Raw genomic sequence first — 59,415 nt, 5'->3', positions numbered from 1 at the left:
CTTTTCTGCTCTGACTCCATTAAGGCCTAATTGGTTTGTAGTCCAGGCATGCAGAGGAGCAGCAATGCAGAATTCTGTGTTCTTGTCTCCGCTTATCTGACAAACTAATGGTTTAATCTAAAAATAAAATCCAGTAAAAGTTCTAAGTTACTTCTCTTACAGATGTGGCAGCAGGTTTAGACAATCACTTGAGTATTTACTGCTCATTCAGCGGATGGAGGAAGTAGGCTGTAGTATATGTACAAAGTAGTGGTATGGATCTGACCATGATGGCTATGGATTAATGTGTGTGTGTGTGTGTGTGTGTGCGTGCGTGCGTGCGTGCGTGCGTGCGTGCGCGTGCGTGCGTGCGTGCGTGCGTGCGTGCGTGTGTGTGTGTGTGTGTGTGTGTGTGTGTGTGTGCGTGTGTGTGTGTGTGTGTGTGTGTGTGTGTCAGAAAATACATTTCCATGAGCTGTGTCAGCATTACAAAGACCATCTCTGCAGAGTGTGGTGTTACTGGAACGCTCCATCAGCCAGCTGCTCCTCAGAGACTCATAAAGTCATAGCAGAAATATCTGGATGGTGATGGACTGTAGACACCACCTCCTCAACATCCTTTAAATGGTAAATGATCTGTATTTTTATAGTGTCTTCTTAGGGTTCTACAACCCCCCAAGGCGCTTCACAACACAATCAGTCATTCACACATTCACACACACTGGTGATGATGAGCTATGTAGCCACAACTGCCCTGGGGCGCACGAACAGAAGCGAGGCTTGCCATACTCATGTACCACCGGTCCCTCCGTCCACCACCAGCAGGCAAGGTGGGTTAAGTGCCTTGCCCAAGGACACAACAGCACATTTTCTGGTGGGAGCCGGGATCGTCGAATTGACAAAACTCCTTGGATGAGAAGCAAAATGTCTTCAAGAAACCAAAGAAGTTCAGTTTCCTTCAGTTGAACCCTTTGGATTTCCTCCCCTCCCTCAGTTAACTTGCCTCACCTGTCTTCCATCATCAGCGCACCTACTCCCTTTGTCTCCACTCACCTCCCCAGTCCTGTTCATAGCTCCTGGTCGGTTCCTTGTGTGTGCTGTACGTGTTTGTTCCTCGCCTCCTGTGTTCCTGTGCTCCTCCTGCCCTGGCCTTATATTCCATGAAAGGAGTTTTAACCACTCCAACTGGCGACTGCAATTTGGGTTCCACTTCAACAAACGACCTTCCTGACACAAAATGTCTAACACAAACATTCCATTAAGACTTTTAGGTAACGCTTCCTTTTACAGTCCCCTAATTACTAAGTACTTACATGGTGATTACATGGTAAGTTAAAGTGTATTGTTGTATAATTGAAGTGTTTACTTGTAATAAAATGTAATTATTGTGTAAAGCTGTATTTACTGGGAATGCATAATAAAAATAAAAACTAGAAATGAACATGAGTTACATGGTAATAACTGTTTAAGAACTTAGTAACAATAATACACTTTAACTTAGTATGTAATTACCATGTACGTGTTTAGTAATTAGAGGACTGTAAAAGGAAGCGTTGCCGACTTTTAAACTTCTGAATTGGTGCTTAAAGGGACAATGTGTGGTTTTTAATTGTCAATCTCCAGAAATATTCATTAAATGTTGTTGAAAATGAATTAAATGATACCCATAAAAATCGGAACGCGTATACATGGGAGCAGGGTCTAATCTGGCATATTACACATACCCTGTCACAGGTTAGGATTGTTTTACAACCAACATGCATGACAACTTAGCAGAATAACTGCCTTAATATTGACTTTGAAGATTATTTTAGACTGCATCACGCACACACACGCACGCACGCACGCACACACACACACGCACACACACGCACGCACACACACACACACACACGCACACACACACACACACACACACACACACACACACACACACACACACACACGGGTTACTCCACAACAGTACCTAAAGGGAGCCATTAGTAACTGAAAGCGCATTTCTCCAAACCCCATCGTCTGCTGACCTTGACCCAAACTGGATTACGTCACTTGGTGGGAACACCACGGCCCGATTCTGCCCCGTTGTTCTTTTCCCTCAGGATCCCACACAGATCCGAGGCCTCTGCAGCAAAAACACTTGATGGTAGCAGGCGGCTTGTGGGATAGTTTGGGACATTCCATCGTCTGGGAACGTCCTCACAGACAGTCAGAGGACTGAGAGAGGAAAAAAGACCAGATGGAGCCAAATACCAGAAAGCAACTGCTACATTTGTTTCATACATTTCATTAAAACAAATCAAGAAATAAACAAACTACAGCACAAGTTCATCCCACAACCTTCCAACTACTGGACAACCTGCCCTACCTCCTGTTTTAGACTGTTTTGTGGTTCTTTCTCTGTAAAATTACTTATTGTACCTTTAAAACAACACATTTTATAACGTTCTCTTTTCATTTTTAAAATATAATTTGCGTGTTTTAAATCTGATACTGTTGTATGTTTTCACTGATTTTCTTGGGCCTGTAAAACAAATACATCGGAATGAAATGTTCCCTATATGTAAATAAAGCAGCCTTGAGTTGTCACATTATTGCTCCCCTGTGCCTTGAGTTTTTCCTTAATTGTGTCCACCTGCCTCTTGTTACCTGATTACCCATCCCAGTGTGTATATAAGCCTTGTGTGTTGCTTGTGGTTTTGTCGGTTCGTACTCGTTACATGTCAGTTTATGGTCACATCTGTCTACCCTGTCGTGTCTGCACTCCTGACCATTAAAAAGGAACCAAATGTCTGCTGCTGTCTGGCCTGGGTTGATTTACCTGCCTGAAGGATCCGCTCTTCCTCCCTCACCTTCCCTCCACATCGTGACATGAGTTACATTAAAAATTTCAACAAACATCAGCCACTTTTAAAGCTTAAATTTTTATTTCCCCACAAAAGTTAACCTTGCCTATAATTTCATCACATTGAATTTCTTCATACACTTTGACTTTCCTTTAAGTAAAATGTCTTAATTAGGATTTTAAATCAACTAATTTACTTGTGCATTTATGCTCGGTGTAATTTAGCATCATGTGAATGAGGAAAAAAACATTCTGAAGGCAAACATGAATGTTCTCAACATAAATGAGTTTATGGCCCTGGGAAAAGGCCAGGAGTCAGTCAGAAATAGATGTGACCTCCGTGACCCCAGACTGACCTGGAAGAAAAACGGAACGAACAAACTCTTCAATAAAAGGCAGTCACTGAACAAAAGTGCTAATTAAAAATATGCCATTTGTTAGACAAAATAAAGTTTTGGTAACACTTCCTCTTACAGTCCCCTAATTTCAGAGTACTTACATGGTAATTGCATAGTAAGGTAAAGTGTATTATTGTGTAATTAATGTGTATAATTGTAATAAAGTGATTCGGAAAAGGGTAGAATGCCTTCTCCAGGTCAGGGATGAGGTCCTGCCTCAAGTGGAGGAGTTAAAGTATCTCGGGGTCTTGTTCACGAGTGATGGAAAGCTGGAGCGTGAGATCGATAGGCGGATTGGTGCTGAATCTGCAGTGATGCGGGCGTTGTACCGGTCTGTCGTGGTGAAAAGAGAGCTGAGCCAGAAGGCGAAACTCTCGATTTACCGGTCGATCTACGTTCCTACCCTCACCATATGGTCATGAGCTTTGGGTAGTGACTGAAAGAACAAGATTGCGGATACAAGCGGCCGAAATGAGCTTTCTCCACAGAGTGACTGGGCTCTCCCTTAGAGATAGGGTGAGAAGCTCAGTCATCCGGGAGGGGCTTGGAGTAGACCCGCTGCTCCTCCACATCGAGAGGAGCCAGTTGAGGTGGCTCGGGCATCTGGTCAGGATGCCTCCTGGACGCTTCCCCTGGTGAAATTTTCCGTGCACGTCCAACTGGTAGGAGGCCTAAAGGTAGACTCAGGACTTGTTGGAAGGACTATGTCACTCACCTGGCCAGGGAACGCCTTGGGATTCCCCCGGAACAGCTGGTGCAAGTGGCTGGGGGGAGGAAAGTCTGGGCCTCTCGCCTTAGGCTGTTGCCCCCGCCACCTGACTTCGGATAAGCGGATGAAAATGGATGGATGGATGGATGGATGGATGGATGGAAAGTCTGCTGGTAGAAAATTGAAACAAAAACAGGAAAATTTTCTATTTCCCTTTTAAAACATTCAAAATTTTAGTAAATATACATGACCACTCACCCAAAATGTAAAAAATGAGGGTAGAAAGATGAAATTTTTTAAAAATGTGGTGAAAGGGTTGATTTTGAGCGGGTGGATTTCCCTGTAAACCTTGTGACCAACTAAGATATTTACATTTTTCCTCTGGAATCGCATCAGGAACTGAGACGACTCATCCTTACACTGATTTACAGAATCCTCATAAAAGCTGTTCTCCACCTGCTTAAACAAAACTCTTCTTTTAATAATCTGATAGTTATTTGTGCTGCATGTTGAGCAGGAGCTGAATTTCTCTCTCTTCGCTCGCCTTGTGAAGACGTCAAGCTGAAAGATGTCTCTTTACAGAGTGAGTGCTGCAGCTTTCGGTGGTTTTCCAGGCAATTCTAGAAGACTCTAAGTATTCTGAGTGGTTGCTGTCGTGACACAGAGGAATACTTAAAGACATTAGTGGTGCAGTGCGGCCCGAGTCTGTGGTTCTGTTCAGCCAGTAAACGTCACTGGATGGGAGATGTTTTGGCTGCATGTAAACAGGCACTGAAAGCCTAAAATAGGCCAGAGCTTGCCCATCTCAGGTGGTACATCATTCTCTTTGTCACAGATTATATAATCCACAGAACAAGAAAGCTGTTAACTGCATTGTTGGTTCATTTTTAAAACACAGAAAAGGTTTCTCTCTACCTTGCTGACAGTTTTGTTTGCGGCTGCAAAGAGAAACCCTTTCTGGGTTTTAAAACAACAACAACAATGCAGTTAGAAAAGCAGCACAGCAGGAACATACCAAAGAATACAGCTGCTGGTTTTTTACTCTGTGTATTAAGACAGAGACATTTAGAAATATCTCCCTTTATTTAATGAGAGTATAACGTTTAGACCTGTTAGAATATAAGGGCTTGAACATGTGTCTAAAATGAAAGATGGCCTTTAAATGTTGCTGCTCTGAAGCTCTGAAGCTTCTTATAGACGCTGTTAGTAAAAATGAAGCTTTTGCCGACTCTACAGGCAGCTGAAAACACTTTTCTTGCTTCATTTAACAACGATTTACCCAATTAAACAAAGCTGCTCAAGTCCTTCAGGGTTAAGAACATTACTTGTTTGGAGAAGATGCAAATGCCACATTATTTCAGTTTAAAGCCTGCCGCACACGAGAGCAATCTGCTGAGTAAACGGCCTCAAATGACCGTTTGCTCAGCAGATACCTCGCCGTGTGCGCCTGATTTTCACTGGGTTTTCTGCCTTATGAGGCGCTGAGCCGAATATCTGACCAGTTAGATATTTTTCCCCTTACGGGGGGAATCTTTTTTTAGGTTTTTATTGTTGATCTGTTGTTTCTTGTTTTATCTTGTACAGCGCTTTGGTGTAGCTTTGCTGATGTAAATGCACTCTATAAATAAAATTGACCTTGACCTTGATTGGTCAAATGATGATTGGCACGCTACAACAAAGATAGTTTGTGAGCAAGATAAATCCTCCTCCTTTCTCAGACTGATGCTCATAAAGAGTGACTGAAAGGCACTGCTGAAACCCGACCGAAGAGCCCCCAGAAAAAACCCTTCGGACCTATACGACTTCACTTGGACGCCATGTTTGGCTTCAAGAAAAGATGACAAGTTTGCAGGTATGTACTTGAATAGGCTACATGCATTTTCTCTATTACTTAAAGTAATCTCCTAATATGGTGACGACTTCCTGTGCTGCAAGGCCCCTCTGTGAAATTTACCAGCTGGGTGTCCTGCCCCATCGACTCTGAGGACACCTTCTCAATCACCACCATTTCTGTTTATCCAAAGCAACAGCTGCACTTGCATCTCCCACATTTATACATTTTCTTCCATTTTCAAATGCCACATCCAGCAGACAAATGTTACGGTTATATATTTTTATTCTCATAAATAATAAGGTTCATGATTCATGGCATACTACCAGACTCAATGATGGCAATTCTGCTTGTTCCAGTCATTAAGAACAAATCTGGGAAGGTGACCAGTATGGATAATTATAGGCCGATTGCACTAGCCAGTGTTTTATCTAAAGTTTTTGAAAGAATCATATTTAATAGAGTCACTGTGTACCTCAGTTCCTTGGATAATCAGTTTGGCTTTAAGCCAAAACATGGTACTGACATGTGTATATACGCACTTAAAGAAATGGTCAACTGGTACAGAAATAGAAATTCTTCTGTCCTTATGTGTTTTATTGATGTTTCTAAGGCTTTTGATTGTGTAAACCACAGAAAACTTTTTATTAAGTTAAAGCTACGGGGGGTTCCTGGGTTTATTGTGAGAATCCTGTCTTACTGGTATGCTCATCAGATGATGCAGGTTAAATGGGGTGCCAGCATCTCTGCACCATTTGGCGTTAGTAATGGTGTTAGGCAGGGTGGAATTCTGTCTCCTATCTTATTTAATCTGTACGTTGACGATCTGTCAGTGCAGCTGAGAGCCTGTAACGCAGGATGTTTGATGGGTACAACTTTGATCAACCATCTGATGTATGCTGATGATCTGGTGGTCTTTAGTCCAAGTAGTGCTGGTTTACAGCAGCTCCTAAATATCTGCTCTGAATATGGTGTGCAGTACGATATCCAGTATAATGCTGTTAAAAGTGCTATCTTGATATGTAGAACCAAGCAGGATAAAAAGCTAAACTTTCCTGTGTTCAAACTGTCTAATAGTGATCTTAATGTGTGTGAGAAGGTGAAATACCTTGGCCACTTTATTACTGATCAAATGCGTGATGATGCTGACATCCACAGACAGTGCTGTAAGCTGTATGCACAAGCTAATACTATAGCACGTAAGTTTGGTTTTTGTTCACCTCCAGTTAAGGTGGCTTTATTTAAAGCATATTGTACTCCACTTTACACAGCCCAACTGTGGTCATCCTACAATCAAAGCAGCATGAACAAGCTGCAAGTTGCATACAACGATGCCTTAAGGATCATACTTAAAATACCCAGAGGGGGCAGTGCCAGTCAGATGTTTGTAACAGCAGGCGTTTGTACTTTTAAAGCTCTTTTAAGAAAACTCATATTCACTTTTACAGGTCGACTGGATAGCTCTGTCAACAGTATAATTTTAGCAATCACTGATCCTACTGTGAGCAGTTGTCGCTATTTCTCCAGTATAAGGAACCACTGGTTGAAGTGTTTGTGTGGTTAACCTTGTGTGGAACAGTTTATAGTAAAGCTTTTAATTACATTTAGATTTTTATTCAATTTTATGCTGTTATCTTTTTATTTCTATTTATCTATTTTGTTTCATTGATCTGTTGTTTTATATGTATTTTATCTGGACCTAAGAGTCTGTCAATAAAGATTATCTATTATCTATCTATCTATTAATAAAACGCTACATCAGCTTTTAAAAACTTGCCCTCCAACATTATTTATAAACAGGCAGGAATGGCAGCTGACTGGACGACCTTTTAGATTTGTGACCCTAATAGTTGTAAAAAAAGTGATTTCATCTCAGAGGTGTTGACCTTTTGAACGAGAGTCTGCGCAAAGAGCCACTTACTTCCTGCTCCTGTGCAGGAGTAATTTACAGCCACTGAGCTAGCCAAACGCTAATGGATTGGTATTGATAAACCTGTGCAGGAGAGCCAAATATTGATCAGAAAATCTTAGAAACCAGAACAGTTTAAATAGAGTAAGACAAACAGTTGCTGATATATTTGTCGTTTCACTTAAACTGCAGAAGCTTTCTAAAACTTTGATTACGAGGGAATTCTGAAGCTGACACAATGAAAACGTTTAAAATATCTTTAATCATTGATTTACAGACCACATATATATAATTCTCCATAACAACAATTACAGCCAGTTAATCATTGAAGCACACTTCCTGTTTACAAAGAGAAAAGTAACTGTTGTTCATCTGGTTAGATTGCATAACGAAATAATAAAGAAAAATAAAACCAAGACGTTCCACTCAGTCAGGCGGGATCATCACTCAGCTGAACCACCGATGGCCTCTGAGGCTTTCATCTTTAAACTGCTTTGTTTTGGCTGGGTTGAGGTTTGGATCTGGATCGTTGAGATCTGGTCCAGTGAGCTCTCAGTGGGACTCGTTTCCATTTTCTATCAGCATTTTGAGATGTGAACAGACACAGACAAGCAAATGCTCGAAATATGAAGAAGATACAAGGAAAAGAAACATGTCACTTTGTGAAAACTTCCTTGAACTTTGAGTTGCACTCGTTGCATGAAAAGTGCTTCATGAATACAATTTGATTTGATTTGTGGCTGAATGCTTATTTTTCTGAGACCAGAATTCAACATCAAACATCTCATTATCAGTCGGCCGACGTCTATTAAAATCTTTGCTCATTATTTTCTAAGTTTGTCCAATTTCTTTCAGTAAAGTATTAAAACGGAATTTTTGATCATGAAAATATTTAAAATTGAGCTCCTTCTAATTAAAATGGAGTAAAACACGACTTGCAACAGTTTTAAAGCATAAAAAGAGATCATTATTTCACCAAATCAAGCAACATGTGCTGAGCACATCTGTGATCACATCTGGATCTTTCCAACTGCTTTACAACATGCTGCATTTAGTTGAACGTGGGAATCAGATTTCTTAGCTTCCAGTTGGAGAAATCTAAAATAAAAACTGCAGCTGAAGCCAAATTTCCAACTCGGGACTAAAACACGGGTTTTACATTATATCGTGGACTGACTCATCGTGAGCAGCCACGTTAAAGTCGTCGTGTCCACACGCCGGTGTACTTTAAATTATCAGATGTTTTAATTGTTTCATCTGCCATTAAACAAAGTGCCTCCACTTCCACCACTGCAAGTATTGTTTTATATAACCACAAGAGCTGGCGCCTGCTCAACCCCATTGCCATGGCAACCACAACGTGGATATCCACTCATCTAATCACGCCATTTATCTTGTTCCCAGAATAGCGTGAGGGAGCAGGTACTCAATGCTTAGAAAAACACACCAGCGCACATCAGGCACTCGATAACAATAACAGAACTCAAAGTAAGTTATTTGCATATCTTCATTTACTCCAAAAATACATTCTCTTTGTGCAAAATCTGTTTTCCAAAAGCTTTAGTAACGCTTCTAACTCACGTGCAGAAATGATCAGACCACAAATAATCGCTGTTCTGTAAATCTCTGCTATAAAGTGGTTAAAGTAGTGATTATGTTCCAAATTTAAACTGGACCTGACTGGAGAAAGTACATTAAACCATTATTGGCTGCAGCATATCTCCAGAAAGACACACTATAGGGCTGATGTAATGAGTTTGACAGCTCTGTCTCCTGCACTATTTTCTTTCCGTTGCCTCAGCTCGTTTGGAAAGAAAACCACAAACTAGCAGAGCAGACCTATTTCTTTAGTCTGTAATATTGTTTTATGTTAAAAGGAAAGGATGACTCAAATGAGTTCATGTCTGTACTGTCACTGGAAGATATAGGCAGACGTCTTTCTCGTACGAGGAGGTGTTTGTATTTGTTCCAGAGCTCAGGGTCTAGTTCTCCTCACTTGTCCTTGTTACTCCGGTGTCGGCTTTATGGTGCTGTCTCCAGCGAGAGGGCATTGGGCGCTCATGATGTGTTTGTTGGCACAGACCGAATGTTTCCATCAAACCACTGGGGTGGCAGAAAGAAGGATGAAAGGAACGCCAGGAGGAAAAGAGAGGAGACACTTCAGTGGTTTAGATGAATAGATGTTGGTTTTAACGTCTAAATCATGGCTGCACGGAGGGAAGAAGAAATATGGCTGAAAGAAACCCTGGCCTGTTCACGTTATAATAGGCTGACTCATCTAAATCCGAATGCAGTTACAACTTATTTTACATCATTGTAAGCAATTATATTGTTTTACATTTCAGTGTGTTACAGATGCATTTTAGCTGTTTCTCTTTAGAACCACTTAAAGTACTTTCTGCACAAAAGTTATGTGTGCAATTTTCTCCTGCTGCAAACGGCGTTCTCTATTAGGGGAATTACTTATATATATATCAAGCATGCAGAAGTGTGCTTTCTATGTGCCGCTGAGGTTTTTGATAGGCCTTTTCCACTATAGGAATTTCTGGGTAATTCCAACCAGACCTTCGTTGCATTCACATGACCAAGAGGAGATTTAAGGTACCAATCCAGTACTGGAACTGGGGTATGTACTCGGGAAAGACCCAGTAGACGTTCGTTTTTGGTTGTTTTTTTTTTTTTCCGGAACTGCGCTGCTCTGGGCGGCTGCATGTTGGAGTAGCTCTGTTGACTATATGTAAGTTTTGCCTTTTCTTGGACATTTTTTCTTCTAGTTTCCCAAGGAAAACGGTATTTTTTTGGACATTTTATTTTTCTGTTTCTGGTGCTGTGAAGCTTAGAGGATTTTTTACTGCTATTTTTTCCACTTTTGAGCATTTGTTATGATGCGTAACCATGGCAACAAGCTGGTTTACAATCGGGAGCAGCTGACTAACATTGGAAAGGCTGAAATAATACCTCAACTGAAGCCACAAATCCCAAATGAGCTAAAACGCAAGAAGCGTGGGTGCAGAGCGGGAGCAAAACGGAGACAAAGAGGAAATTCAAACCATCTCCTCCATCGATCATAATGGGCAATGTGAGATCACTGGCCAACAAGATGGAGGAACTCCAAGCCCTTTCAAGGACTCAGCCAGAGTTTCGGCAGTTTCGGAACCGCTGGAGGAGATAATGCAAAGAAGGATTCTCCAGAGAATCAAGAAAATGATGGACAACCCTGAGCATTCTCTTCACAAGACTGTCCGACAACGCAAGAGTGTCTTCAGTCAGAGGTTTCTTCAGTTTGGCTGCAACACTGACCGCTACTGGAGATCCTTCCTGCCAACAGCCATTGTAATATACAACAACTCTTTGATGACTGGATTATTATTATTCTGAGCTACTACAGCAATCAATTTCCCTCTGGGATTAATAAAGTATTTTTGAATCGAATTGAATTGTTCTGGACTTCATGCTGATTGGTTGTAAGTCAGTGGGAAATGATGTCGGAGGACTTTGCTCAACAATCATGATATGTAGGATCTGAAGAGTTTTTGGTGAAGCAGAAAGGAAGGAAAAGAAAGTAAGCAGCTTTCACGCTACTGTAAAATCACTGTTTCTAAACTCCTAACGCCGAACAATGCTTCAGAAGTCCCTCCGAACACCGAACGTCACATTGTTTTATGGAAATACTGTAAAGAAAACTAAATAAGCACATCTTGTGGTCATTCAGAGCCTCTTTTCACATCTCAAACGGTGTTTTCTGTCTCTTGAATGGATTAAATTATATATTCTGACTAAATGAAACTTTTAGCCGAATGTTTTATTAATGCTCGAGGACGTCGTTTGGTGCTGATCAGCGACATCGCTCACTGCTGAAACGTTTGCAATATGCTGACCTGAGAGGACTGAGCCATGACATTATTCCTGTCACCTTCCCACCTCCCAGAAATTTCCCAGAACTCCTATAAAGGAAGCATGGGTAACATGTCACATTATCAATAAAACGGCTAAAAATCTTTTATATTTAGAGGTTATACTCCCACCAACCATCAGGGAAACTAGTTTTAAAAAGACAAACTAATGAGGCAGCAGAAGGAATAAAAAGGTCACTTTCTGTCCTGTCTGAATCCAGTGAAGCATGTATTTAAACTGTAATAACATGGTTATCAATTTTACCTGCATATGAGAACAGAACACTTTCTCAGCTAGCAATAAAATACTCAACAAAATGGTTTCAGAGCCAATAAACAGAGTTAAAATCTTCATTCTGATGCCATTAGGCCCGGGCTAACACACCGTCATTTGTTTTGGTGGCTGCAGAAACTCTGGCTCATGCACGGGTCAGATTAATTTTCCACGAGAACACATTTATCGCAGAGACAACACAAGATATTTGCCTCTGAGTCATAGTTGTGGTCTACTACTCCATAAACATTTACAAGACTAAATGCTCACTGACAGGATGAATATAGTGAAGAGTGAGCCAAAAAATGTTTCGTTAACCTTTCGGGACTCATCTACCGACATCCGGCTCAGACATCAGCTGGGCTCATCTTTAGGGCAGTAGACATGAATCTGTTTAACGCTCATAAAAATGCACTTGCTCAGCAGTAGCCGTGTCATCTACTGGAGAAAATACTTTTTGATCTGATTCATTTTCCTGCAAGTTTCTGCTTTAATAAAACAGAAGACAGACTCGCCAATTATTGCCTGATTTTTCAGTCTTCCACACGTTTCTAACACTAAAGCTAACCATGTAGCATCTCTCCAGTCAGCAGAACAAAATTACCAGTCAACACAGAACACAACCACATAAAGAAAGCACAAAGATTGTTGGTCTTGCTATTTATACACACAAGCAGAGGCTGGGGCACCCAAAAGCAAGAAACACAACCAATCAAAACATTCCGATCATCATTACAACACTGCAATCGTCTGAGGACAAAGACAGGATTGTGTTGTTTACATTAATTAGGCACAACTTCAGAATTAAATAAAATTAGGACAAGCTAAACTAATCATAATAAATAAAAAAAAATAAGCTATATATTCAGGATTTGCATAAAGTCAGCCACAGCTAATACCAGATGCACAGCTGGGTTGTAACTTTGTGAATTTACAATATTGTAGATGGTTGCATTGAGGTAAAAGCCCACAGACACATAAATATCATTGAATGTTTATTATTATTGTGTGTACATTTTTTTAAACCTCAGTTTTTTTCTTCAATAATATCATCTACAGTCAGACATTTTTGGCAAAAACATGCGCACTAATTTCAAGATAGTACTGTTTAATACTTGCATATAAGTAAATCTACACAATGTAATTTTTTTTAAGGGGTTTCACTGTGGGAAAAGGGGTTTGGCCATATTATATTGTTATTTAGGAGCCATTTCTTTGTTGGATTGTCCCAACTTGAGGGTTAGGATGCAACAAGATGGATCACAGGAAGTTTTCCTGTTTTTTACTCAACAACAAGATGGATCACAGGAAGTTTTCCTGTTTTTTACTCAAAAAGTCTTTGGGAATAAAAATCCAAATTTATTTATTGTCTGTTTAAAATGTACGAGCGTTTAGTAAAACAGCTGATTGTTGAATTTGAAGAATAAGCTTTAAAGTATAAAACAATTCTGAAACTGAAAAGAAGTTATGATTGTAGGAAAAAGTTCCAAATATTTTCAAAAATTCAGCTCAGAATTCGAAGGAACAATATGTAAGAATTTTACAAGGAAATAATCACAAAACTGTTTAATATCTGGAAGGTTAAATTGAAAGAAATTTCCTTCTGATTCTGCTGGGGGGTTGCCAGTTTTTCTCCTTTTAAAATAGTCAAAATGGGACGTAGTCACTGTTTACACTCTGTGAGCCTGCAGGAATGCAGAGTCTGCGCCAAGCTAACGCTGCAGTGCCAGCAATTGTAATTTGACACCGGCCAGGTAAAAGCACCAGAGTTGTTTAAAGAACTGAAGTCAGTAAACCGGAGCGACCCAGAAGTTATTTCTTGTACCACTAGGAGGCCACGGCATTGTTATGTTTTTTTTCTAAACATGGGGGTGACAGTGGCACAGGAGTTAAGTGCTCGCCCCGTAATCGGAAGGTTGCAGGTTCGAGCCCCGCTCAGTCTGTCGCTATCGTTGTGTCCTTGGGCAAGACACTTAACCCACGTTGCCTGCTGGTGGTGGTCGGAGGGACCGGTGGCGCCAGTGCTCAGCAGCCTCGCCTCTGTCAGTGTGCCCCAGGGCAGCTGTGGCTACATTGTAGTTCATCCCCAACAGTGTGTGAATGTGTGTGTGAATGGATGAATGACTGATTGTGTTGTAAAGCGCCTTGAGGGGTCCAGGACTCTAGAAGGTGCTATATCAAATACAGGCCATTTACCATTTTCTGTTATCAGGTAAAGCAGACTAGAGGCTAATGTTGAGCTAACAATGCTAACAGGTAATTAGAAGCAACTTGATATTACAGTGATATATATGTGTGAAGTTAATAATGAGTCAATCGTGGTGTTTTATTTCTTTTAACGAGTCATTCAGAACTATAACAGCAAGCGAATATTAATACAACCACACTCCCTCCGACGCGATAGACATAAGTGTATTAAGCACTCTTTACTGTAAAACACCCAAGAGTGCTAACACCAGAAATAAATATTTACCTACTTATCAACTTACTTTAGCCCTTTTTTAGAAGGCCCACTATGCTGGCAAATCAGCATAATACTGCCGCCACGGTGGGTCTTATTCAATTCAAGTTTATTTATAAAGCGCCAAATCACGACAAGAGTCGTCTCAAGGCACTTCACATAGTAAACATTCCAATACAGGTCAGTTCATTAAGCCAATCAGAAACAAAGTTTCCTATATAAGGAACCCTCAAAATTGCATCGAGTCACTGACTTGCGTCAGTGATTTTACAGCAATCCTCACGCTAAGCAAGCATGTAGCGGCGGTGGAGATGCCCTTATGAATGCTCCGTGGCGGCATGGCAATAAGGGAATTTTATAGGATTAGTAACACCACACTTAGTAGTAATGTTACTGCAACACTGGACTTGTGAATGCATATTACGCCTTGGCGCAACAGAGGGAGGCGTCATGATCACGTGAGGAGTTACTGCCGAGCTCTGGCCGGCAACTACATTGAAAATGAAAGTAAACACGAGCAGTAAGTTTTGCTTTTGTTAACAGAACCAGCTGACATGATAAACTGGAGCGATGCAGAGCTCCAGGAGCTTCTTTCTGTTGGAACTGGAGGTCAGATCACCAGAGAACGATTAGGACGGTGGAGGACAAACACCTTTAGGAACGACCTGTTAAAAAAACTTAACGAGCGGAGCTACGATTGCAATGAAAAGCCAGTTATGTCCAAGAAAAAAAGGCCCCCACACCCCTTTATACCGGCATTGCGTAATGTTTTGTAAAAAGGACACGAATGCGCCACATTACTACCAAGGTCTGACCACTTATAAACAACCTAACCCCAAAATTCCACTATCTCCGCTTCGCTCCGCCCCCCCTTTCCGCTGCCGCTCGTTTCTGAACTCAAGTTATACTGGTACCCGCTCTACAACGGCTCCGCTCCGGTGCGGAGAACTGAGGTGCGCAAACAGGCATCCGCGGGATTTTCGAGATCTTGCGATACAGTCCGAGCAATAAACGCGGAAGTTAGATCCAAACACCCGTTGTGTGGGAGAAGCATCGAAATGAACTGTTTAATCTGCCCATCATTTGTGTTGAGAGATCAGCAGTGTTTGGATCAACAAAGTGTGACTACTTTGATAGTGGAAACTGTATTTATGGCTTATTTTTGTGCATTTAAAGTTCAGCCGCCATTGATGGTTGTTAAAAGTTGTTAAGCCTGTGCATATGAAACAAAAAAACACTTTTGTTATCAATTTATTGTGAAATAACGGAAGTTGTGCTTGCTCCCTTTCCTGTTGGGCGGTTGTGATTTCTGTCCATTGACTGCGCCGCACGGCTGCAGTAGTGGAACAGCTCTGATTGACTACAACGGGACCGTTTTTGCTGCAGAGTTCGTGCCGGAGCGGAGCGCAGCGGAGTGGAGATAGTGGAATTTTGGGGTAAGACTCCCAGATGCCGGCTCAGCGTTGTGGCAAATTGGCGGCATTGTTTTCTAAAAGAGGCTAGAGTATGACTTGTCTTCACTTCTCTAGAATCTTCTGGTGCTGTAACTGGCAACTGCCATGAAACTCACAGAAAGGGAGTGAGAAAGTCACTTTTTGTTCAGAAAAACAGACTGTCTCACCAAAATGTGACCACAGGATTTCTTTCTTACTCCATTCTTACATATTGCACCTTTAAATGTCTCTCTCTGGCAGATCCCGTCACTGTGCTTTATTTGTAATAAAAACTAAAAAATATTCAATTAAAACAGAGAATGCTAAATTTCATCCTGAGAAAAGAATAGCACTGATTTTGAAAGTGTTTTATTCTTCTACATTTGTGAGGCAGCCCGGAGAACAGGCATAAATCCTGTCATGTGCATCCACCTTAATATTGACATCAATGCTGTTTTCTATAAAGTTAGTGTCGGGAACACCAGATTCCCACACCAGTGGGAACACCACAAGGGAACACCAGATAGATATGTTAACGTCTATTAAACCCACTGAGGGAAGCCTCACTGTGTGCGTCTCACTCTGTAATTCACTCTTATTTAACCTTTGATGACTTGGCCTTGATTCTGCTAAACAAGCATTTATTGTCCGCTTTACCTAGATTGTTTTTACAAAAATGTCACATCTTCTTGTGACTGTACCCAGTGCCAGTGAGCGTCGTACTCCAGGTGCATTTTACCGTTCAGTTTGCATGTTTCCAAATCAATTTTTCCATTTTTGCAAGGCTTGACTATTGGGCTTTGGCTTTTTCCCAGTTTCTCACTGAGACCTTTGCGAGTTGGGCTGCTTATATTTGCTGTTGGTTTCTCCATGATGCCATTAGCCTTCTTCGACTGTGTCTGAGTGTTTTCCTTTGAAACAAAGCTTGCTTTATCCACCCCTGCAGGCTTGGTCCAGACTGGAGCATCTGACTTGGAGTCCTCGGATGTGACTGCTGGTTCTCCAGCTCCACTGCTATCAGCCGCAGTAACAACACTTCTCACAATATTCACAGGTCCACCTCTAACCTCTGGCTCACCTCCATCCCTTTTTAGACTGTTAGTTGTCCCAGACCAAATCCCAGTTCCAGCACCATTGCCTGACCGGACCCCCATTCTAGGTCCTGTCCCAGACACCGTGACCCTAGATCCTCCCGTTATGTGACCCCCAGCAGTAGCCTCTGAGACTAATGGAGTGGTGGAGCAGATGACCGACTCTGAGCTTGAGGGGCAATACTCGTCCATGTCGTCAGCCAGAGTGTCCAGGTAGCTGCCAATCGAAATGTTGTCCAGTTTGTCATTAGTGGGATCCTGCAGGCTGCTCCAGGAGCCCCTCCAGGAGGTGTCGGGTCCTTCCACTAGACTGTACTGGCTGCTGGTCAGGCTGCTGCAATTGCTGGTCAGCGTGCTGCGCTCCTCCATCAGCCACTTCACTGCCTCGATACCCTCGTGGACAGCAAGTAACTGTTGCAGAATCTTTACATCCACTGAGCGTAAATGAGCCTGAGAACACACAAAAAAATGATTTTAAAATAGTTTAGAACATGCATGATCATTTTACCAAGATTAGAAAGAGGAGTTAGTTCAACTGTAGATGAACTAGATGCTGGATTAGACTATTTACAGTTTGCCCCTAAGCTTTCTGCATGGACTCCCACACCTCCTATTCAAAAGAAATCCTTTTGCACTCCTCCTCTAAGTTTCTGCTCCTCTGTGAGGAGCTTCTCTGCTCTTTATCTGACCAGCAGCTCTGAAAGTTAAGTACTGACAGTAGCAATTGATCTTTCTTGTGCAGGAACACACAAAGCATGCTTTTTTTTACCCCAGCAGTTGAATTTCTGCAATTGAAGTTTTTCTTGCACAGAGCAGTACCATTAGTCTAGAGGCAGTTTCCTTACTCCTTTTGCAATAAACAATATGTTTGTCAGTAAAACAAAACTACGCAAATGCATTTTTACACACATTAATTACTTACTTAAAGAGCAAGTCACCCCCCTACTGGAGTCTCACTCCACCCACGCTTATTGTTTGAAAAGTGTGCCACAAGGAGGGATTTCCTGGCGGGCCGAGAGGGCGGTGCAGCGGCAGTGACTGCCACACCCCCTCGCACCATCTGAGTAGAAAGTTCTGAAAGGACGATGGATTGACACGATGCATGCTAGGCCCTTAGAACTGACTGTATTTACGAAGACTTCAGTTGAGTCCTCAGCTCCACTGATGTCCCTCTGAGTACTGTTATGCTTTAGGACCCAATTATGGCACAAAAACAAGAACACAAACACACAGCCACACTTATCTGCACAGAAACATCCACACATGCTTTATTTTTGTCTCTGCGGGTACAATGAAATAAAAAACTTTGTAATAACTGTACCTAATTACTTACTTTTGCCTAAATATATTTGCTGTTTAAGGGCAAAAAGGAGAGTAAAATGGGCCAAATAAATAAATTAAACAAAGATATTTATTCAAACGCTATACCCAACTCTCACAAAGGAGAGAAGTCAGTTCAGACTTGTGAGACGCATACAAACACAATTATAACACTATTAAACTTTTGCAGATGGCTATAATTGGAATAAATGTTTAACTGCTGACAGCAGGTGGAGGCCACACTACTAAAAGAGACAGCTTCACAGATGAAACAAAATATGACCTTAACTGGATCTGCAGGAAAACTTTGAGATAGAAATAAAGAGTAAAGCTAAGGTGAAACATGTATGTGTGGTCGTGGGAACTTTCTCCTTTAGAATATATTTGTAGAAATCTGCACAAACAAAGGATGATTTGGGGAAATTAATATCTGAATCTCAACAAAAGCAGGATTTCCACTTATCACAGAAGTCACATGTCCATTTAACAATAAAGACCTTAAATGATCAGTGTTCAGCATTTTTTTGTTCTTTTTTTTAAACTTTAATCCACAATTAAAATTTCACTCAAAATAGAGAATGTTTGCCTTTCCATAAATGGGGAAGTACTGTCTGAGGTGAAGTTGCCACAATATAAGAGCAAGAGTACCGTTTTTATAGACAGTCCCTTTCTTTGTGTCTGGTTCTAATTATAGAGTTAGCTTCTGGTGTGTGAAGCTCAGGTGAGATCTGCTGCTAACCTTAGCCAAAAACACACGTTTGCTGCTACATGTCATCGACTGTGGCTGGGCTTTCACAGGTCATCAGACCGCAGGCTTGACCAAGTCTGCACCTCAGTGGTTTCCTCTCATCTCCTAACCTGCTAAGAAGGACATTTTTGAAGCGTTTCACCATCCTAACTTGATTCTAACACATAATTAAGAAGCAGTCGCCATGCAGCAAAAGGCCATGAAGTCACCTTCATACACAGAAAACATGACATCCCACATGTGAGCTTGCAGCTGCCCCGGTGCAATAATTGTGCTGTCTATCACACTTAAGTGGCATGAAAGTCAGATGAAATGCAACATGAGCGTTCAGAGTGAGGCCACTTTGGAAAAACAAAACAGATATGGATCCAGTTTAGATCAACTCATGAAACTGATTTGGGTCATAGAACAGTTGATTTGTGCTGCTCAGACTGTTCTAAATAAATGGGTCACACATTGGCAATAAGTCCGATTTTATTTGCAGCTTTTCTTCAGAACATTTCTGTTTTTGTTTTTACCTTTGGAGTTTCGCCACTATTTGGTTATTTTATTTGAAGTGAACCGTAACAAAGAAAGAAATTTGGCCTTTGCCAATTCCACCATATCTCCACTAGAGGGCAGTAGCTATATCAAGGTATGGGTGTGCTTTTTGATGAAAGTACTAATCCTAGTACTTCATCACTTTAGTTTAAGGTTTGAGGTTCATGGGTGATGGAGATTAAAGGCGATGGTGATAAAAGAAGCGCCATGCATACCGGAGCTTTGCAGAGCCTTGTTCAAGACTTTTAAATGGGGTGGCCCATGTGGGGCACTTGTTTATGCATGGGTGGCATCAATGGTTATGCTTATTTATTTATTTACACAAATCGTTTATCTATTTACTTTCTAGTGAATTTTGGAGTTTCACATTGCACAATCACCATTTTTTTCTATTCATCTTCTAGTTTTGTGGTGGATAGCAAGTCACTTCTTGTTGCATTACTGCCACCAACTGGAGTTGAGTGGGACTCTAAATACTATTTATGTGAATTTGAAAAAATAATAAATAATATTAATACTACAGAAATGTTCTGTAGGCCTGGGCTAGAAGACAATGTTAAAGGTGCATGCTACCACACACTATTTTTGGAGTTTACAACTCAAGCCTTTTGTCGACAATGTAAAGTCAATTTAAACTGGAACTTAGTAGGGTGGCAACTGGGGTGGCCAATCAGATTCTAAGGGTGGCATGCGCTACCCCAGGCCACTCCCTGGACACGCCCCTGGAGCTTTGTGTCTCACTCTACCTGCCTGAGAGGAAATCTCTATTTGATTTATGCAGCTGTCACCGCTCAGTATGTTAGTGTTTTACTGAAGTAACCCAAGAAAAAAAGCTGCTTTATAGGTTTACCATTCTATAAGATATGCAAAGATACTTGCTCACACTAATCTGTGATTCTTTAATAACTCCACATGCCTGTTTTAATGCTGGTTTGTTAAATGTCTTATCCATTATTAAACAAGTCAGAAACATGCCGAATGTCTTCTTACTTTGTGTCACCAGAGGAATGCAGTTGGTATTCGTGTCAGTGTTGTTTCGTATTGTTTATGTTTTTTGTTGCTGGAGAAGTAATTTCACATGCACCATTGTCTCATACTTAATCCCTTAAACCCTTTAATTATGCAGTGAATTCAGACATGCTCATTAGAGAAAGGTCACTGTCAAAAGGAAAAGGGTGAACCTGAGCTTAAATTGTTTTGATTTGACCGCAGACAGGATGGAAGTGGCACAACACAGCCTGGAGGGCTGTCAATAATCATCTTTTTATTTTATTTAATTATTTAGAAGACATCGGTGCACTGCCAAACAAATTTCGGCTTCTTAACTCAGGCGTGAGGCACCATCTGGTACATTCAGATTTCTGGAAAACTCTTTTATCTGCCTTTTAAACATCTTGTAAATTATGGTTTTAATTATAAATGAGTGTGTAACATAGAATTTAGTCACTAAGAAGAGATTTTACTAGTGTTAGGATGTATGTGAAGTCACTTAGCCCAACCCTGAGTATTTTAAAGGTTTATAACGCTGAAAAAACTAAGTTTAATGATTATGTCTGTTCATTATCAGTCACTCTGGGGTTTTCATGCAGGCTGAACATGAATACTGTCTCCTACACCTATCTCCTGCATTAGCTTCTGATACTGTAGAAAAGTGATGGTGAAGCTCCAGGATTTGAAAAGCCTGACATATGTACCTCACACTGTCACTTATCATTCATGGACTCACCATCACAACTCGCAACGGGGAAGGCTATTGTTGGTTTAGTGTCCAGATAACAGGAGAGAACGCCTCGGCAAGTAGAAGCTAACCGTTAGCATTAGCAACTCCACCACACAGCAGAACTCCTTCAGGTTTGTGTTATTGGTGGAGATAAAACATCAACGTTGCAGAGCAAACAGAGTCAGTGGTAGAATTGTCTTGCTGTTAGCCAATCAGAGGCAAGATGTCCAAATATTAACAAATAAGACTCTAAATACTGCCGTCTGAAGCTCGGTGTTTGCTAGGAGATGTACGGAGCATCCTGTCCACTCACTGGTCAGTGAATGAAACCTCCGTTGATTGGTCCTCGTCCGAGCGACAGCGATGAAAAGTTGAAAATATTTCAATTTTCTGGGATCGCATTGCTGGGTCGCCACTCGCCTGTGCATGACACGTGCACGAGCGCAAAATTTCACACGCAAGTTTTTCGCATTTCGCTTAGTAGGAGGGAGACCCGCGATTATCGCTTTGTCGCACATGTCTCATTGAAAATGAATGGAGGAGAGGCGATGTCGCCTCCCGTGTGTCGAGCCCATTCTACAGCATACCACAAACCCTGCATTCCTATGTAAATTGGTAATGTGGTGATTGCCGCAGAAAACAGTTTGTTCTGAGAAAAGCTGGTTTAACACAATTTGCATAGACACACTTGAATGTCTGCAATATATAAACAGTCATGGTTAAGCTAATCGCAGAACGCCAGCCATAGTTACTGCTAATGCTAGCCCAAGCTACTGCAAACGTTATTAGACAAGGAAAACAACAAAGAAGAATGTCGGAGTACACTTGTAACAACGGATATAAGAAAATAACAATATGACAATATATCGTGATTTTTTTCCTGTGATATTACATCGATTTTCAAAAGTCGTGTATCTAGTTTTTGGAAGAATTTACATGCAAACATTTGTGCATTTTCTTTTCTTTTGGTGCAATTCAAACACCGACCGCTAGTTGGCAGCAGTGTGCAATGAGTTTTGTTTCCAATTTTCCTATATTATAGTTCAGACACCTCATGTTAAATGTGTTAAGTATCAGTTTGGACTGTTTATTGAATATTCCTACAATAAATTCAGTTAAACAAAATCGCAAATAACTTCTGACTGAATGTATCGCAATATTATCGTGATACATTGCATCGTCTTCCCTGTATATGTATCGTATTGCCAGAATTTCACCAATACACATCCCTACTTGCAACATTCCAGAATGTACTGGGAATATCCAGAACATGAATGACTGCCGGGTAGATTCATAGCCTGTAAACATAAGCCGCCTGGCACTCAGTCCATCTCTTGTCCGTCATCCCCACCAAACAAACACACACACACGCATAATGTAGAGCTTCCAGGTTAGCCAGCCAATCAGCATGCAGCTCATTTAATATGCATCTCCTGGCAGAGCGGGCCGGGTTCTCCAGACTTTTCATTGTGGGAAGTGGCGGTTCTACATGGAATTACTCCCCGGCGCCCCCCCCCCCCCACCCCCCACCCCCCCCCCCACACACACACACCACCACCACCACACCACCCCACCTGCACGAACACACGCATGTTTTCTACAAACAGGCATGTTTTATTAGAACGACTATTGAACATTCATTTTTCTAAGTTGCACATATTTACATTAATTTCTATGAAGTTGTCAGAATGTAAAGCAATATACATTATATACTGTATCAAAATATATAGAATCAAAAATACAAAAGCAAACAATAACTAAATATTAAGAATATACGAACATAATATATAATAAATATTCTAAATAGCAAAAATATTTCACACATAACAAACTAAAGATAATCACTACAGCATTGCACTTAGAACAGAAAACACAAACTAAACTTAAGGCCTAACCTTGATGCAAAGTCATCAATAATGTCATCATATGAAATCTGCTCCCCTACTGAGTGATTGATACTAATCAGAGCCAGGTTAGTGAGCCGCCCCTGAAACATAGTTGACCTCAGGTATGACTTGATCAAGTTTTGAAAAGCTCCTCTCAGCTTGAGCCATAGTGACTGGCAGAGCAGTCCAAAAGTTAGGGTATATCTCCAATAGATCTTAATCATGATCCATAATATTTTAGAATCGCCTCTGAAATTGCAAATTAAACTGACATAAAAAAACTGTAGACTACCAAAAATGCCAACTTTTACAGAACAAATCATGTAAAAAAATAATCAGTGCAGCCATCTGCAATAGTGACTGGGGAGTTTTCTTCTGCTTGTAGAGTTGTTTTATTATTATGTGAACATGATCAACATGTGTTTGTTGTTGTTCAGGCAGACCATGGGCTGCAGCGAGCATTTAACAAATCCTAGTTTGAATCAGTAAAAAACGATTCAAGGAATTTTTTCGAGCCATTTGAATATTCGTTTCAATATTTCAGCCCTGTTAGCAATTAGTTGACCAAATTTAACCGTTAAAATCCCAGTTAACTGGTTCAAAAAATGAAAAACATGCATCATGAGAGCGTACATACCTTTATCTTTCTCCTCTTTTTTTCTTTTTTTTTTCCTGAATCGGGCACCTGGTGGTTTTAACCTTTTTATGTTCATCTCTTCTGTTTGGCTCTTGACTCAATAAGTTTCCTTTGGTCAGGACTAAACAATTTTACCTTGATGGGGGGGGGGGGGGGGGACCACAAAATCGTTTAGTTTTTCCTTTTTTTATTCGTCCGTTTCACACAATTCAGAAAAACCTGAAAGAATGATAGGCCTGTGTTTATGATTTTATGAATGAAATGTGCGTTAAATGGAAGAATATCAAGATGTGATTGACTTTAGCCATGTTAATAATTGATTCAGCCCCTGCCCGCTCATTTCATTTGGGAAAGACCCAGAGGTGAATTCCCCCGCCGCACCCCTCTCCTGCCTCTTCTTCATACACGCACAGAGCACCTGAACCCTCTCAGTCAGCAGGAGCGCCTGCAGCTGCAGGGGGCGCCAACTTGCTGTTTCCAATCCAGACACTGTGATATGACAGATAATAGAAAACCTCGGTGCGGTGCAAATTTCTTTCTTATTTATTTTTTACTCAGCGCTTGAGCGCCCCTTTTGTGTCATGAAAAAATGCCGCCCCGGGCAACTGCCCTGCCTGCCCGTGCCTAAAACCGCTACTGATTGTAGGGCTTTACTACGGGGTTTTATTTGGCCATTTATCAGAGCTCCTGGGTCATTTTGAGCCCCAACAAAGTTTTACGTGCTACATAGAGGTTCAAAAAACCTTTCTACTACACCCTTAAAATGATTTGGACACTTTTATTTCTATGAAAGTGTGAAAGTTGTGATTATAATGTAGTAAGTTAATTAGGTTTTGATGTATAAACTAGGATAAACAAGACAACGTCACTGCTAGAAGGTTCTAACACTGTTATGAGTTTAAACAACAGGCTTCGTTTGTGATCAGCGCTAATTGAAGATGTTGCTTCTGTCAAGAAATTTTTAAAATTGCGTTGATTAAACATTTTTCCATTTAAGGAGTTCACTCAAAATGAAGGAAGACAAGACAATATTTTGGCAGGGATTAGCAGACAGCTGAAACATGACCCGGGACGCAGACCCACCCATATGGTAGGAACAGCTTCCCAATGTCACACAGCTCCTTGACAGACTGCTGAATCACTGCCAGCTGGGACTGAGTTAGCTCCATACACCAGCGGCATAAACACACATTCTGGCTCCCCATGCCTCGAGTTGATTCACCTTCCCGGTCTTACTCGGGCCGTCTGCGGACTACGGTGTTCTTGCGGAGTCTCTCTTGTCTGAACTTGACCTTCAGCAGACTTTATCCACATCAGAATTCTGCATTAACCATACTGTCATGCCATTACATCAGTGGCGTTACCAGGGACCTTTAGGTAGATGTATAGATCCAAACACAAAGGCTGCAAGCCAATAGAGAAGATCTGATTATGATTACTGAGGAGTTGCATTAATGATTGCATTTGTGATAAATATTGTTTTCACTTCCCTAGTTTGTTCTGTCATCATGATACTCATAACAATGCTCATCTAAACTGTGTGACGGTCAATCTAATTGATCAAATAAATAATTAGCATACAAGATGTAAGAACCTAGTTCTTTCATATTTTGATAATATATTTTTAGCTATTTGCAGCTATATATATTTCCCTCTATGAGCTCTGCTTCTAAAATGATGTGCTAAATGTTGGGCTCTCTATAAAGTGTCCTACAGAAACAATTTCAAAGAGAATAGCTACTTCATAAAAACATGGAACTTAGTAGTGAAGGAAACTTCGGTTCTTTTGGCTCGGCTAAAGAACCATCTCTGTCGGCTCCTCACAACCAGGCCATAAGGAAATGTCACAACTAGCTTAAAACACACACAAGGGGGGCGGGGGACAACTCTGATCCAGCTACTGTAAGAAAGAGCGATAATGTCAAACAGGTTGCTCTAAGAGCCGTTTTGTTCGTAGAACTTAGATGAAGCAGGTTTTAAAAGGGACATATTACAGAAAACTCTAATTTTGTGTTGCCATGTGGGTCACTACTAGCCTAGTGAACTAAACCAAATTCTTGCTTGGGTTAGGGTTAAATCCTATAGAGCGCTGTGACTGGTCCACAATGGTGGGTCAATCACAGCGCACTATCTGCTTTGTGGGCCAATCAGGGCCTTCGATTTGTCTGGTGGGCGGGATGACGCAACATAATGGAACAAGATGACGATAGCTAATTTGAAACGGCTTTTACATTAATTTTGTACTAATTGGACTTGGGCTTTATTACATTGAGGAGCAGATAGATATATTTCAGTTCTTTTTTAGAAAAAGGATGAATTTTCACCTTCCTCAACAGCGGACCGCCTCATTTACCGACATCCGTTGCGGTGAGTACGTCACGTTGTTCATTGTCCAGTAGCATGCGGTGACGGTTTGATAGACAATGGTAGAACCCGCCCCACGACCGAGAGCCGTCAATGGAGCATTACCATGGCTAGATCACTACTGCTCTAAAAGACACAAAAAAGGTAAGCTCCTCAACTCATAGCAGCTAATCAGGAGATGGGTTGGCGTGGCCAATTATGTTTATTTTTCTTAAAGTGACGGAGCCCTTAAACTGTAGTCTGGCAAGCCATCCTATACATCTCTCATTTGTGGTGTGGTATCTACGATTGTTTTTCAAACTGTCTCTGCGTGCTAATGGATAACAAACAACCACTGAGTGTCAGTCAACTGAGGAGTGTGCCATACTCTGCTGAAGAAGATGCAAATACATGCTTTTTACAAATAAACGAGTACTGCTCTCTGCTCTTGACTCAAACAAAAGCCCACGTCTAAACAGTCCACAGTTGATGCCAAAGCCGTTTCGAATGAGCCGCCCACCAAACAGATAGAGCATTGTGATTGAACTGGCACCAGACTATCCGGTTCCAATGGAGCACGGCTAGACCAACATGCAAAGCTAAATAATTCTGCTTTGGCAACGGAGCGTCTAGATATCTAGACTACTGAAACTGAAAACTGGTGGTCATGTTTTGGAAACAAAACTAAACAGAGACTTTAATAGAGGGAGAAGTCATTTGATTTAATCAGACTTAACTGTGCACTGTCTGTGACATGTGTGAGCAGTTAGCCACTAGCCAGACACAAAGATACAATAAACTCTTGGTTTGATCCCCTACAGCTCAGTTCCACAATCAGCACCTTTCCACTGACATTCACCTGCCCTGGAATACAGAGATTAAACATGACAGAAGAAGATGATCCACATGGAGTACGTCAAATTACCTAAAATATAAATGGTGTATGTTGGAAAATCTCTTAGAAATATACAAACATAACCTGCAACGTGTGTGAAACTGGATGAATGGGCAACACATTTGTAGCTGTCAAAAAGACTCTGTAAGACACAAGTAGTGCAATGCTCCAGTATGGGTGATGAAACCTTGACAACACGACCCAAACACACACAGATTTTACAGTAAACAGATGTTTCAGCCACTCATCGCCGTGCTGCAGTTACAGAAACGAGAAACAGGCGGTTTTACACTAAAACAAATACTAAGTGGGAAAAGATGCTTAGCCTAGTTTTTAACACCCTGCCTCGTATTACAGGTCTAATGAGCTTATCAGCATGGTGGAAGGTGTTAAAAAGAACACATACTGTGACTCTGCTGCGCAGCGTGCACGTGCACAACTGTGTGTGCACATGTGAGCTGTTCGGTTTGGCGCCGCACACACTCTGCACACACATTACTGTAAATCTTACTAAGCACATAGCTGATGAAAGTGCAGCGCTCACATCTCCTCCTCTGCACTCTCATTACACCACAACACTCTCACAGATGAATGAAACAGTCAGGATCCTGGGTCTGAGGACAAGACAGGAAGTAGCTCACCACCTCCAGTCCCTTTTACATCCTCTCTGCTTCCAAGAGGAGGGGGTTGATTGATTGCTCGTGCCGCCATCGGTCTGATTTTTCTGCAGCAAAATGGATGAGACTCCTGGATGGTCAACATGTACGACACGGCTCGTTCTTTCAAAAGGACCCTGGCATTTTGGACAAAAGCCAGTAAGGCCCAATTAGTCTCATTGTAGCATTTAAATCTCAATATTTCCCAGATTTAGGTAATTTTCTATGACATGCAACCAGTGAAAAAATATCAAAGTTAAAGCCCCTCAGCTTTTAGGAGACAAAACCAACTCCTCAAGTTGTTGCAACAGAGCACGGTTGCTTCTTACTTTGGAGTCTGCAGACTCATTTCCATCACCAGTATGAGCATGCGCTCAAGGAGGAAAACCAGCTTCTTTTTTTCTAATGCAATGTGTGACCAGACTGATAATTTGTTTTGGATATTTGAATGTAACCAAAGTGTTTGGGAGTGCCTTTTCTCAGAACAGCTTCCTTTGTTTAGTTGTGGACATGCATGTGCTCCGTGTCACAACCACAGATCGGGTGCCCGCCTCCATCCGCCACAGGAATGAAGCACATACAAGTAGTCAGAGAGGAGCAAAACAAATCTGGTGCACATCTCTGCGGTCTGGAGGAAGATGGCTGCCGTGTAAACAACACAAAAATGTTAAGCTCACTGGAGGAATAACAACCTGACAATATAAAAGCATTGATATTAGAAATAAGTAGGGATCTATTCAACACGGGATAAACTAAAGCACTCCGAATTGAAGAGCAAGCCACCCCCTACCAGAGTCTTACTCCACTTCCACTTCCTGTTTGAAAAATGTAACAAATGCTGATGCCTGAAAGATGGAGTTGGCGGAGCTGCTAAAAAATACACACACACACACACACACACACACACACACACAGACACACACACACACAGGCTCAGAGAGGCATTGTGATGGTACCAGCTAACGTCAGGGTACCTCTTAGCCAATAGCGACGGCAGATTTAAATTCAAATGCAGTGCAGAGTTTTTACCTGAAGAGGGCGTAACACTGACAGTTTAGATTTAACTACAAGTGTCAGCAAAATGATTAGACACTCATTTATAAAGTTTATCAGCAAACAAAAGTTGATTTGGGCGTGACTTGCTCTTTAAACTATGTCAAGGTTTATATATTTATTGTGGTGTGGACACAGAAAAGTACACGTAATTTCACCAGTAGACATGATTTCTGTTGGTTCCACTGGTGACTTTTTTTTATAGCTGCTAGAATAAAAACTGGGGCCCTGCTGAGCCATGAAACTATAATATATATATATATATATATATATATATATATATATATATATATATATATATGTATATGTATATATATATATATATATATATATATATATATACATATATATATATATATATATACATATACATATATATATATATATATATATATATATATATATATATATATATATATATATATATATATACATATATATATATATATATATATATATATATATATATATATATATATATATATATATACATATGTATGTATGTATATATATATATATATGTATGTATGTATATATATATATATACATACATACATATATATATATATATATGTATGTATGTATGTATGTATGTATATATATATATATATATATATATATATATATATATATGTATGTATGTATGTATATATATATATATATATATATATATATATATATATATATATATAAATTCACAAAAAGTTTTGGTGACCCTTATATCATTTTATTTTTTAATAAGGGTAAAAGGCCCATTGTGAGCTGGACAAGTGATGGAGGACAGACCTGACAGCATCCTTTTCTCCATCATTTGCACATTTTTGTTGATGTTTTTAGTTTTTTTTTTCGCTCTGCACACACAATAATTACCAAGTAAACTGACAAGGCGAAAAATGAGAAAAGTTTTCACCGTTTTCTGTTAAATTGAGTTGCAATCTTTGTGTGTGACTCTAAAACATTTAGTAGGAAAATTGGGCAAATGAATGGGGTAAATATTCATTATGTTTACACTGTAGCTAATATATTTACATGATATTTTAGGAATTTAAAAAATATTTGCATTGAAAAGAACTGGATCAGCTCATCAGCCTCCATTAAGCTGCATCATTGAAACAACTCCACAGTGTGCTGACTGACACAACCAGACTGGATTCTCTCAACACACACACACGCACGCACGCACACACACACACACACACACACACACACACACACACACACACACACACACACACACACACACACACACACACACACACACACACACACACACACACACTGAAATCTTACCATCTCCATCCTCAGTTTTCTAATCTTGTCATCCAAACTCTTTCTCCCGATGTCCTTACTGGTATCAAGAAGGGCGGCCAGTTTGGTGTCTCCCCGGAGAGAGGACGCATCTTCTCGGATCCACCTGAGCAGACCCTCGGGAGTCTTCCGTCCGATTTTCATCTCTATATCTTTCAGATCTGGGAGGGTTTCGCCGCTCGTGCTTTCTTCCATCGTTACAGCGCGTTCCAGCCGAGCAGATCACGTCCTTCTGGTCAGTTTCAGGTTGTTTCCTGCTGCTGTCAAGCCGAGAGGGTCACTTCCTCCAGGATGGTGTTCATATGGCATCCTATGCGTCTCCCGCTGAGCTGGACTGCGTGCGTCAGGAGGGAACAACACTTTGGAGCAACACAACAGTTATTTCTTCCGCATCCACGCCTCCAAGATCAAAGTCATCTGTGCACTCATCATTTGTAAAAGTCAAGTAAAAACAATGACGGTAAGTAGTATAAAAATAAAAAGGATGTTTCTATTGCTCCTGTTGTTGGTCCAAGTCCTCCCGCGAGTCCGAACGCAGCGGCTCGGTTCGGGAGTCTGTAGGAGATCCTTATTCCGAACTGCGCAGATTCCACCTGCATGATGACAGCAACCAGCAGCAAGAGCCGCAGAGAGGGAGACGACGCGCAATAACTCCGCAGAGCAACTTCCGCTTTCAAAATAAAATCCGTGCAAAGGTTAGCGCAGTTTTAAACCTGACGACCTTTCATAATAAAACAAATTTACAGAACTTAACCAAAAACTAAAACTTGTGAAAGTTTGGGATTAGCCTACAGGTTACAAGATGATAAAACAACATGATATCCAAAAACTGTGATCGAGACATTCACTAATACGGCAAAAAGTAATTTGTTGTTAAAATGTATTTTCAACATGCAAACGCTGATTTATTTTAGTCACAGCAGCTCGTGCACACTGGTATTGTAATGATATATTTGCAACAAATGGTGCATTTATGGAACAAGATGAAGCTTAAAGTACTGCTTTTTTATCTTTTCTCCGTAGGGGCCCTCTGACCCAGGACCGGTGGTTGACTGTTGCTTCCTGGGCGCTCTACAGCTAGTGTCTAAGTGAAGGTGGGGGTCTATGCACCCCCTCCTCTGAGCGCCCTGACTTAGTGTGGAAGACCTGATGCGTCATCAGACGGCTCCTCTGATGGTGTTTCCTTGCCTTACCTTACTTGGCTCATCTGGACTCAGCCGAATATAAATTTTTACTGGTGTGTGTGTGTGTGTGTGTGTGTGTGTGTGTGTGTGTGTGTGTGTGTGTGTGTGTGTGTGTGTGTGTGTGTGTGTGTGTGTGTGTGCATATGTCTGTTAATGTTTTTAACTGTTATAGGAATTTGGGGTCATTTTAATTCTGTGTAGCACTTTGCTTGAAAAGCGCTTTATAAATAAAATCTGATTGATTGATTGATTGATTGATTGATTTACACAATCATTGTGTCTTTTAAATCATCAACTACTTTTTAAATAATAATGATCAATGACCTGCACTTGTACAGCACCTTTCTGAGTCAGAGGACTCCAAAGCGTTTTACACAACAGTGAATCACTCATCCATTCACACACTGGTGGTGATGAGCTACTATGTAGCTACAGCTGCTCTGGGGCACACTGACAGAGTCAAATCTGCCAGCACCAGTACCTCTGACCACTACCAGCAGACAAGGAGGGGAAAGTCTTGCCCAAGGACACAACAGCAGAATTTTCTGCAGAGAGTTGAGATAGATCAGCAACATCTGGACAACCCGCTCTACCTCCTGAGCTACTACTGCCCCAAATGTATTTCATCTTTATCTGTCCAGGAAGAAAATCCATAGAGATGAGAGGTTCTGTTGGAGGTTTCTTCCTGTTAAAGGGGAGTTTTCCTCTTGTAATATTTTGTGAGTGGTCACAATTATTAACCTGTCAATGAAATATGAATTTCAACAAGATGTAATGTTCCATAAATATATAGAAACTTTTTGCTTAGGCTGGAAATAAAAACATAGATCGGTCAGATCTAGTTAAACGGTAGCTTTGGTTAACGTTGGCTCCCGAGCGCCCTCGACTCAAGTTAACACAAGCAGAAGCAAAGATACAACACGCAAGCATTCTCTCCTTTTAGGACCAAGGAGATGTTAAGTAAAGAAAAGTTTAACTTTAACAAGCATCAGACAAGCTATAGTGCATATAAGGTCAACAATGTGTTCAATTTTTACCACAAAAATTAAAACAGTCAAATATAAAAACTCAATACAAAATTTAAGCCAATTTCAACTGCATAAATGTAACATTTACAGATGCTGGTGACTCTCTTAATTCATCCACGGATCAGAAAACAGAATCTCCAATCATGCTCTGCAAACTAACTTTTGAGAATCTATATTTAAAGTTACATCAAACATGTGAGTCATCTCCTCTTTGGGGACCTGTTTAGAGTGGGATGTGTGAGGAATTAAATGAAGTGTTACAAACGTTACTCCCAGAACTCATTTTCACATTCACACTTGTGCGCGTTTCCATTTGACAGACTTCTCCTTGGCTGCACAGAGACTCTCTCCTTAACCGGCCTGGACGTCTTCATGTGGAGAATGCATCAGGGTGAAGCTTGATGGAAGGATTCAATGGAAACGTTTAGGGGGAAACAGAAATCACGCGGTGCTGTCGTCAGCAGAAAATGGTCAAACATCAGGAGTAATCAGTGAATGTGACTTCCCTCTATAGGGAATATTTTTCCATGACTTTGGGGGGAGAAGCAAAACCACATCTAGAAATAATGTTGTCCAACTGCTGGACTTAGATTAGATAGAAAGTTTTATTTTAACAAAAAGATGCACTTTAGGTTGCACCATTGTTCTGTCCTGATACTGTTGTGTTGCTTGTCGCCTTTGGAGGCAAGACACTGAGTCAGGGAAGGCTTCTGATGATCTGAGGAGATGATTTTACTCTCAACTCTCTCTGGCTGTCAGAATGACGATGACAGCATTAAAGTAACAAATATATGCTCTAATTTAAGATTCAGAAAAATAAAATAAAATAATCTATTTTCAAGGAATGGGATGGAATAATAATAATAATTTAAACGCTGGATTTAAAAGCGGAAGTAGATCAAATAGGATCACTCTAATCAGACAGCAACAAAAGCTTCTATTTTAGGTGAGAATACATCATTCCCTCTGAGTGTTGTCGACTTACTTCCAATCGCATTTTGAAGCAGTAGCATGCGCTCAGAGGCATATGATCAAAGATAATAAACCCTGGATCAATAAATGTCTTATTAAAATCTAGACGCTTCGGAGGCAGCAACATATTTGCCAGCATGTGAATGGGTGAATGACTGATTGTGCTGTGAAGCACCTTCGGGGGGTTGTACAACCCTAACAAGGCGCTGTAAAATAAAGGCCATTTGTGTGGGTTTGCATGTTGACTTGATATTTGTGTGGGCTTGCCTCAGGTGATCGAGTTTCAACTCCTAACATGCATGTTTAGTTTTTAGAGGCCTGCTTTTGTTGACCTGCGAGGTCTTGATGCCGCCTCCTCTTTTTAGAGTGTTCATGTGCCCACTGTTTGCAACCTGCTCAGCATTCAGTTACAAAATGTGCTCTTTATTAAGTTTGCTGTATTTTAGTCTTTTTTGTCATTACATTTAAAATATCAGAACGCCTTTCTATTTCTAAGTAACCTAAAATAAATACTCACATTGAAACTCATAAAACGTCTGCAACTAAAAAAGGGCATTTTAACAGTTAAAGTGGGTTTTTTTTGTTGGGAAAAAAATATAAGAAAAGTACTTTGTCACGAGGTAGGTTGGACGAGTAGGACCCAATATGCAGACTCCCAGAACGACATGAGGCAGGAGCAGATGTGAAAGAAAACATTCCTTTATTAGGATGACAAAAGGTAGATAAAACCCAAGCAGGAGCGAAAGCCAAACCCGGAGACCTGGAAAAACCACGAAGGAGGGGGGACAAAACCACGCTGACATGAACAATGGACCAACACAACATAGAGACGCAGACAGGGTTTTATACACAGGGACTGGGTGATTAGGGAACTGTACACAAGTGAGGCCAAACACAGGTGAGGCCAATTAACAGAGTACAAGAGCAGGGGAGGAGGTCAGAACTAAAACATGGGGAAGGAAGCAAAATCGACCCAGAGGGAGAAAGCTGACTAGAAAAGACACTTAACAGAAGACTAATGACAAAGGGTGACCAAAGAAAAAAATTCCTAAAAAGCCTGGAGGGAGGTTGGGGACAAACAGGGACACTGAAACCTGGAGGGAACACCTATGAGAAGAACCTGGAGTGGGCTGGGGAACACAAAGATGCACATGAGGGGGGATGCAGACAAGGAGACACGAGGAGAACCTAGAGAGGGATGGAGAACACAAGGAGACACAAGAGGGGAACCTAGAGAGGGATGGAGAACACAAGGAGACACAAGAGGAGAACCTAGAGAGGGATGGAGAACACAAGGAGACACAAGAGGGGAACCTAGAGAGGGATGGAGAACACAAGGAGACACAAGAGGGGAACCTAGAGAGGGATGGAGAACACAAGGAGACACATGAGGGGAACCTAGAGAGGGATGGAGAACACAAGGAGACACAAGAGGAGAACCTAGAGAGGGATGGAGAACACAAGGAGACACATGAGGGAGATGCAGGATGCAGACCATGACATACTTGTTGTTATCAGTTTTAATAGGCATTTGTTTGCTTTTAGAGACTTTATGTTTGACAGTGGAAACAAACTTCATTGGCATTAAGATGCAAACATTTATTCCTCATCCTGAAGTTCGCTTTACTAAATAATTTCAAACAGCTGATTTGCAGCAATATTTCTGAGCATTCCTTCGGTTGTCACACTCCTTTGGGCAAGTTTTCCCTCTGCTGGAAAAGTCAGGAAACTCATCTAGAAGCACTTTTAGGGGTGATCAGACAAACGTGACTTGTCAGGAAAAGCTGAGTCGGAGTAAATATTTGTTTCACTTCAAACGTTCACAATCTTTATCTTCTCTTGTGTAGACGAATGAATACTTTGTCAACATCTTATCATGAAACTCAATGTTTTTTCTAGCAGGCTGTGTGATTTTTATCACACTGGTTGGATTTGTAGAGATTCGAAGTTTAAATTTTGTGAAGCAGCATAGAAGAAGCTCTGAGTGCTGCTTGTGTTTCTTTGCGCCTGATGGTGAACAGAGGCAGACGGGGATACACACGTCAGCGGTGACGGGCTCAGGGGCACTCCTGGGCCTCGCTTATCTTTTCTGGGGATGATTAAAAAAACTTGAAGATTGAAGGGGTTAATTATAGTTAATTATTCATAAGTCTTCATCTGTTCAATGCTTAATTAAAACATGCAATGTGAGCTAATGACACGTGTTGAAAATCTGAGCTTTATTCACTACATAAAAGTTAAACCAGGGAATTGAACCTACGACAGGATAAACTCCTAACCTCTTCACCACAGCTGCACATGTAGAGTTTTCCAAAAAAGTACTGGTAAAAAAAAAATACTTTATAATCCCAGAGGGAAATGAAATGTTGTAACTCATTCTTCAAATCAATAACAGTGATCCCGTATTAGTTCATGATCTTCCCACACTGTGCCACAAAGCGCTCCACCAGCTCTCTGTTCTCAGCTTCTTGACCTTCTTTGACTCACCTGATGGAAACAAACATGAAAAGATTTATAATGATGGGTAAGTTAGGATATAGAATAAAAAAGCCAAACGAGCACTAAAACAAAATAGAGCTAATTAAACCAATCTTAGGGAAAACTTCTAGAGGCTTGTCGGGCAAATGTTTCATGCCTGAAAGACTCAGGTGTTCACTCTGTTACAGGACCTGATCAAAGACAGAGACAGCTCAGTTTTATTTCTTTCCTTAAAGGGGCATTATGGAAGTTTGACAGCCAAAACATGTATAGAAATAATAAATTTCTTCTTCATACATTCTCCTGCAATGCCCTGGTCCTGTAGAATGAGCCCTGGCATTTTTACTGTGATTGCCTATTTTTCTGTAAAATCACAGAAAAAGAGAGATGCTCGGGTCGAGTAGGCTGCTTCATGCGCCTTCACGCTCAGGCATCGCCCGTAGCATTTGCTATCCGTAGCTTTAGCAGCAGAGAGAGAGGCAGTGCCACTTTGTCGCTGTTCCTAACGCCTAGTGACAAACCTAGCTACATTTCTGAGGACCCTTAGCTACTTTCTTTAGAACTTTCTTCTAGATATTTCCTGCAAATTAGCAACAAAATAGCCATTTTCGCTCCGAACCGTTCTTTGGTTTGACGTTGTTTTAGCTGTCATCAAGGATGTAAAAGTTACAGATGCTGCAAATGTTATTAGTGTAGCTCACCTTGTAAGATGTCTGACTCCCATGCAGAAGACTTGGGTTCGATTCTGGGTGTGAACATATTTCATTTCACGGGACTGTCTCAGCTTTTATTTTCATTAAGGAGTGTGCACGTACAGCATGTGCGCCTCGTGCAAGAGCCTTCTATTGAAGCTGCCGTTACGCTTTTGGCCTGAGGGGGGCAATCGCGAGCATAAAAATTCAAAAGTCCGTAAAGCCCCTTTAAAAAACAGGCAGGATAGGCTTCATGTGGTTATGATGATGATAGAGAAGAAACTAAACCACATTTTTTATGCCAATCGAATGATTTGTCATACATTATGTAGCAGTCGCCTCCCTAGTCACTCCCTAACCAAACCTGTTCCACCTGAATGTTGTAACACAGGACTGAGAAGCACAGAGTGATCATCAGTCAAACACACACGGGCAAGACATTTTTCAAGGGTTTTAATACTCAAGTACAGAAGGATACCATGGAAACTGACACCACCTCGGAGGACATTGAGTCTCTCATCGAGGACATGGACTACATCCCCGGTCACTTCCACCTGGAGCTTAATCTCAACTGTGATCCAGTTGAGCCTGTGAAGCTGCGGCATCGGGACACTTATCTGAAGCAGGAGAGCCTTCAAGCGGAGCTGGAGGCTGAAGTAGGATATCTACAGTACGCTGTCCGCAATCTTCTGGGCCTGCTGGCATTCCATCTGGATCAGATGGACAAAGCTGAGGAAATATTCAGGTGATAATATGCTGAAAATCATCACAGCGTGTTTCAGTTTTTAAATTCTCATTGTACAGGCAATAACAGTTTTAAAGGTGTTCTAGAACAAAGTTTATTAACAACTGGAAACTGTGCTCTGAGCCTCTATGAATCTTTGTTGGGGTCACAACTGTCCCAGCAAGTTTGAGGAGAGGCTAAACTCAACATCATGAATTTGCCCTGGAGAGAAATGACCTGTTTACCTCGCCCACTTGGCCAGGACATGAACATGAAATGAGCTGCTTGCGTTTTGTATCACCCTGATAGATTCACAATGCTAATTAGAGCTATGAACCTTTGCTCTTCCTCCGTGTGTGTGTGTGTGTGTGTGTGTGTGTGTGTGTGTGTGTGTGTGTGTGTGCGTGTGTGGCAGGGTGTGGCGATGTGGGGGGATGTGGAGGAACTAAGTTAGTGTCTCAATTGGGATGCTGCTTAACAATGAATTTCGTTCTGCCAAAGTTAACAGTGACTCGCAGGAAAATGCTGCTGGACAAGGGTGTTATTGTCTGGCGAAAGGGCTGCATCACCAGCTGTGAAGTAAACCAGTGCACCATTTCCAGGAACTAGCAGTTAGCCACACCACAGCTGAGATTCAGACGGCAGGTTTTGGAGTCTTATTGCTGATATTTGACATCTCGCCTCACATTGGATAACGGCCACACGACTCGACCAATGACTTGTAACATGCATGTTTTATAACCACAAATAACACAAGCCTGGAGGAGCTTCTTCGGTGTGGTTAAGTTGCAAACGCTAATGGTTAGCTTCTGCTAGTCGAGACATTGTCTGCTGTTTGCTGGACATTAATGTTTATGTTTATGTATTTAGCAGATGCTTTTGTCCAAAGCGACATACAAGTGATAATCGGCATGTTGCCCTTGAGGCTAACAACAACAATAACAACAACAACTTGACATCAATCAAGGAGAGGAGGGAACAAGGAGTGGACAGTAGAGAGGGGGACAGGTGCAGAGGGTGCTAGTTTAGAAGATGCTCTCTGAAGAGCAGGGTCTTCAGGAGTTTCTTGAAAATTGAAAAGGAAGCCCCTGTTCTGGTAGTGCTTGGAAGGTCATTCCACATTTGTGGAATGATGCATGAGGAGTCTGGATTGTTCTGAGCGTGGCGTAGGCACTGCTAGCCGACGATCCTGTGATGAGCGGAGCGGCCCGGCCGAGATGTAAGCCGTTGCAAAAAGAGAGCTGTACCATCTCGGACTTTGTATGCTAGTGTTAGCTATTTGAATTTGATGCGTGCTGCTACTGGTAGCCAGTGGAGCTCAATGAACAGAGGGGCGACGTGTGCTCTTTTTGGCTGATTGAAGACCAGACACGCCGCTGCGTTCTGGACCATTTGAAGAGGTCTCATAGTACAGGCTGGAAGACCAGTTAGAAGGGCATTGCAGTAATCGAGGCGGGAGATGACAGTAGAATGCACCAGGAGCTGGGTGGCACGTTGTGTTAGGTATGGTCTGATCTTTTGTATGTTGTACAGCGCAAAGTGGCATGAACGAGCAACATAGGCAACATGATCTTTAAAGGTCAGGAGTTCGTCAATCACAACACCCAGAGTTCGAACTGCCTTTGAAGGAGCCAGAGATAAGAAGTCATTTCGGATTGAGATATTGTGCTGCATGGATGGTTTTGCTGGGACGACAAGTAGTTAAGTTTTAGAGAGGTTGAGTTGGAGATGGTGGGATTTCATCCATTTTGATATGTCAGAGAGACAGTTTGATATTCGTGATGAGACAGTGTGATCGTCTGGTGGAAATGACAGATAGAGCTGGGTGTCGTCTGCATAGCAGTGGTAGGAGAAGCCATGTGATCGAATGATCTCACCCAGTGAGGTTGTGTAGTCAAAGAGAAGAGGTCCTAGTACAGAGCCCTGGGGGACTCCTGTGGCAAGATGGTGCACGGTAGAGGATTGTTCAAGCCAAGATACACCGAATGATCGTCCTGTGAGTTACGATTCAAACCAGGCGTGTGCTTTCTCTGTGATGCCCATGCTAGTAGAGAGTGTGGACAAAAGGAAGCCATAGATGACAGTGTCAAATGCAGCTGATAAGTTGAGCAGGATAAGCACTGAGGATTTGGCAGTCACTGTAGCTTCTTTTAAGGATTGTGGAGTGGCCCTTTTTGAACCCAGACTGGTAAGGGTCAAGCAGACAGTTTTGTGAGAGGTATTCTGTGATCTGCTTGAATGCCACCCTTTCAATGATTTTGGAAAGAAAAGCGAGGAGAGAGATAGGTCGGTAGTTCTCCACATGATTTGGAGGAAGAGATGGGTTTTTTTTTTAGCAGCGGTTTAACCTGAGCATGCTTGAGAGAGGTGGGAAATGTACCGGATGTCAGTGATGCGTTGATCACATGTGTGACTGCTGCGGCTACTGTAGGAGCAATAGCTTGGAGCAGCTTAGTCGGAATGGGGTCAAGTGGGCATGTAGTAGGGCGGCTGCACGTGAGAAGCTTGGACACACAGTTCTCATTGAGAGGGGAAAAAGAGGAAAATGAAGCAGTAGGGCTTGAGATGGTTGGGCTAGAAGGAGTTTGTGGTGGCAAATGTTCAGGAGTGGCCAGTTGAGTAAACTGTTTGCTTATAGCTGCCACTTTGTCAGTGAAGAATGAGGCAAAGGTGTCAGCTGATAGATTGTTGGTAGGAGGTGGAGACGGAGGGTTGAGCAGAGTTTTGAATGTCGAAAATAGTTTCTGAGAGTCAGCAGAGCTGAGAATTTTGTCACTGTAGAAAGCTTTCTTTGCATCAGTGATGCTGGCAGAGAATGAGGACAGTAATTCCTGAAATTTTAATTGATCACCAGGATCTTTTGTTTTGCACCATTTCCGTTCCGCAGCGGAACAACAACAGCCTTCCCCGTCGCGAGTCAAGATGGGTGAGTCCATGAGTGTTAAGTGATTTGTCAGGCTTTTCTAATCCTTGAGTTTCACTCTCTATTTTCTATCAGAAGCTAATATAGGAGATGGGTGTAGGAGACTATTTTTACATTACTATGTAACATAACATGTACTATGTTCAGCCTGCATGAAAAACTCTAAAGTGACCCATTAGAATCAGAAATAATCATTAAACATGTTTTTTCAGTGTTCCACACCTTTTAAAGCTATGCACCTAACGATCCAAACAATGCAAACACTGATGCACACAATACATCCACTGATAAGATTAAAAATGTTCAGCTTTTAACAAAAGGGACACGTGCAGCTGAAGATTCCAGTGTTATTTTATCTAACATTAGCATCTCGCTTTGTGCGTCATCTTAGATGCAGGATAACTGGCTGGTGGTTTGTCAGGCATCTTGGTTGTTAAAATTATATTTTTGTTATTTCAAGTGCTGTTCTATAATTTATTTATCCACAGCAAGGACACCTAACAGCAGGGGACTTCTGTCATCTCGCCAATTTGGTCACAAATCAATAGCTAAAAAAGTCAATGGCTAATTTCCAATTAAAAACAACTGCTGCTGCAGCAGCTGTACACCTATTTCTTTATCGGATGCCACAACTTTCTAGTTATCAGGTTCTTCACTCATGCAGAGTGTTGCAGCAGCAGTGGCACACATTCATTAGCATACTATTTCAACCCTTGTCCAGTTTCACACAACAGCAGTATCATGTAAAATAACTGGTCACCAATCCAGCTGGTCATGAGTAATGCCCCACTCAGAGGACTTCTTTCTGTCACGGCACCTCACGTCGGGTCCACAACCACTCCACACTGGCCAAGCAGCAAAAAACACGAGCACTGATTACAAGGTTGTTCCTGGCATGCTCGGCTCGCACAACTAAGAAATCATGCCCACCATGAAAGCTCAAACATTGTTTACATTTCCGACGTAGTTCCATACTAACACCTGGTCCTCACTTCAGTAACTCAGTTGTAAAAGTTTGATGTATTCCTGATAAAAAGTTAATGTTTTTACACACACTCGTGTTTTCAGATCTATAATTCTGCATTCAAACATGCATACATCTTTCTGCAAACATATGCAAACATTTTTCTAATATGCAATTGTCTTTAGAAATGAACATATAGTTCATTTTAGTAGCTGCTCTCCTGAAGAACTTGAGAATTACAAATAAAAAACTGCGAGTTATTTTGGTTAGTTGATGTCACATCAGAGGAACTCTGCCTGGAGTCAGAATGTCTGCAGATGTCAAGAAAACCTGCTTGTTTGTGGCGATAATGTTTTTTAACTAGATCAGGTTACAGATTACATACAAGCACAGAAATATTGTCACAAAACACACCCCCAGCAGAAAGAGCTAAATATTCATATTCACACATAAAATATTTAAAAAAAATTAAAATGTCTTAAATATGCACTGTTAAAAAATGTATTTATCTACTTATTGAATTACTGTGTATGACTCATTTTCATTTATTTAGAATCTAGTGAGAAAGTCACTTGTGAGATTAGAAAATGAGCTGCAGTACACACATTTGACCACAGGATGTCATTCTTACATAATGCTCCTTTAAATGAAATTAGCACCCACACACAGAATGGAATATTCTGTCTGTTACACTAGCTCTGGCTTCCCTTCCTGTTCAGCTGTTCCAAGCCAAGAGTGAGCTGCATAAAGAGGGGTGTGTGGAGAAGGGGGAGGGATGGGTCATTAAGAACAGGATGCTCAGATTATCTGGATGAGATTTTTCTATGATTTCAGAAGCAATTAAAATTCTTCCTTTTTTTTAAACAAAACATTTTCTTTACAAACAAAACATTTCACCTTTAATAAACATTGTCTTTTAACCCTTTAATGGCTGTTTTGTTTTGTCCTTTAGGAGCATTTGTAAAGAAGACCCAGGAAACCTCAACGCCTGGGCCAACCTGGGTTATGTGTATGACAAAATGGGGATGGAGCTGGATGCAGGAGAGTGCGTGGACAAAGTCTCTTATCTCATGGGCATTGATGCTGGAGAAGCATCCCAGGAGGAGGCCAAGATCCTGGCTGCACGTTGCCTGGCTGAGCAGGCTTACGTTTATCCGTATGACGTGGAGCTTGACAATGACAACGACTTGAGGGAGAGGCTGACGTCAGCACTAACGTTCTACAACCGGGCGCTCCATTACGGAGAAAATCTGGTGAGAATAAAAAAGAAAAAGTGTACCAATGCAGAGTACAATAAAACACGTACTTACAGATGTTGAACAACATTCCCTAACAGCTCATTTGCCTTTTTAACGACTAAACCAAACAGTCATGATTACATATCTGCTCTGTCATGACTCATTTCACCAACAGTCTCTTACTGACATTAGGACTTGACAAACTTAAAGTGACAATGTGTAGTTTTTACCATTAATCTCTGGAAATATCAATTGAAATTTTTTTGAAAATGTATTAAAAATGCCCAGTTGTTAAAAAATATTGGTGATTTAATAACATATAACCATAAAAATTGGGTTTAAAATACATGGGAGTGGGTCTAAGGGTGTTTCTCAATGTCAAGGCACCTGGCCTTGCAAGGAGATATCTTGCGAGGCCAGGCGCCCTGCTTACGAGGACACTGTCCTTCCTTGGTCAAAGAAAATGGTTAAATGGAACAGACTTGCATCATGTGACCACGGCTTCCACGGCTGTCAAGTAACGTCACGTGACACGGGAGATAACATTATATTTTATACGTTAGTTTCAATAAAAATATATAACAAGCCTTTTAATTTTTTAATTGTGTAGATGTTTATTAAATAAAAAATATAAGAGAGTTACTACCCGCTAGCCACCAAAGCTGCAACTGCTAAGCAACGAACCAACCATAGAAAACTTCTTTGGATCTAAAAAAACATTTTTCATTAGTTGACTTACTTTTAAACTTGAAAATTGTCCCCGAAGTAGCTGCCAGCTTCTGATCCGCCATCCTTTTGAAAATACCGCGGTGTATTCTGGGTAATTTTTGACCAAGGCAAGGCTATAAGACACCTCCCGTGTATCCTTGCTCAACTAGCTAAACAGCTAACAAACAGAGAACACACACCTCGGTAGAACATGAACATTGGAACATGTCTTGGCGTCTCCCGATTACGTATCTCCTAGGCAACCGGGGCGGGGCCAAGACATCAAGGCAAGGTTCCTTGGCATTGACAAACACCATAAGTCTTTGAGCAACGCCATATTGGATGCCATGTTTCCTTCTACCGAAGCCCGTAGGACAGAATGCATTTACTGATCTGTAACAAATGGTTACAAAACTTTCACCATTAATAAACATTGTTCTTTTACACATTTACCTCTTCACTCATTGCCAGTGAAGAAAGAGAATCTGATGTTTTTGTTGCACTCCCAGGGATTTTTGACCCTAATGGCCATCTGTTAGTAAGGTCTTACTTGAACACAAAAATACTGCTTGCTTGCAGTGATTTAGGTATCTGCTGCCCCCTATAACCAGTGAAACTACACACTGCCACTTTAACTTTGTGTAATAAAAAGAAATAAATCCAATATCCTTTTAATAAATTCACAAAGTTGGCACAGTAGAAAAATCAAAGTATGATGTTTCTATTTCCCAGATTTCAACAGAGGAAAAGAGAAGCTGGTATTTTAAAATGGCGACCATTTATGTAAGGTAAAGTATTCAATTCAATTCAATTCAATTTTATTTATATAGCGCCAAATCACGACAAGAGTTGTCTCAAGGCACTTCACATAATAAGCATTCCAATTCAGGTCAGTTCATTAAGCCAATCAGAAATAATGTTTCCTATATAAGGAACCCAGCAAATTGCATCAAGTCACTGACTAGTGTCAGTGACTTTACAGCAATCCTCATACTAAGCAAGCATAAAGCGACAGTGGAGAGGAAAACTCCCTTTTAACAGGAAGAAACCTCCAAAGAATCCTGGCTCAGTATAAGCAGCCATCCTCCACGACTCACTGGGGATGGAGAAGACAGAGTAGGCACACACACACACACAAACACACAAACACACACACACACACACACACACACATGCGCACACACACACACACACACACACACACACACACACACGCACGCACACACGCACACACACACAAACACACACACACAGACAAAGACAAAGTAATGTGTCTATAGTTATATTGTGATTTCTTAGTAAATATTCTATTTGGTGAGAGATAAACTTTATTGTATTTATCCTAGTGGATCTATAATTAAACAGATAAACTAGTAGTAGCACATCCAACGTCAAGGAAAGCAAAAAGTTATTATCAGGAGAGGGAGAATGTTTAAGTGGTTAGCAGCAGTGTGCTAGACGATGGCCCCCTCCATGAGGCCACCACAGCTCAGCAGAACATAATTATAGCTTCTTCTGGGGAGAAAAACACTTAAGAGAGAAAATAAAGTTAACAGCTGAAATAGCAGAAAATAATACAGTTAAAGAGCAGATTGTAGAAGAAAGTAGTAGAGTGTGAAAAGTGGTCAGTGTATCCTCCAGCAGTCTAAGCCTATAGCAGCATAACTACAGAGATAACTCTGGATAATCTATCCTATTTAGATGGAGGCATGTTGGAGGCAGGGCAAGGGAGAGCCGTATTTACCGACTGTACGCTCCACCTCCCTCTACTCCCCCCTTGTCCAGATCTAGGCTAACATCAGATTTTAACCATAGGCCCTTTCAAATAAAAATGTTTTAAGCCTAGTCTTAAAAGTAGACAAGGTGTCTGCCTCACGGACTAAAGCTGGGAGCTGGTTCCACAGGAGAGGAGCCTGATAACTAAAAGATCTGCCTCCCATCCTAATTTTAGATATTCTGGGAACAACCAGTAAACCTGCAGTCTGAGAGCGAAGTGCTCGGTTAGGAACGTATGGAACAATCAGATCACTGATGTATGATGGAGCTTGATTATTAAGAGCTTTATATGTGAGAAGAAGGATCTTAAAATCTTTTCTGAATTTAACAGGTAGTCAATGTAGGGAAGCTAAGACAGGAGAGATATGATCTCTCTTTTTAATTCTCATCAGAACTCTAGCTGCAGCATTTTGGACAAGCTGAAGACTTTTAACTACAATCTGTGGACTTCCTGAGAGTAATGAATTACAGTAATCCAGTCTTGATGTAATAAATGCATGAACTAGTTTTTCAGCATCACTCCTGGAAAGGATGCTTCTAATCTTAGCAATATTCCGAAGGTGGAAAAAGGAAATCCTGCAAACCTGTTTAACCTGGGATTTGAATGACATGCCCTGGTCAAAGATAACACCAAGGTTCCTTACTTTGTTCTCGGAGATTAATGTAATGCCATTCAGGTCAGGTGACTGACTAAGCAATTTCCTTTTCTGGATTTCTGGTCCAAAGATGAGAACTTCCGTCTTGTCTTGATTTAAAAGCAAAAAGTTTAGAGTCATCCAATTTTTTATGTCCTCAAGACAAGCCTGTAATCTACCCAACTGATTAGGTTCATCAGGGTTAATGGATAAATATAACTGAGTATCGTCAGCATAACAGTGGAAGTTTATCCCATGCTGTCTAATGAATTTACCAATTGGGAGCATATATATATATAGTAAAAAGAATTGGTCCAAGCACTGAACCCTGTGGTACTCCACAAGTAACCCTGGAGTATGAAGACGATTTGTCATGTACATTTACAAAATGAAATCTGTCAGACAGGTAGGATTTAAACCAGCCTAGCGCTGTTCCTTAGATCCCTACAACATGTTATTTCTAAAGCCTGATTTATGCTTCTCCGTCTGCGTCAGTGCAGAGACACGCAACGCCATTATCCGTCCTTGCGTAGGGCTCCGGCAGGCACGCAAGTACGTACGGAGTCGAGCCCACTTTTTTAAACATCCGTCGAACGAGACGGATTACGTAAGCTTGTGATTGGTCAGGACGCCGCTGTTGTTTACAGCGCCACCATTGCAAAGAGAGCCGAAGATAACTAGCGGCAGACATGGAGAAGCTTGAAGAATACCTTGCGAAAAAACTAAAAATATGAACGTTTAATTCTCCCGTGACTGTAGGAGTGAAAAGATGCGCAGCAAGCATTTTATTTGTGGACAGTAATGACAGGAAACGTGGGTTTAGAGGTGGGGAGCGCATGAAAGGGTGGGAGAATGAGAGACAAATATGTCCATGTTAAAAGTCTCTTATATACACAAAAAACACAATATAAATACACGATCTTGGACCGAAACATGACAGGATACCACAGAACAGCGCTACGCCCTCTGTTGTCCTGCCGGGCAATTGCTTTGCAACGCTCTCCAGGAGACGGAGAAGTAAAAGAGCAAAACGCTTCCGTCAATCCGTGCGTGTCTGTCCCTTGCGGAGCTGATGGAGAAGCATAAACCAGGCTTTAAAGAACATTGTGATCAACTGTCAAAGGCAGCACTGAGATCTAACAAGACTAGAACAGACACAAGATTCTTATCTGAGGCCATGAGAATATCATTTGTAACTCTCACTAATGCAGTTTCAGTGCTGTGATACTCTAAAACCAGACTGAAATTCCTCAAACAGATCATTAGTGTTTAAATGCTCACATACTTGGATGACCACTATTTTCTCCAGGACTTTGGATAAAAATGGAAGGTTAGATATTGGTCTATAATTCATTGGGTCATCTGGATCCAGAGAAGGCTTCTTAAGTGAAGGTTTGATTACAGCAACCTTAAAATCCTTTGGTACATATCCATTTACCAAGGATAGATTGATTATATCTAGAATGGGGGCAGTAACCAAAGGAAATGCTTCTTTAAATAATTTGGTTGAGATTGGATCCAAAATGCAAGTTGAAGGTTTAGATGAAGCTAATATTTTTGATAACTCTGAAAGCTCAACTGGATCAAAACGGTTCAAGCACAGATGAGGTTCTACAGTCACCTCTGATGCTGCCTCACTTACTGAGGAAGAAGAAATCGCATTAGGGAGGATGCTAAAGATTGTGTTTCTAATAGAATTAATTTTACTTGTAAAAAATCCCATGAAGTCATTGCTGCTGAGGGCTAAGGGAATAGATGGCTCAGAGCTATGATTCTGTGTAAGTTTACCAACTGTACTGAAAAGAAATTTAGGATTATGCGTATTCTCATCAATTAATGCTGAGAAATAAGCAGTTCTAGTTTGTCGAAGCTTATTTTTATAAAGCACAATACTATTTTCCAGGATAGGTAGGCCTCCTCATGGCGTACCGTCACCCAGCCGGCCTGAGGTCCCGGCTGCTCGGGTTCTGCTGGAGGATCGTTACGGGGTTGTTCTGAGCTAGTTAGCCCCGCGCTAGCTAAGTAGCTACGGCTGTTTACGGGTTTTTCAACATCACGGAGCCGGGACTCCAATTCTGACACCCTCGCCTCCAAAGCTACAAAAATGCTACATTTATTACACGTACCGTTATCGCTAAAGGAGGCAGAGGAGTAACTAAACATCTGACACAGAGAGCAAGAGATAGAAGACGGAGAAGCAGAGACAGAAGTAGCCATAGCCATGCTGAGGCTAAGCTAACTGGACGAGCAAACTGTTCAACACCAAATAAACTGCGTGCGAACTCAAATGGTTCCCTAAGAGCTAGGTGCAGCAACAGAAAATGTGTGTTTTAGCGTGCTTATGTGCTACAATAACTCAGAGATATCCTAGTACAGAGAAATTAAATCAGTTTTAGCGAGCCCCAAACACCAAACAGCTACACGAAGTGCAACACTGAAAACAGGAAACAGGAAACGCCTTACCGCCAGTTACTAAGTAACAGCTCTTCGATAGTTTTAGGGTTAGGGTTTCATAGTAAAATATAACAAAGTAATTTCTCCCTACAGACTGGACAACATCATAAAGACAAAAGAGGACTCTGAATACTCCAGACTGTTTCATTATAATAAGGGTATGAAGCTCCTGAAGGGTACTCTGGAATCTGAGACTAAACAACACAACGGTGAGAAAGTTCAACATGTGCAGTTTTACACAACGAGGCAAAAAAAATGAGGATCAACTATGTTCATGTTCTATAAAATGTTCTGTATTGCAAGAAAAATATATATAAATTATTTATTTTTTCTTTTATTTTGCTCATGTGTGTTTTTTTCTGCTTAGTTTAAAACAGGTTCAGATAAATTTGTGAGCATGATTTGGTAACAAAGTTTTTCATGAGAATCAGCTCCTCTAAATCTGAGACTACGGTCTTGAGTCGGAAAAGGGTAGAACGCCTTCTCCAGATCAGGGATGAGGTCTTGCCCTCCTAAGTGGAGGAGTTTAAGTATCTCAGGGTCTTGTTCACGTGTGAGGGAAAGATGGAGCGTGAGATCGATAGGCGGACTGGTGCTGTATCTGCAGTGATGCGGGTGTTGTACCGATCTGTCATGGTGAAGAGAGAGCTGAGTCAGATGGTGAAGCTCTAGATTTAGCGGTTGATTCCCACCCTTACCTGTGGTCACGAGCTTTGTGACCGAACGAACAAGATTGCGGATATAAGCAGCTGAAATGACGTTTCTCCGCAGGGTGTCTGGGCTCTCCCATATAGGATGAGAAGCTCTGTCATCCGGGAGGGGCTCAGAGTAGATCCGCTGCTCTTCCACATTGAGAGGTGGCTTGGGCAGTTAGCATGCCTCCTGGACGCCTCCTGGTAAGGTTTTCCGGGCACGTCCAACCAGGAGGAGACCTAAAGGAAGGTCCAGGACACGCTGGAGGGACATCTGGCCAGGGAACGCCTTAGGATTCCCCTGGAAGAGCTGGCCCAAGTTGCTGAGAAAAGAGGGAAGTCTGCCCCTGCGGCCCGACCCCGGATAAGCGGAAGAGAATAAATAGATGAATGTAAAATTTTCACGCAAAGATTTGAATTACTGACAAATCAATTAATGTAATTGTCGGTTGGACTAGAGTTCCTTTTCACTTTTCAGTGAACTTTAAGGTTGTATGGTGATGTGTTTGGTACACTGTTGCCTTGCAGCCAGAAGGAGCAAATCCTTCCAAAAACATTTGTGTTAGGCTAACTGGCAATTGCTCCTAGGTGTGTGTGTAGAGGTTTTGTTGTCCCTGTGATGGAATGGCGACTTGTCCAAACTGACCTCCACCTTTCACCTGAGCTGGAACCAGTTCCCTGCAACCCTACTGAGGAATAAGCAGTTTGAACAATGAATGAGTGGGAATTTGAGCAGATCGTAGGTAAATGATGACGAGCTCTGATGGTACAAAGTGAATCTGCAGAAACGTATGATGTTTCATCGTTCCAACATCTAAGTGTGTGAGGATGAAGAAGTTTAGATGAATAAAAGACGGATACTGAAATATGATGGCTTGAATTTAAAATGACTGGAAACACTTAAAAATGAATCCAACATGTAAATGTTTTCAGTGCAGATGGACACATGAATATATTCATCTACAATTAGAAAATAAGTCTCATATTGTGCTCTGCTGTCAGCTTTAGCCTGGTGTTATGTTGGCATCATGCTGGAAAGAAAGGACGAGTTTTCCTCCATACCCATGTCCATCCATGACTGCGGCTTCTCCGCCTCGGATCCTCTGTCCTGCTATGGAACCGTGAGTATCCTCGGTTTATTCTGCGCCAAACAGGGAAGATTTTATATGACATGTAAAGTATTTTGCTTCCTCTCTAAACTCAACAACGCTTTCCTGTTGAGGTTCCCTTTAGGTAAAGGGATCTGGAATGACGCAACAATTGAAGTGAATCAAATTAAAGACGAAAATGTTAAAACAACATTTACAGATCAAAATCTCCATAGCTTTAATGTGTTCTCACAATGAATTCACTTACAGAAACACACTCATTTGCTGTGGTAATCAGACAGGTGTGTGTTAAAACCGGGGTTACAGACGTAAAGTTAGAGGTCTAAAAGCCATGGTGGTATGATGGGAGGAATTGTTTATTTAAAGAGCAAGTCACCCCCAAATCAACTATTTTTTGCTGATAAACTATATAAACGAGTGTCTAATCGTGCTGTAGACACGTGTATTCAATAATTTGGCACTTCAGTGCATCCTAGTTAAAATTTAAATGTTCTGCCTAAAATTGTCAGTGTTGCGCCGTCGTCAGGGAAAAATTCTGCACTGTATTTGAATGTAAATCTGCCACCGCTATTGGCTAAGAGGTATGCTATGATGTTAGCTGGTACATTATGATGTCACAATGCCATTGTGAGTGAGTGAGTGAGTGTGTGTGTGTGTGTGTGTGTGTGTGTGTGTGTGTGTGTGTGTGTGTGTGTGTGTGTGTGTGTGTGTGTGTGTGTGTGTGTGTGTGTGTGTGTGTGTGCGTTTGTTAGCGGCTCCGTCCTCTCGGTCTGCCAGGCAACAGCATTTGTTGCATTTTTCAAACATGAAGTGGGAGTGAAGTAAATTTCTTGTAGGGGGTGACTTGCTTTTTTAAAATACTTTTTAAGAAATCCATCTTCGTTACCTTGGCAACACAGCTCAGATTATGCTCCTTTTCAATGGCTGTTACATACATTTATTCAGCGTACCACTAGAGGGAGCTCATGTATGACTATTGGCAGTTATTTACTACTGAGCGTATTAATATTTATTAAGTAATACATTTTCTTCTCTTTGTACTTTAACCCTTTAACTTCCACACCAAGAAAAAAAGCTAGGAAATTTGGTCATTTTTAAATATATATATTTTTAATAATTGTTGTTAAAGCTCCACTTTCTGCAACAGCTTTTAACTTTGTTCTGTTTTATTCTAATTTTATTTGCATATTTAAAAGTTGATTTTAAAATGTTTTGGTTTGTGCAACTGAAAAGAATAATAAACGTGCTATATAAATAAATCTGCCTTGCCTTTTTATTAGTAACAAGGGTTATGTCAAGTAAAAATATTTTAAAACAATTAAATTATTAATGTTATAAAATTGTATGTAGAAAAACTTACTTTTTAGTGAAAACAATGTCCAAATTAAAAAAAAATTATTGTTTGCTAGTTAATTTTGTGGAGACATCTGTTCGATAACGGAGGTGAGATATGCTCTACCGAGCGGTTAACCTGCTTTGGATTACACCTTTAATGTGCCAAATTTAACAGAGCCGTCTGTATCTGTAGGCTATAAACCTGGCCAGCGATGATGCCTTCGTCCTGAACCTTCTCGCTCAGCTCTTCTCTCTAACGGGCAAACACGAGATGGCCACAGGGATCTGCAACATGGCTCTTAGTGTTCTGCCAGATCCGGAGCTCAACTGGCAGGCTTACTGCACCCGTGCCAAGGTACAGCAGCTGAGTCACCAAAACTCAGCCATTTTAGGACACTACCCATTAAAAGTTCATGTTTTTTTATTTCACACCTTAGATTTTATAAATACAATTCAGCCATTTCTCTCCTGAATCTGTAGATTATTTTTACCATCCTTTTATTATAGTTTTTAATACTTATTCATGCTTATGGATATGTGTGTGTGTGTGTGTGTGCATGCGTGCGTGCGTGTGTGTGTGTGGGTATGTCTATATGTATATATGTGTGTGTGTAAATGAACATGTGTGTGGGTATACATGTTCTTATGTGGTTTTAGGTATTTTTATTCTCATTTATTGTGGTTGTTGTCTGTTTTAGAGAGCGAACATCTACCGAAGACAAATTCCTTGTAAATGTACTTTTACTTGGCCAATAAATCTGAAATCTGATAAGCAGGAACGTATGGAACCAGTTTAGTTCAATTTTTTTTTCCTTTTAGATCAATATGATGCTGTATGCTAAAGACCTTGACAAAGCAAAACGAGGAGAAGGTGGAATCCCAGATCGACAGAAGTTAACTGATGCGAGAAAAGACTTGGACAAGGTGCTAAGTGTGCGTCCATGTCTGAGGACTCATCTTGAGATGGCCCAGGTAAAAACTTTAAGATAATCAGTCATCTGCAGCAACAGCATCATACGTTATGCATCCTCCCTTTTAGGTTTACTACTACATGGGCGTAGATGCACTCCAGGAGAGCCTTTTGGTGGATGAGAGTTCAATCAACAGTGCTTTGGTGAGTTTGTCTCATGCTCTACAGTTTGAGCTGGGCGACAGCCTGCCAGACCTCCACGTGCTCAGAGGACGCTGCCTCCTTTTGAAAGGGGAGGAGCTAAACGCTGCAGACTGCTTCAAGCAGGCCGTGGAGCTAGAGAGACCGGGCAGCACGGACACCACAGCCCTGCGCTGCCTCCTACAGACCCTCTTGGTTCTTTTCATGCAGGGAGGAAGTGACCCCACTCTTGCCATCACCCAGCTGGAGCTGTGGGTGAGCAGGGCGGATCAGAGATTCCCTCAGGAAACGGTGAACTCTGTGCTTAAATGCTTATACAGAACGCACACAGAGGAGGTCACAGAGGTATCCAAGACTCTGATAAGAACAGGACGTCTGGTCCTGGTGAAGAGGCTGCTGGAAACGGTGGTGCCCAAACGACTCACTAGGAAAAAACCACTGGTGAAGTCTTACTCACTCATATGAGGCTAAGATTTTAACTAACAATAAAAACCCACCAAACAGAATGTGATTAAACATCTTTACGTCATTTTAGACTTCAGTGAAGTGCTTTCTGAGATGGAGATGTGATGCTTCTGTAAGTTACAGCTGGACACATTTCCTTTAGAAATATAGAAGTATGGTATTGTAATATTATTATGCTGCTTGTGAATGATGTAAATACATAAGAGAATGAATATTGAAGTCTAAGATGGGAGTACGTTGCCTGTTTGCCTGAAGACTGCTGGAGATGCTTTATACCTTTTCTAACCCCAAGATGGCGCCACAGTAGGATGCAGGTTACCTCGGCTCCCAGCTTGTTTTTCCTTTCTTGTTCATTTTCTTGTGTTTTAAGTCTTTCTTACCCGACTTTCTCGTCATGTTTATTTAAATTGAATTATATAGTGTCTTGTCTTTTTTACATTTTATTTTTGCATTCTTGGTCACTTTTGTACTCCTTTAGTATCTGAGCCGTGGTAACGCAAACATTTCCCCACTGTGGGATCAATAAAGTCTCATCATATCTTTTCATTTTGCAGCACAAGGACAGCACAAGGTGCTTCACTAGCACAATAAAAAATGTAACTGATTTAATACAATTTAACAAAACTTTTTAAAAGATAAAAGAAAAACTAGGTTGAAAAAGAAAACAAAAAAAGACGGGGGAGAGAAATATGCAGAAATAACAGAACCAGCATGAACAGAAGCTAAGGAGAAATGTCACCTTTGGTCTTTAGCCTGGTGCGCTGCACAACCAGTAGGCTCTGATCACTGCCAGGACCTCAGGGACCTCTTGGGGGTGTAGGGACTGAGAAGATGTAATGATAGGTAATGATGGTGCTTGTCCAAGAAAGGCCCTGAAAACAAGAACTAGGTCAACGGCGGGTAGACAGAGTAGACATACCAAGCTAAACTTTCCCTGCTGCAACAGTGAAACCGGCTGCTCGAGCTAGAGTTCAGCACTTTGTTATGATCAGCTGATGGAACCAGGGATGTAGTCAAACATTTAGTTCCCGCTCCAGGCTCTTTGTTCACACCCTATTTCTGCTGTGATGTGGTCAGCTGAGCTGCTTTCTTCTATTTGCTGCTGATGCAGCTGTGTGAACAGAGGTTTCTCTTCATTATCCTCACTCTTTATGGAAACTACAGAGCATGGAATCCTGGCAGCATCAGTCTCCTCCTCCTCCAAATGGAGCTGCTGTTCCTCCAGACTGGTCCAGAGTTCCTCCTGTTCCTCCTTAATGTGGAGGTGTTGTGGGTCCTTCTGGTCTACACCGGCCCTCTGTTCTTCAGGAGCTTCTTCTTTAAGCAGCACCACTGGTTGAACTCCTGCAGGAAACACAGAATCACATTAAGTGAATTTCTAATTACTGTAACTTTATATGAAAATATATAAACGTTTATTTTTGCTCTGAGTTGGCGAGATCAGAATTGACTCAGAAAAGATAAAATAACTTGAATTGAGTGACTTTTTGTTTCGGGTGAATTTACAAAAAGAAAATAATAAATGTAGGCTTTGTAAGCCTAGCTGGGTGAGTCTGTGCAGTGCAACTTGACTTAGTCATTAGTCAAGCATCAGTTTAGTTGCCAAATATCAGGTTGGAAACCTACACAGTACAAAATACCTGTTAGGGATTTTAACGTATTACTCTTTTAATGTTAATGTTCCTTTTTGAGTAATCACATGTTAATCATATGATTTTGAAGTAAGCTGCAGAGCTCTTCCTCTTAAGCTCTGGAACGCAGCCTGATGTTTATCTGTGGGGGTTGGTAGAAAAATCTGCCTGGCAACAGGAGTCCATAGTTTCTCAATGACTCAGCAGTTTTTGGCTTTCAGTAGGCAACTCTGTAACCTCAGACTTCCTTTTTAGAAGGTCCCGCCTTAAAAACGCTGTAATTGGTTAACTGTAAACAGTGATGGATGGTTCTTTGTCCTTCTTTCCCTGTGCTCAATAAAACCGCTGTGTTCAGGGGAGACACCCCAGAGTTGATCGGATGAGGGCCTTGGAGACTCTCAGCCCGTCTCCTCTCTGCTGCATGCAGCGTAAAAAACTTCACTGATCTTCTCCCTGTGTGGTTCCTTTTAGGATATAAAAATACCCAACAATACCATTAGACCCAATTATCAATAAATGTTGAAATAAAATAAAATCGTCAGCAGGTATAAAAAAAAACATCTTTAAAACCACAACATTTGTCTAATAAGCTGTTAGTTTATAACAAAGACAAAATGAACTTATTTAATTTAAATGTTGAAATACTTTAAACAACTTCACCAAACTACAAATACTAATACTTAAAATCAATCAATCTGATTTATTTATACAGCACCTACCACCACCACCTTATCGGAGGCCCAGGGTGCTGAACAGCAAATGGTAGATAAAAGCGAGCAAAACTGATTAAAAAATAAATAAATAAATAGAAAAGTACAAGTAAAAGTAATCAAAAATATACAGTACAAAAGGTAAAACTACAAAAGCCAGAGTCAACGATGTTGGGGGAAAGCTAGTAGATAAAAATGAGTTTTCAGGCGAGACTTAAACTCCTGCAGAGAAAATCTACATTAAAGCATCAAATGTGTAAATTGCTAAGACTCAAACTGTCCTAAGCAACTAGTGGCTTAGTTTAACATGCGGCAGTTATCAAACTATTAACTTAGCTAAACATGCAACCAGTAATAAAACAAACTGGCAGTAATCAAACTATTAAAACAAATAAACTTGTAAAATTCATGGCCATCACCAGTTCATCAACAATTGCATTTAAAAGGATCATTGCAATGTTTTCATATTTTTAAATAATTTTCATGAGCCAGAATGTGCTAAAATGGCCCTTTAAGGTTAATGAAAGGCTACCCAGCCCCATCACCCCATGGCCAGAATATTCCTCTTCATAACTTTATAGGACTAAATCCTGGAAACAGCATATCTCATGTTTATTAAAGGATGTACAGCTGAAGGTAAGCAGGAGCAGAGCTCTGAACCACTGGAATATTTGTCTATAATAGGACAGAAATTATAACACCCCTATGCAAGCATGCAGAGATCTGAAGCTCATCCTTACATTTATGAGTGTATTATATAAAAATGTATTTTTATACAATTATATTTGTTTTAGCTACATATGATCTGCTCCATACATCTTTTCTACTTTGTTTTCAGCCTGGTTGTCCTCTAAAGTATAAAAATGATAAATTCTGTTCGTGCTGCTCCAAAAGTTAAATGCTTTGACAAATTACTTAATCAGTAATAATCAATAAAAATTACTGGTCAATAATGACCAAAAGATCCCTGTAAAAATGAGAAAAGGGTCACTTTAGAGTCTCGTCCTGCCAGAAGCTGCTTTATTGACTGGCAGCACTGAGCTGGACACAACGGCAGAATTCTCTGTCCGGAGCCGAACCTGCAACCTTCCAATTACTGGACAACCCGCTCAACCTGTTGAGCTACTGCTGCCCCATGTAGTTAGTGTCCCGCTGATCTCTGACTGTGGAGCATGAACTGATGTAAAAGGCCACAACGCCCCACTATCGCAGCAGTCTGAGGCTCTGCTTGCATTTTAACAGTCCCAGTCCATATTAGATCTCCACAGGTGACCAGCATGACTACAGCCTTGCACAAAAGGTAGGCGGCTAAGCATGTGGGCTAGCCTGGTCCCCGGAGCCCTTCTTAGCTTCTTGGGTTAGCTAAGTTAGTTAGCAGCTACACTGGTTCATTTGTTCAGACCTTAACAAACCCACCCTCAGCTCCACTTCTCTTCCCATTTTTGGACTGTCTGGACGTGACGAGACGTGTAACACAGTCAAGCTGGCAGTGGTGGGAACCTCCCATTTGGAAACAAAAACTTGTAATTCAAGCCTATGGAAAATATTTATCAAGTATATATGTCGATGGTCTGCTCACACGAGAGGAGCAGAGGACGCACCTCTAAACACGCGTTATTATTTCTCCTGGAAGTGCAGGTTCAGTCAGACTGAGTGTTGTGATGTCGGGAGATCTGGTGTTGGGGGGCTGAGAGCGGCTGCAGCAGCTAATCATCTGTCTCTTTTATTTAGAGCCACAGAAACATTAACAGGAGAGTGAATCAAAGAGAAATAGAAAATAGAGTTGTTACACTTTATTCTTTTGTTTCATGATGATAAATTGATGTTAAATTCACAAAGAAAAACTGGGACGAAGCTTTGGTTCAATTGTTTTTATACTTCATTTTTTTAACACAACACAGTTTGAACGAACAAAAAATATAAGAAAGGAAAGAAAAAGAAAAAGGGGTGAAAGTTCTCATAGGCTTTGAGTCTTTGCTTAGGAGTCTTTCTGTACCGTCCATTTCTTCCACTGTCGATTAAAGGTATCCAATTTTAGCCGCAGTATAAATGTTTTTTTCCATTTTATACATTTCTTCGACAATGTCCCTCCACTGCTGCACAATTTGGTGGGTCCCTCTACCACCAGTTCCTGGTGATGGCTTTCTTTGCAGCAATCAACATTATCTTAAAAATATAAATGCCCTCTTCTAATCATGCCCTCCAGGATCAGGCCGAGGTACAATATGCATGGATCCCTGGGGAGTTTACACTGAAGAAATCCTTCGATCAGTCCAACCACTGACCTCCAGAAGGGCTGTACTTTATCACATGACCAAAAAATGTGCAGATGGTTTACAATAATGTGCCCACAGACCCTCCAGCACTGTTGTGCTGCTTTAATTTGCTTACATTTGATGTAGGGTGTAATAAAATATCGTACTATGTTCTTCCAACCGAATTCTCTCCAGTTCCTTGAGCTGGTAGAGCTTGAGTTTGTTTTGCACATTGAATGCCAACCATCTTCTGAAATTTCCTTTTGCATATCCTTTTCCCATTTGGTTTTTACATATTGTGAATTTTTTCCATTACATTTTTGAATGCAGCTGTATAGTTTAGAAACTACCTTGGACAGCATTTGGTTTTCCGAGTTCAGTATAATTTTAACCAGCACATTACAGTTTCCCACTAGTTGTGGTTTTACCTGAATGTCATTGAAATGCCTCAGCTGTAAATATCAAAATAAATCTTTGTTTCCTATTTTAAACTCCTTTTTAACATTTTCAAAAGATTTAAAGGTGTCTCCATCTGTTAAAGTGCCTATGCCGTTAAACCTATTGCCGTCCATCTAGTAAACATACGGTCCGTCTCTCCAGGCCTGAAGGCATCTGTGTGCGAAGGCCACAAAAGCAGCAGACAATCTCCTTCCATCTTATATCTCTTAACAATCTCTGTCCACACTGCCAGAGTCTCCTTTACAGTGATATACTGTCACCTTCCTGGGGTCTGGGACGTTTATCTCCCAGTCTAGCATGGGGCGTGACTTTACTCTGGGTTAGCTCTGTCTGTTTCCACCTAGCCATATAATCTTGGGAGCACCAGGCCACTATGTACCTCAGTTGGGCAGAGTAGAAATATTCTCTTAGATTTGGTAAAGAGAGTCTTCCCTGCTTCTTCCCTAGTTGTAATGTCTTAAAATTGACCCTTGGCCTTCTGCCTGCCCAAATAAACCTTGATAACTCTGTATCCCAGACTGTGAACTGAGTCTCTGGAATTTGAACTGGCAGCAAAAGGAACATGTATAACAACCTAGGGAGTAGATTCACTTTTATTACTTAAATTCTTGAGCTAAAGTCCATGGTCATGATTGACCATCGGGATAGGTCTCTATTTATATTTTTATTAATGTTTGTGTAGTTAACCATAGTTTCTCTGTCTCTTACAATCTTAACCCCTAAATATTTAAAAGTTTCCAAATCCCATTTTAATTTGTATTTTTCCTTAAGTGACCTTTTAGGAGTATAGTTAACACACAGTACTTGTGTTTTGGCAATGTTTAGTTTATACCCCGACATTTGGCCAAAATCATTGAGTGTTGAAAAAAGTTTAGGAAGGGACGAATCAGGATCTTGAATAAATGTGATTATATCGTCTGCAAATAGTCCTATTTTATGTTGTTGTTGTGCCATAATTATTCCTTTAATTTCAGGGTTTTGCCTGATTTCCTGAGCCAGGGGTTCAATGAATAAGACAAAGAGGGCCGGACATTGACAGCACCCTTGTCTAGTGCCTCTATACAATCCACATCTGTTTGAGAGGGAGCCGTTGATCTTTAATCTAGCTGTTGGCTGCTCGTGGTTTTAATATTCCTAATGAATTGATTATTAAAAACCCATCCTTTCCATAACTAAAAATAGGAAAGGCCAGCTCACTATCAAAAGGCTTTTGGCATCTAGGCTTAAAAGGACTGTACCTATTTTATGTTTATTGACCAAATCAATAACTTGAATTGTTCTGATACTATCCTGGGTCTGTCGTCCCTTTATAAAGCCCGTCTGGTCCTCATTTATTAGGTTGGGCAGTATTGTCTCCATTCTCTTAGCTAATATTGAGGTATAAAGTTTGTCGTCAACATTTAGCACAAAAATCGGATGGTATGATTCACAGTATTCTGTTTTTCTACCTTCTTTTGGTATTATGGAAATGACTGCCTCTCTCCATGAGGGTGGAATGGTGGCATTTTTGAGTGTCCAATTGAAGGATTCCAACAGTAAAGGAGAAATTTCCCCTCGAAAGACTTTATACCACTCATTTGGGAAACCATCGCTCCCCGGGCTCTTATTGGTCTTTAGTCTACTGATTGCACTATCCAGTTCCTTTTTGGTTATTGGAGCCACTAGAGTTTTGCTGGAGATTTGATCTATTATTGGGAGGTCCAGTTTGAGCAAGTAGTCTCTGATTTAAGACTCACTCTCTGGGGGTATAAACAGATTGGCTAAAGTGACCACTGAGCTGTTAATTCGTCTTTTGCCAATACTGTATCTACCATCCGAATCAGACTCTACCACTATCACTTCAAAATTGACATGTTTAGATATTAGTGTAATAATCCCCTTCCTTCTGCTGTTCTTACAGGAGCTATATAAGGAGTTGCAATAACCCAACTTTTTCATTTTCTCAA

General features: G+C 41.0%; 2 protein-coding genes across 2 annotated transcripts; one reads left to right on the top strand and one right to left on the bottom strand.

Annotated features, from left to right (window-relative positions):
* Positions 1-7,911: 7,911 nt before the first annotated feature.
* Positions 7,912-30,858, bottom strand: lurap1 (leucine rich adaptor protein 1). Its single transcript, XM_015970982.3, has 2 exons — positions 29,909-30,858; positions 7,912-17,270 (listed from the first exon to the last, which is right to left on the bottom strand). Exons 1-2 carry the CDS (start codon positions 30,119-30,121, stop codon positions 16,398-16,400), a joined length of 1,086 nt encoding a protein of 361 aa, XP_015826468.1. The 5' UTR covers positions 30,122-30,858; the 3' UTR covers positions 7,912-16,397.
* Positions 30,859-36,759: 5,901 nt separating this feature from the next.
* On the top strand, positions 36,760-52,414 carry ttc22 (tetratricopeptide repeat domain 22). The gene is made up of 8 exons (XM_015970980.3): positions 36,760-37,025; positions 41,844-42,144; positions 43,570-43,625; positions 47,796-47,911; positions 49,397-49,515; positions 51,032-51,193; positions 51,658-51,810; positions 51,878-52,414. Exons 1-8 carry the CDS (start codon positions 36,760-36,762, stop codon positions 52,412-52,414), a joined length of 1,710 nt encoding a protein of 569 aa, XP_015826466.3.
* The last annotated feature ends 7,001 nt before the right edge of the window (positions 52,415-59,415 follow it).

The sequence above is a fragment of the Nothobranchius furzeri genome, chromosome 8 (genome assembly GCF_043380555.1).
Source record: "Nothobranchius furzeri strain GRZ-AD chromosome 8, NfurGRZ-RIMD1, whole genome shotgun sequence".
NCBI lineage: Eukaryota > Metazoa > Chordata > Actinopteri > Cyprinodontiformes > Nothobranchiidae > Nothobranchius > Nothobranchius furzeri.
Note: the sequence above shows the minus strand (reverse complement) of the source record. Positions and strands in the feature narration are given on the sequence as shown.

What these genes read in the sequence shown, in the direction of transcription:
- lurap1 (XM_015970982.3), bottom strand. Translation starts at nt 30,121, where the DNA reads ATGGAAGAAAGCACGAGCGGCGAAACCCTCCCAGATCTGAAAGATATA. An exon ending in GAAAACTGAGGATGGAGATG is followed by an intron (nt 17,271 to 29,908) that starts GTAAGATTTCAG and finishes GTGTGTTCTCAG; the next exon opens with GCTCATTTACGCTCAGTGGA.
- ttc22 (XM_015970980.3), top strand. Translation starts at nt 36,760, where the DNA reads ATGGAAACTGACACCACCTCGGAGGACATTGAGTCTCTCATCGAGGAC. An exon ending in ATGGCGACCATTTATGTAAG is followed by an intron (nt 43,626 to 47,795) that starts GTAAAGTATTCA and finishes TTCTCCCTACAG; the next exon opens with ACTGGACAACATCATAAAGA. An exon ending in CTCATCTTGAGATGGCCCAG is followed by an intron (nt 51,811 to 51,877) that starts GTAAAAACTTTA and finishes CCTCCCTTTTAG; the next exon opens with GTTTACTACTACATGGGCGT.